Source organism: Aptenodytes patagonicus, chromosome 10 (assembly GCF_965638725.1).
Source record: "Aptenodytes patagonicus chromosome 10, bAptPat1.pri.cur, whole genome shotgun sequence".
In the NCBI taxonomy this organism is placed as follows: Eukaryota; Metazoa; Chordata; class Aves; order Sphenisciformes; family Spheniscidae; genus Aptenodytes; species Aptenodytes patagonicus.
In genome coordinates, this window is record NC_134958.1 from 4420940 (window position 1) to 4480026 (window position 59087).

The following is a 59087-nucleotide window of genomic DNA, read 5'->3' on the forward strand; positions in this document are numbered from 1 at the left end:
GTTAGCATAGGGATGTAAAGAGCCTGGAATTAAAGTGGTATATAAGATGAGAAGAAAAGGTCGTGAGTAGGATGTGGAGGAGAAAAGGAAGTTAGTGTGCTTAATAACACTTAAGATTATAACTTGTAATTAACATTACCTTGGCCGGTGTTTCAGTGATCCCTTTGTTATATAATGTATCCCTTTCCCCATAGTCTGACTTTGTTTTCCTCAACACTGCCCTCTTCAAAGAAGGCATGGTTTTCTTTTTTGGAGTTTGGAAAGTTATATGTTTATAAATAATAAATAGAATAATAATAAATCAGGGCTACTGCACTTGCTAGCAAACAGCCAATATGCACTAGGTCTCTTAGAAGTCAAAGGGTCTGTTTCTGCTACTCTTTATGCCACTTTATCTACTTTGGATACAGTGAAATTGCTCCTGATTCATATCACTGAGAAACTGAGTTGCTAAAATGTAAAATCTCAATAAGATACAAACACAATAGAAATATTACAAAATAATATACATCCTAACAGATTTGCAGAGAAATTATTATAAGCTAGGAAATGCACATATTTCTAGAGAAGTGACAATGTTACTATTTAATTAGAACATAGTGACTTGGTAAGGAAATGGCTTGCTTCTGACCACTTGTTTATTTTCTCCTTTAGCTGTCACTTATGTTTAAGTGGATGCTATCTTATCGAACGTCGATACTGGTTCAAGCCTTCCCACTGTAGTTCAGAGAACTACAACGTTTCAGAATAAACAGAAAAATGATACCTATCTTCACTGAGTAGGAGCAAGGGGCTTAGTATATTGCTGGAAGACAAGCATAAAATATTTAGGCTGGTTAGTATTAAGAAAGTCAAAGAGAATATTATGAGATGAAGCAGCCAAACAGAATTGGCAATGATGGTCTTATAATGGGCAGGTATTTATAGACTGTTACTCCCACTGGACATGATGCTCCTGTCTTACTCAGGCAAACCTCCCACTGAAACTTTCAAAGGGCATATTGCCTGTCTAGAGATGAGCAGGGACTTTGGGGCCAAAAGTGATATCCAAATCTTCTGTCCATTCATGTAATGCCTGTATTAATTGCTCGTATTGCATCCTCCCTCTGCAACGTCATGGGGTCTGAGAGCTTGCTGTACTGGGCAGGTGCTGGCCCTATGAAGATAAAAGTCAGTCTTCGTTGCTGTGTGGCCCATGATGCCCAAAGAGGAGAAATAGTTTGAACACACAGAGCTGCTTTTTGTCATCTGGTGATCAACAGTGAATTTCTGGAGCGTGGCTAGCAAAGAAAGGCAGTAGAAAGGCAAGAATTGGTACATCTGGTTAGGCACCACAGACCTTTAGTTAAATTGTGCTGCCCCGCAAGCCTCAGTTTAAGCAGAGAGCTTAAACTGAGGTCTAGCTCTGGACCTATGTGTCATTTTGGACGCTGCCAACAGGGGTAAAGATCCACTTTTCCATACATCTGTGTGAAGGACAAGCGTCGGGCAGCAATGGCATGAAATTGAAATGAGCTGCAGTTTGCTTTCCCATGCATCTCCTCTGTGCACTACCAGCCTTCCAGGATAGTTTTTGCTGTACCATGGTAGCTTAGGGAGCTCATAGTATGTAGACTTCGGCATCCAATATAGAAGGATTCAAACCAATATAACTATTTACCTGGATATCAGTATCGTCCACGTAACATAAAATTAACATCGTTAACAAGGGATATGAACAATCGAGATTCAGGGCAGTAATATAAACCAGTAACAGCAGACTATTCTATAACTGAAAACCATAAGCTGTTTTACATCTAGTGCTGGCCATTATATAGACTTTGTGCAATTTGTTTGTCTGTTTGTTTCAGCAGTGGGACTTTAAATGAACAGGCAAAAGGTGGTTCCATTTTGTGTTCATTTCCCAAAGTTAATAAAGTGTCAACAGGTATACAAATTAAAGTGAGGAATTAATTTCTCAGCAAATATGTAGTTTACAGTAATTGTAATTGTAATTGGTACATCTGGTTAGGCACCACAGACCTTTAGTTAAATTGTCAATTGTTAAATTGTTAAAAAGGTCAATAGGCCAAATGCTCTTGGTGCAACTTTGCTGACACCAATACGAGGAATAATTTGGCCAGTGTGTACCCAGTCCTCTGCTGCACAAGGCAATGAAAGGAAGCACGCTCACGCAAGCCTGCCGAGTGTAAAATTCCCATTAATTCTGACTGCCCACTTGCACAACCAGCAAGATTCTGCATTTGAGTTCTCCAGACAGAATTTCAGTCTTATAAATTCTATGTAGTTCTGCACGCTTACAGAATACTAAGGAAAAACTGGAAGATTAAATTTATACTAAAAGTTACTTAAACTGTATACATATATCACATAAAATTGTATTCAGTGAAGTATACACACACAAAGCTGATGTAAACCTTCAGACATCAGGAATCTTACATACACATTCCTTTATTTCATTGAATATGAACTCGTTCTTTCTCTCACACACACGTTCTCATACACACACACACGCTAACGAACCTACTGGTTCTTACTGATCCTGAGAATCCCTGAAGGGCTGGGCGGAGGTCCAAATAGCCGTCTCATCGTAGATCACTGCCATATGCTTGCCTTTCTACACAAACATTTGCCAGGAAATCTATCACCGTCAATGCAGCACCATCATGTGACATGATAATAAAAATGTTTATGTGCAGTCTCTCTCAGCGTTTTGCAGAGAGGGAAGTATCAGTAGGAATGAGGATACTGCTGCACCCTCTCTTTTAACTACCACATTTTTTTTTGGCGACAGCTTTGATCCTCTCAGTGTCCTCCTTCTGTCAGTAACCACTCTGGTTTGGATTAAGGACAAATGCTCCATTTCTCTCGTTTTTCTTAGTGAAGTGCCCCTGCAAGCTCCTTTATTTGAAGCTTGTGCTTCAAACACTTAAAAACTAGGGCTTTGAGCCCCTAAATGCTTGTCTCCAGATTCATGGGATGTAGTTCATTGCCAGACACGTCAAAGGCTGCTGCCCCACCACACAGTATGCTCAGCTGCAGTCTTCCACTGGATGGGCAGTGGCATTCGGAGCTGCTGCTACAGTAATGAGCAGAAGCCAAGTCAGAACATGTACAGTTGCTATTACTGCAATTGATGGGAATCTGGGTTATGTTGTGATGCTCCTAAGGCCTGGAGCTTTATTGTTACTGTCTATCCATATACTGACTGAATCATTCAGATGTCCTACAAAAAACTCCAAGAACAAATGACTGAATAGAATAAATGTTGTAGTAGAGACACCTCCATATGAAAAATCCTACAGAGGCAAACTAAAGATTCTTACTTGAAAAGACTGAAGATGTTATCTCTTGACATTGTGTCACCATGCATTGGAATATGCCTGTGCAATGTCAACAGCTGAATCTCTCCTGGATTCAGTGGAGCCTTCCCTTTCTTGGGTAACAACTCTGCTGGGGACGGATTTGCTTTTAAAATGTTAATTTATTCCATCTTTAAGGCTGATTAGCCCAATGCTGGGGTTTTGTTTTCTGGTTGGTCTGAATTCTTCATCTAGGAGAAGGTGTCAATATGGTGACAAAACTGATTTCACTTCTAATCTGTAAAATCTACACAAATCCCACAATTTGGTTCTATATTATAGCATACACACATGCACTCTTGACACATGGCTCTTGCTATTTAGAAGGAAAGCTTTTTTTCTACATTTTGGTGGGTTTTGCACTAGAAGTCAGGGAGGCCCAGCTGGGGGCTTCTGCACTATTTAAAAGGATACCGCAGGGCTGTTTTAGTGTAAAAGTAAAAACAGATGACACTATGAGAAAAGGGCTTCTCACTTGCTTGCCAAAACCTCTACAATTTCAAAATTCATCTATGCATTTTTTCATATTCATTTCTGTGATCATTTATAACATACAAATGCTTTTAAAGTGGCCTCCAAAGCAGACTTTCTAAACACTCTTGCTTTCCATTGTACTTCTAATCATCTTATTTGTAGTGTAAAAAGAAGATAACGTTGGCTTTCTCTAAAATTAGCTTGCTTTCAGAAATACACGTACTACGACTCCTGCTTTCCTTACAATGCTAATGATGTGCATAACAGGTAAAAATACTAATAAAAACAACGGGCGTTTTAAAGGATTTGATGGGCTACATGTTCCTTCCAGCTGCAATCTCAATTATTTCATCAGGGTTGAGCACAATAACATAAGTAAACTTTTGCCCAGTGTTTGATCCTCTGTGAAATAATGGAGTCAATTTGCAGCTTTGTACTGACTAGCCTAAGCTGGCCATGTGTTTCTTCATGAACATTGCTTGTACTGCCGATTTCTATCAAAAACTGTTCAAATTATTTTCAGTTTGGATCACTAGACCTTTTAGAATATTTCTGAGGATGACATGGAAGCCAAGCACTCAAAACACCTTATTTGTATTCATTTTTCTCCTTCGACACTAAAATGGCCACCAGAGTGCTTAAATAACCTAAAATGTCAATGCAGCTTGGGATGCCCACAGGGATAAGCGATACAAAACTCAGTTCAGGCACAGTGTTTGGGAATGTTATGGTGGAGCGCGTAGAAGAATCAGAAACTTTCTCCTTGCTCTGCACATGTCTAGCACCGAGCCCAGTAGAGCCTATGTCTGTGACAAATGTTTGTCACAAAACCTAGATACGGACAGGTTGTGAAAACTGCCTACATCTGGAGAAATGAACAACATGCAGGCCCAATATCATAGCAAGGGTTATCACAATGTGAATTTTATTTATGATCAGTAGTAAATAATGTAAAATATATTTGAGTGATTTGTTCTGGCATGTCAGGGAAGCTAATCTGTATGAATGCAACTCTGTACTTAAAGTAACATATTATGTGTATTTTAAATATTCCAAGGCCACATATTCTGTTTACCACAGAAAAATGATGTTAGCGTAGCTCAAAGAAGAGTCAAACAATGTGTTAACAAGGAGGTATCAGAGGATCCTCTGCCTCTTAAACATCACTGAAATGGATAGGTCAGTGGGCTCTTTGTGTAAGACAAAGGTTGCAAGACACGCGGTTTCTTCTAAAAATGAAAAGCCAAGCAGCCCAGGAATTCCTAAGATATACCTAGGATTGGTGTGAGAAGTGGTTTGTCAAAGGAAAAGAGACAGGGCCAAATAAGAAGAGGCAGAACATGAAAACTCACGGAGAAGGAATTTTGAACAAGCAGTTACATATAGAGGCTGGGCTTTGGGGTGGGGTGCTGGATGAAAGAGCTTTAGGCCAAGATTATCTGATTTCTTCTTTAATCAGAAAATCTGTGACTCTGGATATTTTCAAATAAAGAGATGTGTGAGAACTGAACTAGTCCACAAGTATTCAGCATTGGCTATTTGGGTCAAGAGGAGCAGGAATGTGTTCGTATGAAAATTAACCGAAAGAAACATTAGCAGCCAGAACCATAAAATACTACAAAGCTAGGATTTCTAAACTGGGCTTTGGTCTGAGGACAAACCAAGAAAGTTTTGGCAATTTTTTCTAAGAAAAATGGGAAGTCCATTGGGAAGCTTTAGTTTAAAAGTTAATATCCCGACCCCTCCAAGAAGTCTGTCAGACTGTCACTCACACCGAAAACTTTACTACCATTCCTTGTACAGATGGCCACCAGCTACACCCTGCTTAGTTTAAAACAGAGAAAGCTGCAGTTGCAAATGGCTAGGGAAACTGCTAAAATGCGATCTACTATTTATGCATATTATGTAGCTGGTGGAGATGCTGTGTTTAGCACAATCAAAAACTTGAAGTCAGTAGGAATCTTTCCATTAACTAACAAACTTTGCATGAGGGCCATTTCATAGCATAATTTACTCCAAATTGCACTGATTGTACTGTTTGTAACTCTGTACCATGCTAGATCAATGGACTGACTGATCAACTCCAAAGAATCCAGATGCTTCTAGACATTTTATTGTGACTTTTTATGGATTTGGGGAGAAAATAACAGCACGTGCTTATGAGTTGCAATTTCCATGAGAAGCCTTCTTTTATTTTTGAGCTTGAATCCTATTGTCAGGAGACAAACTTGGGACTCTTCAGAATCATGCCTGGTGGACACTCGTTGAATCTCAGGAGCTTTGGTGCTTTGCTGTTTCTGGTGCTGTCCCAGAGCAAAACTGGTTTCCTTTTCAGAAATGGGAAGCCAATGCCCCTGACAGCTAACAAATTTTGCAACCTACTGGGACAAACTATTGGGTCACGTCTTGCTTTAACTTTATACAACCTGCCCTGAGATGAGAAACTGGCAGCATACTGCTAGCTGTACCATCGCGTCCAAAAGCACTGCAACTATTAACAAAAGAAAATATCAATGAGAAAGCTTCTGCAGGACAGACTAGCACAGGAATTGTGGCTTCAACATTTTGCTGATCATTTGTTGATGCAGTTAATGGCTCTCTCTGAAGCTACTTAGCACATGCTGGTGCTACTACCATGGTGTACTTGCCAGAAGGATTTGTCCAGCTGGGCTTTCTCTTCTTTCTCATCTCCCTGGGGTCCCCTGCATCAGCCAAAGGTGCATCTCCTGCACGGCTGTTGCCAACGCCATGGACATACTGCTGTCTGCCAAGACACTGCTGGGTCAAATGGACAGCTTTTTCCCAGAGGCAGTCTGAAAGTGTTCCCATTGTTGTACTCCTGTACAGATCCAAGTTAGATCATTCACTTTCTGTAAAGAGAGCCATTCAGCTCTCACAGAAAGGACAGAGAGAAAGGCCACATAAAGAATATCTATGCTGCCATTAATGTAGTCCTTCCCAGGGCTCTGACCTTTCTCACCAGGAGGGTTTTCCAAGCTTTGTTCTAACTGTTAATAGAAATCTGTATTTCCCTGAAGTACTGAACAATTTCCAGCAGAGGTCTCTGCCTACTAATAATTAAAGTTTGGCTGGCCTGCTTACGCACCGCAGGGATCAAAAATCATTGTTAAGCTTTGTCCCTTCATAGCATTAAGAAACAAAACCAAGACTTCACGAATCTGAGTGCCTGAGAAATCATGATCTACTTCACAGGGCAGTAATGCCCATCTATTACATACACACAGATTCTCAAGAAAGGTTTCCTTATGTAAGATATTTTAAATAACTCTGTTGAGGTTTGCACAGCACATGTAGCCTATCTACCAAAACGGAATGTAAGAATTAAGCGCCCCTCATTGTTAAATACATCAGAGAATTATTAAACTGTAAATATCACACTTCTTCTGGATGCAAGACAGACAAGTTCATTTCAAGGGAAGAAAAGAAACTTCCTTCTTCTCAGAGTGTACTGTGATCCCTAAGTTGAGAGCTAACTACAGTCAAGGGGAACTGCTCCAAGAGACATTTAACTTTCAGGCTGCAATCTCTTTCTCATCTGGCTCTACTACAAGCGTAGTATGAGCTTGTATTTTTCTGCTTATGAGAAAATGATTTATTTTTATGCCTACATTTCCCCGTCTTTAATTTTATTTACTAATCTACTTCACTGAGTGGAATAAAATGCAAGGTGCTAAAAGTAAGGATTAAACATTTCTACCTTTAGGTCTGGTCTCTAATTGCTCTGTGCAGCGTCTCAATTTACCAAGAAACTTTAAGAAGTCTCAAACAGAGGCTCTTTTGAAGCTCAAGCAATATCATCGAGGTGGGGCAAGTTCCCTTCCCTCACCTCAGGAAAAAACTTTACCCTCCTCTGTGCCAAGCCATTTGCTGGTGTGTACATTTTGTTATGGCAGAGAACAGTGTGACGTGAGAGTCTTGCAGCAGAATCACCATGATTTCCCCAGCTCATAGTACAATTGCAACATCTTCTTGTGTGCAAAGATTACAATAACTATCATACAACAACAAAATACTGCTAATGGCTGTTCACGCTGAAAGCTTCTCGATAAACATACCCTGGCATAGTCTTTCAACTGTGATGCGAAAGGTGCACATTCCTTCAAATCCAACTTTCCAAAAATCACAGTTCCGTATTTCAAATTGAAACAAGGCCAGTGACCAGTCCAGCACATCTGTGTCACCACCACCAGCTTCTGTAAAGAGAAGACCACTGGACAAATACCACTGGAGCACATGCAAGGTCTGATCCTACCAATCTCAGTGGGGTGACTCACAGCAGTAGGTTTTGTGGGGAATGTCTGAAGAATCACAAGCCAATTTCTTAACAGCTCTTACTCATGTCATAAAATCTAGCATTATTAGATGGTAACTCTACAAACATACATGCTCTCACCCACTCACTTCATTTCCACAAAATATTACAAGTTGGGGCATTGAGGCAGTACTGGAAGCTGCATGTATAGCACTGAGAACAATACTGAAAACAAATTCAGCCTTAAAACACAACAAGCAACAATTGCAAAATGAGAAATGGTATTATGCTCTTTGCAGCACATAGCACAAGACCTACAACTTACCTTAGCACAGGAGCACAATTTACTCCGACCTACACCAATGTAATCATACTGGAGTTAAGGTGGCATTATATGGATGTGATTGCAGGCCAGATTCCAACAGCACTGTAATTCTTTGTTCAGCTTTGACTCAATCCCTCCTATTCACGCACAGCTAGCAGAAGGTGTATGTATTGAACGAATGGACTGATAACGTGCTCGCTTGCTCAGTGTCCCCCGCTATAGCAAGCCCTTTGGGACAAAGTGAAAGAGAGGAACTGCTTGTGGTTTAGCACAAGGAATTTTAATCAAACAGCAAAAAGTTCCACTGTGTCTCAAAGTGAATGTTTTAGTCAAATCAATGCCTGCACCTGTCTTCTGCTTATAATTCACCATGAGACAGAAGTCCCTTGGTACTCTAGTAGATATTCTTGCAGTCCTTTGAAAAAACTCACTTGCAACCCAGTAGTTCTTTGATTTGCAAACTCTGGGTAGAATTTGATTCATGTTTCACTCCCTCTTTCCCAGCAAATACCTGCATTCCAGCTAAAGCTGATCCTTGTTTTGTTAGTATTGTCTCTGATTTAAGATGGTATGTTGACTTTTTGGGGAACTCACCATAATCCAATCTGTCCTGCTACGTTGCATTTAGCTGAAAAAATGTATTGTGATTATGATAACGGGGAGATGAGCGGCAGACCTGCTTAACCTCTGGATATCAGGGTTCAATTCCAGTTCCGATACTTTGCAGTTAGATGCTTTCCTCCCACATAGCTGCTGTGAGTCTGGATGACATTGTAGATAAAACTCCCTCCTCTTTCTACCCTGCCAGATAATCTTATAACTGAAAGACCCTCGAAGAAGCTACAATGGGAGGCAGGATTGTCTGGGAACAACACCAAGATTTAATTTGGAGTTATGGATGTTCAGAACCTCTGAAAATTACCTAAAAGTCATACCAATATCAGAGACTACGTCTGAGGAGACTGTCCTTCCCTTTCTCTAAAGCCAAGGACAGCAATATTCTCCTTTATCCCAAGAACGACAAAGACTGTTTCATTAACACCTCTGAAGCTCTGCAGCTACCACACAAGTATCACTGTGGTCTGGAACAGTACGTACAATTGACCACATCCCTCCTTCTTGCTGCTTTTTTCTTAGTTTTCCACAAACATTCTGTATTGTCCCAAAATGTTTCCATGAGCCAAGACCTTCAGACCAAGACCATTCAAAAAGCTTACATTAGGAAGAAATCAAATGAATGGCAAGGAAAATGGACTTAGGCTACAAGTTTAAAGGCACATTTGTCACATTTTGCACCTGAAGCAGCTCAAAGTGAGTCTATTCGATTTAAAGCTCACCATAATATCACAGATCAAAGGTCTGCCTTGATCTCAACTATTAACTGGATTTTGATCCATATGAGGGACCAGGATGCAGAAAAAAAGTACCAAGTAAAGAAAAGATGAGCAATAGAGAAAGAAGGGAGAAGACGCATTGACCCTGTTTTGTGTCCAAAAGTGGCTCTTAGGTTCACTTCACGTGAAAGAAGCAGAAATACTGAGGAATTTTCTGTCCTTGTTTAGGTCCCTAAACAAGAGTTAGGTCCCTCCTTTCTTGCTGCTCCAAAATTTAAGGCCTTTCAGTAGGCTATAGCTACCTTCAATGAAAACAGGGCGAGAATGGACCATGAACCCAGCAGAAGGTGATGAATAATCCAACCAGTAAAGAGGGTTTGTGGGTCTTTTTTCTTGGCATGTGTTCTTTGTAGAAAAATCCTAGCAGAGAGGTTCAGAACCATTTTACCACACATCTTCCCCCAACATCTATCCTGCTTTACATCTGCTAGAGAAAAACATTTAAATGTGTCCTTCTATTGATGAAGCTTACCATTGGCCTGGAAAAAAAAGAATTTTCCCCCCTACGTATTGACTTCAGCAGAGATATATGTTTACCATGTGCGAGCAGAATCTGGGATAAGAGAAGACAGAAGCAGAAGTGCACAAATTATACAAAATCTTCACTTTTAAACTTTGAATGTGGCCCAGCTTTTAACACAGCACAAGAAAACAACAGAAAAAGTGCTCAACAACAGAAAAACATTGCTGAACAATGTGGAGAAAGGAGCAAGTCATGAGATTACAATTCTTTACTCTCAGCAACATTTCAATACTTGCAGAAGAAGAGCATTCACATATATTCCACCTGTCAGCTATTCGGCATAATACTGCCATTATTTAGCTGTTTTACAAAACGGATTGCTATTAATTCAGTTAACTGCAGGTGTGAATTCAAGGCTTTCAACAGATTAGATAGTATAATTCCAGCAGCCACTGTCAATTTCATGCGTGATGAAGTTACGCAGACAGTATTCATTTTTAAAAATTAAAAAATAATATACTTCTGCTGTGTACTGCTACTCAAAGTTAGCACTTTAAAAATGAGAGTCACCTTTTCAGGGCAAAAGGCCTGAGGAAACATGTAGGAAGGCCATGATTTGATCATGTGAATAATCTTTCCTTTTATCACAGTCCACGTAAGAAAGATCTCGTAACACAGTCCTTGAGTAAGGATGCAACATTGGGCTTGGTTTTCACACTGTAAACAACAGATAAAAAACGGAATATTAACAACACTTGGAATTATAATGTATTATGTTTTGGGCTGGCTCACTGGAGGAATACAATGCTGAATATCTGAGCGTTCCCAAACCGCATTTACTGTAACATCTCAATGGCACTAATTTCTCTATGCTTGGGTTCTTTTTCTCACATTTCTAATTCCCGCTTAGCTTTAGATTCTGTAAGAATTCTCAGGACTGAGAATGAAAATACATTTGTTTTTTCCCTTCATTGAATCAAATTATATTTCTGAAGTTTTGCGTTGGTGCAAAGAAGCCACATAGCTGCTAAGGAGAGTGTAGCACTTGGTGCCAGGACCCTAGGCTGGAAAAGTGGGATGAAAAAGTCAGTCGTCGTGTTACGCAGAAAAAACCTCAAAGCACACCCAAGCCAACTACGCTATTCTGACACATTTTAAGCCATGCAGTTTGCAATGAAAATAACCCTAGGTGCATGCCCTTGTATGCCTTAGGGCACTAGTCCTTAAGACGCAAGAAGGCTGTAAGTTGACTCTTGCACCAGGATGGACACAGGGTCATGCACCCGGATCCAGAAACTTGGACTATCCTCCAGCTTAGACGCAGCTTCTATAAAGCATACAACTGCCTTGAATATCCAACTACCCCTAGCTATTTCTTCCATAGAGTAACCTTCTTCCGCTAACATGGCAGCATATAATTATTTTAGACAAGAACAACAACAACAACTAAAGCATTCAAATTCTACTTGTGACTCGGTCTCAGTCCTGGGACTTTAGAGAGGCTGCGAGGCCAAAGCACTGGAGAGGGAGCTTTCTCTTTCCAATGTATGTTTCACTTGAAAATATTTTCTGTACACAGCATTAAACATTTTTATCTTTGTTTGAAATGCCCTGAGGCTCTCCTTTGATGTTAAGTTAGGAAAGGGGTGCACTCTGCTGTTCACAGAATTTGTGCAATTTTGGGATTTTCAAAGGCACTGTATTAGTTTTCCACTTACATCCATGTTAAAGCACAGGAGAAATACATCTAAGAAAGAACTGTGATTTAATATAAAGATAGAAACTATAAATACAAAAGGAGAAATTGGAAATCATAAAGATATCTTCTCCCTTTCTAGAAGAGCATCATTGCTTCAAGAGGTATTCTCAGTTTCAGGAGCAGGGTGCCAAGTAGGGTGATATTTCTGGTCTGGTCTGCTAAACCATGTTCTGCAGAGATTTCTGGATAGAGTGTGCTCACTTTAGTTTGCAGGATTCTTTGTGGTATTTATACTAGTGCAAAAGTTGTTGATGTAATGTCACGATGGTGGTCTTCTACCCACATCCAACATGTAATTAATGTGATGAAAAACACAACTTTTCAAAGAAACTTTGGCATGCTTTTATAGAAGGGTATGCAGACTTCTTGAGTTTGCAGTACATATCTGAATGCAAATACGCATGCTTGATTTCCCCTGAGCGTTGTGCGAACAGTTATTATTACTGACCTGGAAATTATTCTACTTTCCCTGTTTGACTATTGTTTTTGTCTGGGTTATATGCATCCCTGAAACCAGATGTGCAACACTTGATATATTTCCATTACTTAACATGATCGTGTGTATTTATTATCTCGAAGTTTGAAGCAGTAACAGTTGGTTCCTGCGGCACACTTCATGATCTTGGTCTGTTACAATGACCAAGACAAAATACAGCGTGTTGTAAGGAATCTATGTCAAGTTAGGCATTGCCTGGGATATTACTGCTATGAACCTCTTGAAACAAGAGGAAAGAAACTTTAATTTTATTTTTCTAAAGCATGCCTGTGTAGATTTTACGCAGGCATCTCCCATGTGGCAGAACCAGAAGCACCTCCCATTGTTAGAATGAAAAGGCTGGTCTGGCCAGTTCTAATTCCATCCAGAAGAGTGCAGCAGTACGTACCCATGCTGAACATGTCCTCACAGGACACGCTCAGAAAATGGCCCAAAAAAAAATCACCCACTCCCTGCAATAATAGCCTGACACGTAAAACAAAATAAATGCCAGTTTAACAACAAATTGATTTCCTTCAGTCACGCAGAAGGGTAACAGAAAGGGGATGGGAGTTGACATCAAACAGTGGCTATTGCGCTTCAGCTCTGAAAACAGAGTAATTTACTTTTTATTGCCATTTTGCTCTAAACAAAAAGACTAGTGATGGAGGAAGTGATTGCTTATGAATACTGACGATTTTTTTAAAAAAATAAGGAATTAAAGGGTGGGGGAGTATAATGTCATCCAAAAACTACCTTTGCAATAGTCTTCCACAGGGACACAAAAAGAATTTTATAGAACCGGATTCTTAATATCACAGCATACATCCAAGCCTTTATTAGCTTAGTTACTCTCACAATTTTCTTAGGAGGTCGGAAACTACTATTCTGAATAAGACATACAACGCCTTTGCAGATCTTTGCTTAAAATTAAACAGAAAGTTGAGTTGTGGCTGGAGTTTTCATGCAGGTCTCCTGAGCTGCAAACCAGCTCAGTTACCTGTAGATAGCCCTTCCCCTCCTCGGCATGAAGAATGCATCCTCGGAGCACGTACCAGGCTCACGTTACATCTGCTCAAGGGCACTAGCAAGAGAGCAAAGAGTGTGTAATGCAGTGCTGGCAGCCCAGTGTGAGAGGAGGCACTGGTTTTTTGCTTACGGCTGAACTGCATGGTCCGAGTGAGGGGAAAACCCCCATCCCTTTACCATAAAGAGTGTTGCAAAGATATCGGTGAGAAATTGAGACTGCTTTCCCACTGTCCCCTTACAAGAGTTTTTTCTTCTATGACGGAATACAGGAAAAAGAAGGGAGAGTAGCCTTCTCAAATGCAACAGGGAAAAGAGTAGGAACAGAGAAAGTGAATGACAGAAATTTTCCCTTTCATCTTCAACATACAGATCTTTCTCCATTCCTGCTTCATCTCCCACAGTATCACCACCTGCTCACTGGCAGTGGCCGTTCGTGCCCGCAGAGCTTCCAAAATGAGTTCTCCTCCATTCAGTTCCTACTGTTTTCTTCAACAAAGAAAAATCTCCTCCCTTTGTGCCACAAATAATACCCTAGAAGGAATGCCTCATAAAAGATTCTCTCTCTGTGAATGGTGATAACACAGAAAAGTACACAAATGTCACCTGCATTAGTAATTACGTGCTCCATGCATCCCTTCACACTTTGGAACGACCCTGTGGTTGGCTCTCCACATTACAGCCCCCCAATTTCATTCTCAGCTACTGCTCTTCTTCGTTCTTGTTTGCGCAGGATAAGGCTGAGGAAAAGCAAAAGGAGCCTGGAGATTTTTGTCAAACTCCACAGCAGTGAGAGAAACTCAGGTGCCCCCCGCCCGCCCAGGAAAGGAAGGAGGTGAAGAAGTAGCTGTAAGGTAAGGATGGGCACAGCAGAAGCTCTAGCTACTCCATCCTTTGTATACAGAGTTACGGTCAAGACTTTTTTTGCTAAAGCAGGGGGAGGCAGAGTGCTGGGAAAGCAAGCTAAGTAGATGATTTCACTCAAATTAGTTTTTCCTGCATATGCCTAGGAAGGCAGAGAGGCTCACAGTCTACAGGACATCAGTGACGGTTGGAAGCTCTACACAGTGACTTTCTGAAGAGAGATAAGCCCTCATTTTTGTAGATATTATTAACAAGCCCTGCATTACTGTGCATATGATAGTATTAGGCAAGTTGTTAGTTTGGAGCACGCTCTATTCAAGCTGTTCGCAGCCTGAGAAGCCTGCGTATACCTCTCACTTGCACATGGCCTCTCTGTGCTCAGGAATCCAACGTAAGGTTTATATCATCCCACACAGAGGTGCAGATGTCGGCTTCCCAGAGCAGCAATAACATGTCTCCTCTCCAGTAAGTTATGTTGTTTTCCTAGCGTCTCCTCTGAAGTCACTCTGGCTGCTCCTGGTTCTTCCATATCTCTATACACCATACACTCACACATTTTGTTCTCTTTGAGAATTTTTGGCTGGAGAGTGCGTGAATGTCATGAGGTATATCTGTCCAGATTTTGAACTTGCCTGAACTGGCAGAGCTCACTCAGAGTTAGCGTTTTACATCTACACAGGATCTGTCATGCTATCTTACCAGGAAAGATAACACTTTTCATAGTACAGTTGTTACATTGGTCATGTAAAAATATAGCTGCAAACTAGCCATTTATAGTGGCGATGGGGGCGTAGAAATTAGTAAAACTTATTTGTTCTTTCGAAGTCTTATATTTTGACCTGCTTCAGTAAGCTAGCAGTTACAAAGCAGTATAAGCAGCCAACATGGGCCTATGTACTCACACATGTTACTTATGATCCTTGTTGAGACATGACTCCAGTATTATATGCTGGAGTTTCAATGGAATTCATTGAAATTACTCCCAACTTATATTACCATAAATGAGAGTGGAATTAGGTTTAACATGAATATGCAGCCCTATGCATATGCAATTATACTATGTATTGATATATGTGTGCATAAATTGCCTATGCATGGAGTGCATATATATATACTGTCATTCTTATAAATCAGCAGATTCTGGTAAGATAAATGTTTTTCTAGGAAAGGGCTTATATAATGACTATAATTAAAAATAATAATTTTGGAATTAAAATGAGAACTCAGATTGAAATCTTTTTGTCTGCTCAGTTTTACTGCAGTGTAAGTTGCTCAGTACAGACCTGAACAATAATGTGTTACTTGCAACTCAAGGATCCTCTTTTTTAAAAAAATTAGGAAGCCATTGCAGTTTATTATTGTGACTGAACAAATATAAGGGCTAGCTGTTTCTGAATTTGAACGGATACAAAGAGGAGGTGAAAAAAATCCAGGATGGTTCAGTTCATCCTTGACAGTCACCTTACTGGTAGGTGAGTTTATGGCTTTGGGCTCAGTGAGAAGGGCAGGCTGGGCTTTTGGACTTGAGAAATGCTAGTCTGTGGTAGGAGGTGTGCAGACAGGGAACGAGTAGGAAATGTGTTACTCATCTTAAGAAACTTACAGTCTGACTCAAAACCTCAAAAAGTCGACAGGGAAGCTTCAAAAGTACTGAATTCTCTTACTCGTATCATCATATGACAGGGAAGGCTTGGGCTTTTTCTAGTTCGTGGTGCTTCTAGGACCTCTTTTCAAGCAGCATATCAACATGCTTTCCCAGAAAGCGGTAACTAAATTTCCACAGTCCAACCCTGACAGTTCCTCGGACTTGCAGCTACCCACTAAGTGTACAGTCTTCAATGATTGCCTCTACTTAAATTTGTAAGCTTCAAAAGAGTGGTAGAGGTGGGAACTAACAATAACAGTAGTAAGAGGACGCATTATGGAAATCCCTACACTGAATGAGCAGAAACGATAGAACAAGAAGATTAGTGACCAAAGATTTAAAAGATTGAAGCAAAGAATCAGCTCACACTTAAGATATGTTTGGATTGGCCTTAATTTATTGAAAAGAAAAAAAAAAGTTTCAAAAAATTGTAGAAGGATGCTGATATATGGTACTCCTTACAATTCAAACTAATGAGAGTTTTGCTAGAAACTTTGGCAAGCACAGGTTTGACAAACTCTTTTAGCACTGCACTCGGGAGTTAAAAGCAACTTCTCTGCTTATTAAACACATGCATATGCAGGCAATAATGGCAAGTTATTCACAGTCAGTTTTACCAGTTTAGGATAGGAGCTACAGAGACATACAATATAAAGGGCTACAAGTGCTTCTGAGAAGCTCTAAACTGGTGCAGAATTAGATGAAGCGCTCACCAGAGAGGGACTGTCACTTCACGGCATTACCTTTCCTTTTCCCGTTTATGAAAGCTGAAGGGTGCTCACAGGGAACGGAGCTGGCAGGGCCAGAGCTCAACAGGGTAATGTTTCAACAGTACATTTGCAAGGTAGTAACTTCACGTAATCCAAGGAGTGCCAAAAGGCAGGGGGAGCCGGGGGATGGGGGGTGAAGGCAAGGGGAAATTAAAAGCCGGTCTACCTTCAGAAACATGCTTGCTGAGGTTACGTGGAAATCTCACTAGCCAGCAAACTGTTCAAAAGAGGTTTCCAAAAGTTTTCCAAGTAATTCAAAGCCGACTTGATCACGCTATGCATACTTAATCCAACTTTAAACCTTACCTTTTATATATTGCCTTGCCTTCCCCTCAAATGGGGGGGACTGGCAGTAAATGCTGTTCTGAACAAAACCTGTAGCCTGGCTTTCTCTACAAAATCTCTTTGATCCAGCCTTCCTTCTCTTATTGCATTGTTGTCTCCTTCCCAATTCAGAGTCAAACTCTCATTTCAGTTTGGAAATGAACGCTCACTTGCAGGCTGAATGGAATCCTTATGGGCTGTATCTCAAACTCTAAGAGTGTTTTGAGTTTAGCTGCATTTCTTAAACCTTGCTGATTAATCAGAAGCTGCTTGCGAACCCTTTTCAAGGAGGACCTGGCACCCTATTTAAAAATCCCTGGACTAAGTCCAAGTAGTTTAGCTGTTTTTTAGGCTTCTCTTTTCAATGCAGGGCATCAGACAGGTATTTTTCAGAACTTGTTTCTCCTCTCTGCTGGGTTTTACAGCGTATAACTTCACTAAAGATTCATCAGAAACAATAGCCTCTGGTTTTGCCACAGTTCTTTTTAAAGTACTTAGAAAACTGGGGCTATAAAAGCAGATCCCTTACACTCCATTCAAAATGGATTTCTGCAAATACTCCTATAAGCACTAGGACACTCATTGTTCCAGAGCGATATAGACTTGCTACCAAGAACTATTCAAAATACCTGTATTCTGAGAAATCGGATGCTCAAAGGTACAGAGTGGCTACCCCGCAGTGTGCATCTGTGCCTTCTCCTTTGGAGTCACAGAAAGATGACAGGATCTAGTTTTTGAGGGTCTTGTTTTCTAAGGAAAAAAAAAAAAAAAAAAAGATACAAATAAAAAAAATGGAGCAACATACTCGGGTAGCAAGGGTGGGCACATCCAGGCCCAGTTCAAATCTCACGTAAAGATTTGAGCCTTGAACTGTACATACGCGCAGCATCACAGACGTAAACATCTCTGGAACTGAGCCTCAGTCAGTGGAAGCTGCTTCAGCTTTCCAGACCGACTCCGAAAAGCTCAAAAAATAATGGTACTACTATTCTGAAGTGAGGTTACTTCCTTCAACATCTGTGGTGAACACGTGATACAGGCTGCTGTAAGCATCGCACATACTTAAAAATAACAGGAGATGGTAAGGCTTGGTCCAGCCACATTGTGGTCATTAGGAGGAGGGAGCTACACAAATGCTTCATGAGATACATATGCTGTACTAGGGGTACTAAGGGCTTAGCCTGTTCTGATAAACCTCCCATCCTGTCCAGACTTTGGAGAAATAACAAAAAAACCTTTCCAAAATATAAAGTATAAATAGGGCCCAAAATATCTATCTTTTAGCACCGTTCTCAACGATGAAATACTTAGCTTCGGTTTAGCTGATGGCATTTAAACTAATCTCTGCCCTTGCCTACCGCACAAAGAAATGGGAAAAAAAAAAAAAAAAAAAAAAATCAATAAAATATCTGGCAACATTTATTACATTATTTCTAATGGCTCGTTAAAATAATGACACTTCCTTATTATGGAATAAGTTAGTACCATCGTCAAAACAGTGCTCTCTACAGATGGAATGTGTTTTCAGAATTTTTTTTTTTTAAATAAAAATTAAGAATAGGGTTTTTTTCAATCACAAAAGCCTACTTTTCTGAATCAACCAGAGGCATTATTATTTGTTTTTATTAACACATACAAAATTATTAGGGTATACAAATGTGTTTCCTTTTTGGACACAGTGAAAGCTAAATTAATGGGCATTACAGCATTAGTTTACATCACACTTTGTTTCAAAAAAACACCGTTTATGATTAAACAAATAGGTTCATTTTTATATATATATTTTTTATATATATATATATATAAAAACTTGAAATAGCTGGATAACAAGTCGTTGATTTATACTATCAAAAGGCTGGGAGCAATTATGTCTCCTATGATTGTGCCCTTAGCTTTCAAACCATGATCTCTACTGATATGAGTTCCCATTTAAAAAAAACCAACAACCAAACAAACCAAACACAACCCAACTCCCCCCAAAAAACCCAGAACACACACCCCCCCTCCCCCCAAAAAACCACAAAACTCAAAGCAATGGCACAACTTTCCCCAGGCTAATAATTTTTCATGACAGCTTCAAGCACAAATGGATTATTTTAAATATCACATAAACCTACGGTAAATTAAAAAAATAGACGATTACTTTACACAATACATGGAAACCATTTCTAGTGAGCACAAACATTTACAACTGTGTCATGTTTTTTCCTTGCATAACCCATACTCACACACAAACCAGTTTTCAAAAGAATTAGTGAAATATTCAGTCCACTTTTGTTTCTTTTATACAACATGAAATGGTTACAATACCATAGGATTTTTTAGAATAAGTTAAACATCAAGACATATGGCAATAGCATTGTACTATTCTTTCTACATACATATGAAATCCAGAAATTCAGTCTATTTTTATTCAGTTACAAAAATGAATTAAAGACTAAGATCCAGTTATACTGGAAAACTAGACTTGTTCTAGAAACCACAAATACTGTAAGCGCTTTGGTGTAATATGTACAGATTGTGCTGTCAATACCATGCTTGCATACTAGAACTGATCAACAGATTCCAACTGGTGAATTAAAGTAAAAATAAAAAGGTACTGTAAGACTTGCTTTCTTATTTCTTTTTCTTTTTGGAAATGATTCAGTGAGAGAAGATGCACCACAAGTACACACACAGCATTTGTATGATGTGACTACAAATTAAATATTAAAGTGTTTTTTAAATACAATGCAAGACCAGTCTTCTTAAGTGCATAGAACATAATGCAGAATACTGTTAATTACAGGGACAAATACAAAGATATTAAACATTTTAACAGATATTGAACAATGTTCTCATAAAAAAAAGGTGTGAACGAGAATAAGCATTCTTCTATTGTTACAAAGATCAACATGTTTTTTCCCTCCACTGGTAAGAGAAATAACAACTGCTGAATCATGAAAGATATCTACTGCATCCATTTTACCTCTGTCTCTCAAAGGCTTAGAATTGCACCTTCAAACTCTTAAGCAGTTCGGATATTTGGTTGGGGTTTTTTTCTCCTTTTTTTTTTTTTCCCCCTCTTTATTTTAAACAAAAACTTTTCTCTTCCTGAAAGTGGAAGTCAAAAAGTGCATTTTAAATGAAAGGGTTTACTTTTTCCCCCTATTTTATGGATGCTTTTGCTGTGGTTTAGAAATTTTAGCATAGCCTATTCATTCTTTCTATCACTACAATTCATCAGAATGTCTCAGGTATTCAGGCAACCCTGCCAAGTTAGGTAGCCCCTCCTTTTGCAAAGCAAATGGTATTAAATTCTAAGAAAGCCAAAATACTGCAATCTTTATTCAAGTGAAATGCCAACTTCAAGAGTAAGGACTGCAGGATTTTCAGAAGATGTGGACTGCGTGCAAAGTCTTCCAAAATTTGTATTTTATCTTTTGGATTTTGGGATATAGTAAACTGCAAATACCACATTCAGCTAATACTGCAAGTCAGCTTCAGACTATGGTCTCAGGAACAAAATGGTAGCCCCAAAACTCTCAACCCAACCAGAGGAAACTCACCCCAATTGTTACTCATTTCTTACATGACACAACAACTCTTAACATGTAAACATAATGGATGATGGTTCTCATTTGAAGCTCCTATTGTTGGCAAGTAATACTTCACAGGTATCAGAAATACTTTAGTTAATGTCTCCATATTTCCCCCATTTCTAAGATGCTTTCTTTTCCTTACAGAAGCTTTAGCTATTTAACATCATACCAAACAATGGCACAACAACTACAGCACCAAGCTTTGCTAAATGAAACTGCTGGAGAGCACACACAGGAGAAAAGAATTTGACTGTGGTTATTGAGCGGGCTAGAAGTCAAATGAGTTTAAATAAAACTAATTTTAACACATTCCTTAACTGAAATGATTAATTCTTAGCAGAAATAAATTAAGATCAGCATGATCTTACTGTAGGCTAGTTGGTGATTCAGCCAGACTTTTGTGCAGATTAGGGTTTTGACTGTGCCTGTTCCGACTGCGAACAGATGAAAACATTGTGTTGCAACCTGGGACTTTACATTTGTGGAGCTGGCGGAGATGCACAGTTTTGTAATGAGCCCTGAAAGTTCCTTTATTACTGTAAGTTTTTTGACATATATGACAAGTTATTGGCAAACTGGAAGGTAAACTTGTAAAGTTTTGGTTAGCTTTCTCAACTAAAGTACAGTCTTGGTAGAGTTCATCATTGGGCATTAGGCTGGGTCCTTCACAGCTTTCATCACTATCATCCAAGGGCATGGTGCATATTTCACTTCCTCCGTCAGAATCCCAAGAAGAATGAGCACTGCTCTCAGATTTAATGCTGGAAGTAGTGCTTAGATCCAGAACAGCTCCATCATTCAATGGATCGTATCCATAACTCTCAGAACAGGGTTCTCTAATTTTGCTCATTGGAAAAACCAAGCTGCCTGTTCTGTTCATTCCTTTGAAGATTACAGAAGTATGTCCAACATGTTGTTTTAAAGAGACATCTTGACAAAACTCCTTAGCCATGTCTTTCAAGAGGTATGTTGCATTGAAATGGTTGTTGAATTCCAGTGTATCTTTAGTCAGAAGCTTATGATGAAGATTTAGGTTTGAACTATGTCTAGAAGAACAAAGACAAGCTTAGCAAGAAAGTGTTTTGCCTCACTTAACAGCTGTTTCATAATGATCATTAACAAAGAAAAAAATCAATATTTAGTAGCATGCATGAACTGTCTACTTCTAATTTGACCAACTGCTACACTGGGAGTGCACACGGATGAGTTACACACGTGACTGGGTATCTGAACTTGCTTGCACTGGCATGTATCAGAAGTAACTCTACAGAAATCAATGTTTCAGATTCTCTCCTGCATTGTGGATAGCTGTCTGCTCCACTAGATCTAGTGCTGGGCCTGAAAGAGTTGGGGGACAGACTAAAAACCTGTATACTGAACTAAGATCAGAGAATGGACTGAGGGGGGGGAAGAAACAAGATTCTTTCCTAATGGACAAAGCAGGAAAGGAGTGACCCCTGAGTCTGCAAAAAATATTGATGATCTCAAGTACTGTAACCACGTGCCAAGATGCAGCTGTACACATGAGTTCAGAGCTTTTCCTTGACAGGAATTTCCTTGAAGAAAGGAATATTGCATTTTATGCAACTTGCAGTTTTTGAATGGGCATCTCTGGATTCAGTTTAAAACCACCAAAACGTACAAAATCCCTGCTCCTCACTGACTACTATCAATCAGCTCACTGGGAACTTCCAGGCTCTGGCTAGAAGATTCAGTTTATTGCAAGACAGGGAAAATATTCATTTTTCCCCTTGCCATCATGGTTTAATCCAAACCATGAACTGTTCAAAAGGGCACAGAAATATTTTGCACTTGCAGTCACAGCACTGTACGTTAAAGTCTAGAAACTTCTGCAAAGTTGTTCCAAGTAACTACTGTTTTGCACAAAGCTTGTGAACTGTCTTGTGAGTTGGCTTTTTATTTATTTTATTTATTTATTTTTTTTTAAATAAACCATCTTCCAAAAGCACCTATGTTAAAACTTAACTGAATATATTGGTGTGGGAAGGAATTTGTGGCATGTGAATGCAAATCTTACTGCTGGCCTTCTTTCCTGTGGCCCGTATCACAATTACAGTGGAGAGGAATTCACATCTGGGAGGATGCAGGCAGCAGATCAGGGTATGAAGCCCTGCCAGCAGCAGATGAATCTGTGCATCTCAGATGCAGCGGCCAGTCCTCAGAGACTGGCTCATCCTCTCTCTGGACTGCATCAGCTGGCTCCAGTACTCCTAGCAGATTACAGACAATCTAAACCTTGTGTCACTCTGAACTACTATCCAGGCATGCTTCCTGCAGCCAAAAGCTGCTGTAACACTGCTACAGGAGAGTTAGAAAACTTACAACACACTTAAACAGGTTTGTTGTCTATCACTTAATCAATTCAGATACATAACGGATGGTCAACAATAAAGCTTCAGTTCTTGTTTCTCAGCCTACGTGCATAATAGGCTGAAATAAAATGATTTACAGCAACACAATACCGCAGCTAACAGTAAACTGAATCAAGCTCATGATATAGTTTAGGAATTAGTATGTAATCTCACATAAAAGCACTACCAATGTGGATACACACCAGATAGCGTTAGTTCAACTAGCACTGCGTAATGTTAATTTTGTACTGACATAGAGTAATCTTGCTTTTCTTATGGGCTTTTTCCCACCAGTCTGTTCAAAATCCTTGAGTAAAGCAAGGACAAGGGCAAGTGAAGATTTCCTGAATTGATCTCATTGCTTTTTCATTAAAGAACACTGTATACATTAAAATACACATGAAAGTACATATTAAACATACAAGTCCACACATGCATCTACTGGAAAATTGCTGAATTCATACCCTTGTGGCTTTCCCTTTATGTTCTAAAGTATTCTTTCAACTATTGCAGTCTTTATCAGTTATGAAATTTTCATGGCTTTATTTAATACCTCATAGTCTAGTGGAAGGAAATGTTTCTTTCAATGGATTTTCATTTCATGAATGTTCTGATAAGTTATCGTACCTGTTATACGAGGATACACAGAAAATCTTTGCAGGCTCCATTCCTCAAACACTCATTTTAATTTCAAATTAGGCTCCATTGTGTTGGTAAAATAAATACAATTTTGTTTATAATTTTCTTACCTGTCTCGACTTCTACGAGAAGGGAAAGCAGCATTACAGCCCTCAACTGTGCAAATATGCATTTCTTTGAGATGTACATTTTTAAAATGCATTTTTACACTGTAAGGGTTTTTAAAAGTCTTCTTACAGATGTCACAATGAAAGCGGCTTTCTTCCTTCTGAATCCCTAGTGCATGTTGACTGACAGGATCCATATCTTTAGAGTCTTCAAAACAAGGAATGGCAGCACCCCTGTTTGACAAAGTGCTGAAAAAGCCCCCGGTCAGCAAGTGGTGTTGCAATTCAGGGCAGTCATTTTTAAGAATCCTGCGCTTTGACTGCTCTTTAATATACATGGGGGGTTCAGTCATTGGTTTTATAACATCATTGTGGTGGTGTTTTGGATCTTCGTATATAATCTCATGGGAAACTATTTTTAATGGTTGGTTTTCTTCTGGTTTAACCTCTTTCTCACAGTGATGCAATTCATTCTCAGAGATATCCTTGATGTATTTGTTATTTGGTGCAAAGACAGATTCAAAATACTTTGGGCCCTCTACCCCAGAGACAGATTTCCATGAATTACCTGAATGGGGGTGCTTTTCCACCCTGTCGGTCACCCGCTTCTCTATCTTATGCTCGCAGGTCTCAAGCTCTCCATCGCTTACCACTTGCAGACGTGTATCATCTTCAGAACTGGCCACGTCACTACTTTCATTAGGTGTCTCAACAGCTTCTTTCTCTATCTTAATAGGCATACTTGATTTACGAGATTTCTTCTTGGGTAGCATGTCAAATGGCAATTCATTTGAAACAAGCTGCTCTGGTATTGAGGAAGAAACAAGAGGCAGAGAAGGAAGAGTACCTGGAGTATTAGCAAGCTCAGCTGGTGTGACTGGACTACGATAAAAAGGAAGAACAGGCTGTACTGTCTTCAGGTTTGGAAAGAGGACACCATTCTGTCCAATACTGGGAAATCCAGCCTGACCCTTTGAATCTGTACAAGAGCTGGCATAGCTGGCAATAGTTCTGCTATCCGGAGTTAAAATTGTAAATTCTGTCCTTTTACTATCTCCAGGTCCAGCAATTGTCAAACCATTTCTTAGATCTTTATCCCTGTTATTTCTATTCATCGGCATATGGAGTCTGGGGTTCGGATTTGCACTATGACGATTGCGACTACGCAAAGAGCTAAATACCATATTGCAGCCCTCAATTGTGCATTTGTGCTTTATCTTCAGATGAACGGCATTGTAATGTATTTTCAAAGTACCTTTGTCATAAAATGTTTTTTCACATGCAGTGCAGAAAACACGCCCTTTCCTTGGCCCAGCACCATTTTTTTCAACAGATTTCATTTTGTTTTCTGGCGATAGTGCTGTCATTTCAAGCTTTGCTGCTGTATTATGTGAACTGGAATCACTTAAAAGGGCATCATCTTCTGTTTTAGTGGTGACATCTGGACCATTTATGCTCCTCTCGTTTTCAACTTGAAATGGTGCAGAACTAGAAGTTAAGAAGCTGCTTTCAGAAAACGATATCTGAACATCTTGTTTAGTTTCATTGCTGTGGTCTTGACCTGGCTCCATCAAATGTCTTTCTGGTGGTGAACCTATCAAAGGTGGAGGCACTGGACTGAAAAACTGAAACGGCAGCATGAAAGCCATGTTATTTACAATATTCTCAAAGGGATGAATGTTGGTGGGACTCATTTTGTCCAAGGAAGCAGAAAAATTAGGACTGTGTTGATTGCAGCTCTCAATGAATGCCCTAATATCCAAATTGGCAGTTGGTGGTGGTATTATAATCGATTGCCCTTCTTTCTCTTGAATTGCCATTAACTCTACAATGGACTTAGTTTCTCCAAAGCGAAGAAACTGCTGCAAAGTAGCCAGTTCTTCTTCAGTGGTCATTATGCTCCAGTGATCCAGCACCTTTCCTGAAGCATCCTAAAGCCAAAAATATTTAAATGAGTCAGCCATTAGTTAAGGCAAACAAAAAACCCCTCCCCCCGAATCTCTCATTTTTTCAGGGACTCAAAAATTCTTCTCTAGCGGAATGATAAAAATCATTCTATTTAATGAGAGATTAATGCCAATTCTGTGACACTTTCTTCCAAATTTTACCACATTGATGATATTATTTCTTTCTGAACTGACGGTAATACTTTCCAATAAAATGTTTTTTCCACAAAAATTAAGACACATCGTTTGAACAACAGTTAGTATCATGTAAGTACAGCTAGCAGAGATGGAGCAATCAGACCAAGATTTAGCTCCTCATTTAAGTCAAGTATTCTTTCATTGCAAGTTTAATAATCTTCCAAGCAACTAAGATCGGAGAACAAATGAACCTGTATTGATCTATTGCCAGTGTTCACAGAGCACAGCTGTAATTACACTAGAGTGTTGGAGTTCTTTCAAACTCTAGCTATGCCTAACTTTTCCCAATAACTACAATAAATATTTTATCACAGAACATGTATTTGATGGCCTACTGAGATTTTTCACAGTGCATGTAAGAGTTTCTAAGATGATGAAGAACGTAACATTATAAATTTTTCATGTGGTAGAGGTTCAAGGTAATTGATTCCATATTTTTAATCCTAACACTAAAAAGCAAGATTATCAAGACCATTAAATATTGATTCGTGTCATAATGTAAGATCATAATGTTACTTTACATGAAAGGTAACTTCCACAGCAGCAAGGACTAACATCAGTGTAAGCACATAGGGCCAAATTCATCCTTGATGTAGCTCCAGTAAGGTCAGTAGCACTACACCAGAGATGAATATTGTCCCTGGTGTTTAAAATGATGGCAAGTTTATTTGTCAATGTATTATTCTGCTGTATAAAAGTAAACTCTCTGTTTAAATAATACTAGAGCAAATTCTGAAGCCTTTACTTTGATACGTTCCCAGTAACTTTTTCTTTTGATCTTGGCTTACCTTCGCTGATAGATTTGAGCAAAGTAGGAAGATTTCAGTTGTCTGACTAAAAAGAGAGCAATGACCAAAAATCCACCCTTTTCTGGCACTAAGCTTGTACAAGTCTATTACTGCCTTTCAGATATACCACACTGTTAACGCATTGTGAACCACTGAAAAGATTAAGCTAGAAAGCATTATGAAATATACTTAGCTATCATATTTATATTAAAAAAGCCCCTCTAAATACCTGTAGCACATATCCACGTATATAATCCTGTAGCGTCCAATCCAGAGCATGGAGAATCTGTATCACCTCTTCCTGCTTCAGAACACTGAAAAGCCGATCTAGCAGAATTTTAAGGCGCACAGGAATGGCTTGGGTTCCGTACAGCATGAGGCTACTGATATCAAAGACAACATTGGATTGCACTATTTCTACCTGGCTTGATGGGTAGAGGTTGGGAATCCTTAATTTGCTCAGGGCTGAAAATAAAAACACAAAATGTAAATAAACTTCAGTCACAAGAGAGAGATAAAATTGAATGTAACTAATATTGGGGTGTTGGGGACACAAAAAGCATGCTATAGTGAGGAGGATCCTAAAAGGTTTTATATAGATTATAAGAACAAATATTACCATGTGCTACCCATCCATGCCGGCACTGGTCACATTGTCGCTGATTTATTTTCCCAGGTTTGAAACACTGACAACTACAGTTCACAAGAGTGCATCGGATAGCCTGGAAATCAATAGAAAGGATGATAGGTAATATATAAGCACCATCTAGAGTGTGCAGATTAGACATATACCATACACCCATAAAATCCATATGAAGACAGAGTTGACATACCAGCACATACCTATCAATGTGCAATACAAGTAATCCCAGCAAAACCTGAGTTATGCAAGACTACCTCTGCTTTAAGGAGGATTGGTCACCAGCTGGAACACTAGAATATTATGGAAGCAAAATATTTAATGACATACATAGCAACACTTCTGTGGATTTATTTAGGCTGAAGCACCTTTATAACAATAATAAAAAGTTCTCGTGCATCCACCTAAGCTATGATCTTCATGTAAGATCACTTTTTTTCAGGAAGGTTTGAAAACAAAGACATACAGATGAAAGTCCCACTCTTGATGTTTTGCTGGAAGTCCATACTGCAGTGGAGTTCTAACGAGCAATGCGTTAGCTCTGCATAGGTGCCATCCCTTACATACAGCAGTACCCACATAGAGTATATGTATTCTGTCAAAGATACAGGATTTCACTAATGCTTCTCAGTAACAAAGCTCACCAAAAAGCACTCCAGCTCCTCCAACTCCTCAAAGACTATAATAGTCACATTTTGTAAGGGAAATGCTTGAAAGATAATAGGCAAAATAGAGCACACAAACAGATAGCAACCAGTTGCACAGTTCAATCTGTGCCTCACTTTACTCTCACCAAGGTCATCTATAATGCAAATCAAATTAGTATTCAGATATTCCTAATCAACAGGGTAATACAAACTTGCTTCCTGGAATATATGCTTTCTTCTGTACGTGCCCATCTGCTGCAGAAGGCAGACAGACAACTCTGAGGTCCTAGTTAAAGCTCCATAGGGGTTGCTATAGAGCAAAGCATTTGTAGGATTCTGTATTGCTTAGATCTGATACTGAGAATAGTTCCTGCATAAATGGCATATTTACTAAGGGAGGGAAAGAGAAGAAATTAACATGCAGAAAGTCTACACTGGAATACAAACAAAACGTTAGATTATGCAATTGTAACATGTCTGCATTTTTCTGTTTTTAAAACGAAATGTTTTACATTTTAAAGTACAGAGAGGCAAATATGAAATAAGGCAAAGTTATGCCCACTACTGGCTGCTACTCCTGCTCCTAGGGTCTTATGCAAAATGGGGACTTCCACTACTTATTATTACCCATAGAAAAGCAAGACAAGACTTGAAGAAAAAAGTAATGTCTTTTCAATGCAGGCATCCCCACATTGGCACTTTTGGAAAACATACACAGAAGCAAGTTTTTGGACAATCAGGCTAAGAAAGATGGATGCAGGAAATGTTTAAAATGAAAAGGACATGAGAGAAAGGTAATTTCACTGGGGTTTGCAATGGGCATTTCTTTAGGCTTGAAGAATTTGACCGACTCAGGGCAGAAGAGGACACTACATACAACAGTCTGCTACAAACAAGCATGTGCAGGACATTTGGATGCCTGGTGCTTTACATGACTGGATTTGGACTGAGATTTAAAATCTCAGTAGCTGGCTTATCAAGGAGTTAGCTTACATGCATGTCTCCAAACTGCAGTGACTTGATGCTGAGATTCATCTTTACTTGAAGGATCGGAACAAGTGGCAACAGGGCTATTGAAATCTCTGCCTCACTTTGCCTTTAATCTTTTAAAGGGACCATTGCAAAATACTGAATTCTTGAGAAAAGCTCTGTGCTCCCCATAAAGTCGTAAAATACACATCAATACCCAATTCACACGCAGTGTGAATTGCTTCACTTTAATGGAGGATACATTTTCACTTAGATGCTAAAATACTTTCATATAACAATAAAAAGCCATCAATTTCTTATGGAAAGGTTGGAAAAAAAGGTGTAGTTGGCTTTTGATAGACTGAATGATTCATTTCTATCACAAGATATCAAACAATAATGCAGTTCAAGTCTTCTACCTCTGTACATACATAATATTCTGTGACTTGCACAGGCTGAACCCCTTCCATGGGCAACCCTGCTAGGTTTGGTAAGCTACAGTGCATTCCATGAATGCATCTTTTGCAGTCCCTCCAGACAAAATTACAAAAGAGTACTTCCTTTTTCTGCAAGAAGTAACAGAAATATGCACAATGAAAAAAGCTGTCATGATGATAAATTAATTGAGATTTCAAAATTTTTTTCATTCCTTTTCCTTTGGACATGTTCCACAAACCACTGACCTTTAAAACTATTTTTTCTTCTTAATTTGTGTACTTAGACAAGAAAGATATACCGCACAAAATTTTGCATTTCATAGCTTTGTGTAAGATCTTTCTTCTATATGGTACATGTATTTATCTTGTCTTCCTTTATATGTGTAGAAGACTGCACATGCAAAAACCAGAAAAAGTAAAAAGGAGGACATTTTGTTTTACATATGTGAGAGCAGCTATTAGAAAGGGAGTAGAGTTCCCCTTCCATTCTAAATATGGAATTGATCCCCTCTTAATTCAATACATTACTGCTTCGGGACACCAGTCTTAGATGTAGTTAGCCTGCATACTATATCAAAGGTATACTCTCAAATCAGGGATCTGTCACCGACTTAAAAAATGAGTTGTAAGAATCCCTGAGACGAAACAAGTGCGATTTTCAGGTTGGTAGCATTTCCCTTCATTTGTGCTTGTCAGAGTCTGTGTCTCCTAAAACTTTCCTAGCAACATTTGCATTAATATAGTCACAGAGAATATATAACATGGCAAAATTAACTTTTAAAATAATCAGCGAGTTACAGTTTTAAATCTTCATTCACTGTTCAACTTTAAAAGGCACTTGTAAAAGATGCACTTTGATTATCTCCCAAATTAACTTATATCAGAGTTTAATGAAGAGCAGCTTAGCAAAACTTCATGAGATTAATATGCTTGTCTTTTGCCTGTTAATCCTACTATCCTTAATATGCCTATTCTAAGGTACTGTAATTATATCAAGTCTTTTAATGAGTTTTATTTTCCCAACAAGTGGAATGTACACACAATTTCATTCTACAGAACTTTCTATATTACATACATGTAAAGCTTCAAAATTGTAATTAAAGGATTGGAAATGTAGATGGAAATTAAAGTGGAATTTTTTTTAAAGTGCAATCCTTTCATTCAGCTCTATTATTTAGTTTCATTTTCCAGAAACATAAGGCAGATGTTTAAAAAAAATAAATCTTATGCTGTCATCAAGGATCTTGTTATTGCTTTCCAGTCACTCTCTCCCTCACAAATGGATCTTTCCAAATCCATTATCAGCAACACTTTTTTCTTTTTTTCTTTTTTTTTTTTTTCCCCAATAGAGTTGAAAATTCTGATCAAATTTTTCTGTGGTTTTACCAGCATGACTGTGGGAATCTGAACGTTGGATTTTTAATACAAATGATTCCTCATTACAAGAAAGGCAGATTAACCATTAAACTGGCCACTGAAAAACATCTAACTACTAATCACCGAAAAAGAAATAACATCTGTTGCCTGAAAGCCAGAACTGCTGACATCTTTTTTGCCAGATATCAATGTGGCTTCGATTCTGCTTCAAAAGTTACTGAACGTTTCTTTGCAACCTACTAGCAGCCTTCACAGCTAAAGAAAAGCACAGGCTAATGGGACAAGTTCATTATGATTCTGGGTATGTAATCAGGCTTCGTTTCATAAAGCAAGTTTGAGATCATCTATGCTCTCCTGAAGCCTTTTGGGACCGATGCTCACTTGCAACATACTAAACAGCAGGTTTAAAAAAATGCGGCAAGAGAAGAAGGGCAGTATAACTGTATCAAATCTCATTGCGTGTTAAGTGGATTCTGGTTTGACAGCACTTCGGCTTCGGAAATAAATTAAAAAGTAAGTAAATATTGAAGACTCTGTCAGGACCAAGTTAGAGATCTCTGCTCATGCTAGAAAGCTGGTCTGGCTCTCTGCACGCAGCGAGAGCTGCAAGTGCAGACACCAGTAAAATGGAAGAGCAAGTCCCAGGTTACCCTGGTAGTATTTAGTGTTGGTGATGCACAGGTCAGCACCCTCACTTGTTTCTGGCATCCAAGAAAAACCCTTGTCTTCTTTGCACAGAGCTACCGCTCACTTTAGAAACTGCTTTTTTTGAAGCTACTGCCATTGCACGAAGAGCACGAGAGCTTTGCTGCTCTGCTATGCGGATTACTGACAAAATGGTGTCTTTCATGCCATGTTACAGGAACATCTTTTGCAAGCAGGGATTAGGAATTCCTATCAATTTAAAATGCAAGTTTGAAGAAGAAATAGGAGTTACATGAAATAAACGTGCGAGAGAAATGTTCATTAGATGAGATATAACAGATACCGCTTTTCATGTCCTTTATTGAGGGCTTCTAGCAACAAGCCGTATCTCCTATGGCCATCTCACCTTCATTTCCCAGAAAAAGTAATCCCACTGAATATATATAACCCTCCAAGATATGTGCTTTGGTGAGCACATACCCTATAGGAAAGAACTGGGATGTATCTCATTTCTGCAGAATAGACTTGCAGTGGATCCACAGTAAGAACACTCATGGAAGAAGAGGCAAGATTTATAATGGGGGAAGAAGATCAATTTGTAAAGCATTAGGATTTTTTTTGGTCTGCCAATCAGATAAAACATGAAAGCCTTTTTACTTCCTAGAGTACAGGTAACGATTTTCTCACATATTAAGAATAATCCACAGAAATTAAGCTCTCTTATGGTTTGTAGAAATAAAATTAAACATGGGACATATGTCTGGTTATTAGGAATTATTTTCTTGTTTGCACCTTGCAAAAGATTTGCAAGGGAAGTAAAGGGATGGATAAATTTACCATCTCTTAAATTAAAAGTACAGGCCACAGCTAAATCAAAGGCCAAATCCAAATCTGTGTGCACCTTTCAGTAAAGAAAACAGTAACTATACATGAATGTGAAGTTGTCTTCCTGTCCGATTTGTTTTCTTTCCTGTTTTTACTGTTATCCACTGGGTTTCCTGCAGTTGCAAAGTTTAAATAAGTCTTCCTTTTTCATCACCCAATTACATTTGATTACTTGTGCATTTGAAGCCTTTGAACAACCACTGAAAGCAGAGACAAATTAAAAAAACCCTTATCTTAAGCATCTCTGTCAGTGCCGTACTCTTCCACATCATACAATGAGCAAAGCTTTGCTTTGTCCATTTTTTGTCAGGCAACTTCTGCCACTTCCCCTAGGGATGTATTCCACTGATAAATAATACCGTCTGTCGGTTTTGTCATGATTTAAAACAAGTTCTCAATTTACATTTTGTCCACTTTACTTTCACTGTATCACAACCCAGCTGTGCCTATCTGTATCACACTAATAATATTTGGTTTTTTCAGCTATCCCACATGTATTTGTATCCACCCTGTCCACTCTATAGTACCTGTTTAGCCCTTGTGCGCGTTCTTCCTAAACACAGACTTCAGTTTTTGATACTCTGTTGAGCTCCCTGCAGTTTATTGGAACTAAAATATATTCCAGTATATTCCAAGTACAATCACAAAAGGTGTTGGGCTGCTCCAGATGGCATAAGTACTTGTTGAAGACATAGCCCAACAATTAAACCTAAACTGCATGTTGATATTATATGTTAGAGTTTAGATTAGGCATCTTATATCTCTATTGTTCCTTGAAAGTTTCAACATATTCCAAGTTTAGTAAGGCTGTGAATCCCATCTGCCTGTAGAGAACATTAGGAGGGCCCCTGCAGCATCTTCAAGGAAAGGCTCTGGGCCATTTTCTTCTTCCTGACATGCTCTCTTCAAAGAGGAAACGGGATGCCTGGAGGATGGACAGAATACGGAAACCCTTCGCGGCCTGTAAGTAGAGCTGGGAGGACACATAGGGAATGGGGAAGAGGGAGACACCAAGCAATAGTGCACTGAAATGCACTTATATGTACGGGTCTGACGGCAAGGCCAATTTGAGAGTTACTCTGCACAACGTAGACTTGGCCCACGCTACAACTCGCACATGTTCAGCTCAGTACTGCGGTGTTTTCTTCTGTCACGTGTTCAAGGTCCTCAGTTATGGCTGAGGTCAAAGCCGTACTGGTAAGTTACACACCACTGACAGTATACATACGCTGCCTGCCTTTAACAACCTTAGCCCTTGAAACAAAGGGATTTCCATTCATGTACGTTTATGCCTACTCAAGTACATTTGGTTGTTGCAAGTTCTGCTGTTTCTGTACTAAAGTTTAAAAATACTTAATTTTATATAATTATTTATTTTAGTCTTATTAAAACAAGGAAAAGGTCCTTATAAGATTTCTCATTGTATCGGACTGAATGCTGCACACACTTTCCACAGACTTATCTCACAAAACATGTTTCTTACAAAGTAACAGCTGCCGTTAATACAGTTACTTAATAAACATAATAAGTAACAACAAACATCTTTCATGAGAAGCAAGCAAGCTTACAGTTTGTTATATCCAGAAGACAGTCTGATATTTTCTGTATTTTGAGCTTTTAATTAAGTTGAGAAAAGTTGCAGACGGATGTGACAGAGTAAACAGCACTGACCAAATAGCTCCAACCTTCTCCATTAACAGACGTGTTTAAAATGCTAGCCCTAGATGATTCATTTGACAAACTGCTTATTAGTAAAATAAGTTAGCAAAATTCTTGTCTCCTGCTTAAGAGACCAACTAGGAGAGAGATGGGAAAGGTGGAGATGGGCCACAACTTGCCTTTTACAGTGCCACTAAACACGAAGTTACACTCGCATCTCGGTTCCTAAATCCACAATGGCTCCTCAATAACTGGGCTGGTTTTCATACACACCGACCACGTATGCTCCTACCAAGCTCAGGAGGTGCAAGAACCTTTGGAAAATCCAGACAAAAAGCTTTTGTTTCAGAGGCCAAACGTGGATTTAGGAGTTGAACTTAACACCTATTGTACTGAAAATTTTGGCTGGTGCTGATAGCACTCAACTCCCACTTATCCCGTCTCTGTGGGGAAATTATGTTACGATTTTTACTCCTAAAAGAACACAAAGGCCACAAGTTGTATACATTTTCTAGATAAGACCACAGAATACATCCCATTAATTAACTGGATCCTAATGTATATATTTATATTGTTTATTTGGGGTCAGATAGCAAAACCTGTCCTCCTTTTAAACAGCCACAGCCTGAGAATACGTGTAAGCAGAGTATTTACAACCCGGATCCTGCAGCAAGTTGCATTACCCCATTACCCTCTCCCTCAGTGGGGCTGAACAAAGCCAATTTTGGCCTAGAATTTGACCAAATCTCTCTCTTGTGGGTGCAGTTGAGCACCTTGAGCTGAAAATGTTTGATTGTCCTTGTAATAATTGACTAAAACATCCTCAAAAACAGCCAAAAAGTGAGGGGTGGGGGGAAGTGAAAAAGCTCAGTAAGATGGAACTGAAATTCCATCACACGATGGCACCACCCCGTCAAATCAACCATGCTTGTGGATTTAAAAGACAGTTTTAGCTGGCTACTGAGTTACGGGCCACGAGTCCACGTCGCCACTTTGTTAAGAAGTTTTTCTAACTGAGAACAGCCCTGAGAGCAAGGAGCTGAGATAAGAGACTAAACTAAATACAGACTCCCAACCCTACAGCCAGTTGGGGCTCAGCGGCAGCTTTCGTGGCTAACGGAGAGGAGCTCTGGGCAGTCTCGGGCAATGCAGCTGGGTGAGGAAGCAGAAGGGAGCCGTTTCTGAAAGAGGCAGGGCGCTACAAGGCCAAACTTTAATCACAGCATAACTTGTGGGATGAAAATCACTCCTCGTGCATGTCACTTACCCTAAAGGGCCCCTCAGGGCAACTCTTGTTAATGGCACTGTCAAAATAATTATGAAGAGAAAAGAATGTGCGTGCGTGTGTGTGTGTTTGAGCACACACACTCAGACGGCTACTCTTTAAACAAAAAGCACTGGACAGTAAAACTTAATATTGCTGTTCAACAACGGGCTTGCAGATACATTGGCTTACACTGCAATTAATCTCACTTGTTAACAACAGGTGTGTGCTGACAGACAGCTTGGTCAGACTCGGGAACCCATCTAGATCCTCTTTTACCATTCGGTTTGGAAAAGAAAGCAAGAAATACACATCGAGGAATGAAAAATGTCACATTATCTTTATCTTACAGTTGTTATTTACTTTTGATTCTGAAACAGACTACACTGCTACAGTTCCCATGGCATACCTGCCTGTGTAGGTCAGAAACCCTTACATTTTGCTGAGGATTAAGCAGTACCTACCACAAGATACTGAAGTAACTTCCCTTTTTAATAAATTTACAGGAAAAATTCTTATTAGTGCATTTCAAAAATGAGTAACAGATTGCTGCATACTGATGAGAAAAACTGTTCAGGCTTTGGGGGTAAGGATAAGTCACTGCATAGAAGTGGTGTGAAATTTCTTATGATAAAATGTTAGATGCTATTTAATCCAGCAAATAAATTGCGCACATACTATTTACCCATATTGGCATGCTATGCATACCACATTAAATTCTGAAACTACAGATCTATCTGTGAACTAAAGTTTACTTACATATTTAACTCCAAGCCTTACGTCAGCAAGAAATAAGTGTTATAAACACAAATGCACAAGTATCAGAGAAATGAAGAATACTAGTATAAATCAACTGCAAGCCCTTTAAAATATGTAAACCCTTTAAAGTATGCCTTTAACTCTTTACCTAGTTTATAAAATGTTACATGTGCGCAATGTGGGTGAGTCAATGTTTCAGACAATCCTAACTTTTTCAGCTCCTCACACCGCTGCTTAAGCCTCAAAGCCATAAAATATGCATGCTTAATTTTTTTCCTTTTTGCCTGTTACAGGGAGAAGATATAGATTAAAGAATAAAAGAAAACTAACAGCACTCTGAAATATTTCGTGTTACACAAATTCATAAATTGTAAACCCAAACAGTATTTGTACATACACACACGATACTATCTATGGTGCTACAGGTATGCAGTATTTTATGCAACAGTGTAGCTCCATTGGTAATTTCACAGTTTAAAACTTCCTTTTTATTGAACACAGGTGAGGAAATTTTAAATGGCTTTCAGACATCAGTTTAAATAACTACTTTCATATGAAAAAATACCCATTTCTCACTGACAATCAGCTATATTTGAAATTTGAAGTAAAAAGTTTGGGGTTAAAGAAACAGTCCTACCATGGTTTTAAAGGGTGGAATGAGCATAGCATTGTTCTTTACTCTAAAATGACTGAAGTTTTCACTTTTCCTCATTCCCTCATGATTTTTTTTTTGAGTCTGAATATGAAGTTTCAGTCCCTAAGCAGATTTTTTAGATAGCAATTAGCAATAAAATAATAAGAAATAAAAACTAAAAAGAAGACAGACAATGACACTTGCTGTAAGAACTTCAGTTGTAGCATCTGCTAGGACAAAAACTGCTGGCTGCTCAGCACATAGGAACTGTGAGAGTTCCTGCACCACTGAAGCCAGGAAGGGCAAGAGATGACCCAGAGGGCCAAAACAATAGATTTTCTTCCCTGCATTTGGTGGATGTTTTGCTGGAATAATGAATTCAAGTTCCATACCTAAATTTTAGCTCAAATCTGCATGAAAATTTTTATCAAGTGCCAAATCATACAAAAGGTGTTTTTGAAACACCTATGTGTAGCAAAAGCTGTAATCCAAAATAAAATAAGAACATTTCCGTTCTTATCAGAGGCATATGTAATATTACAGTAATGAAGTCTATTACTGAAAGTAAAATAAATCACTGGCTTGTTTGATTGGAAATGGAATGACACGCTCAATGTTGTGTGAACAGATTTTTTAGCAATATCACGAACAGGCACAGAAGCTGGAAGTCAAGACATTTGGTATCAAAAGGCCAAACCTTTTTGCAGCCTAAGTAGGCAGAATTTCATCTCGGCTGTAGTAAAGCCCATGAAGCGGCCCAACATTTGTAACAATTTTTTCCTGTTTCCGTGAAGATTTAGCTCTCCTGCAGATTTGGATATGTTTGCAGATACCATTATTTTTAGGGTTCTAAATAGGTTGTAGATGGTTCGGTAGTTCAAAGAATACACAGAAAAATTACTTTTTAAAAATCGATCAATCAAAACCCTGTATTTTAAGTGTAACATAAATGTATTTTCTGTAACATTAGTTACTTTTTACATGTTCACCTACTGTTAAAATAAAAGTCTGATTAAGCCACAAACTACTAAAAACTCCAGTTTAATTCAAACAGAAATGCATAATTATACGATTATAGCAAAAACTTACTAGCATTATACACATAGTGGTAAATAGATCTCATGAAATATACATGATACGTTATTTGAAAGTCCGTATTTTTTCCCTTTTCTGTAAAAGAAGAAATTAGAAAGGTATTCTTCAGTGTATATTGTTCTAATCACTAGAACAAAGAAAACCAATGTGCACTGTTGTTAGTATTTAAAAATAATGCTAGACCTACTTTGCACCATGACCTGAAGTGGAGTGAGGCTCCCCACCTCCCATTCCTCCAGCACTGAGAGCTGAGCCACAATTTCAGTATTTTAAAACCAAAGTACAGAAACAGAGACTCTTGTCTAACATAACGCTTGCATATTTTTCAGCAAACTGCAGTAAACAGGACTGTATTTTCCAAAAGGCTGTTAAAAATAGAAACGTATGATCTTTTCCCACCTAGAATTGTATCCTTACAATTAAAGACTATTAGCTGGCATCCCTTTTAACCGTCAAACTCAGACAGTGGCAGTTCTATAGCCACAAAGAGAAGCAGTAAATGAGAAGAACATGTTACTACACTGCATTTGAGAAAGTTTGGCTCCAAGCTATGCACTGATTAATATCAGATCTCCTTCTTTACTTGCCTCTTGACAATCTTGTCACATCTGGCTGACAAATCCTTACAAGCTTATCCAAACCAAGGCAGCCCAGATCATGCTCCGGGAGTAGCTTGAAGGAAGCGGCAACACCAGCCATGCACTGATGTGCCATCATGAAACTAATGAAGCTGACTTCACTTGCAGACTGCAGGAACACGAAGAAACACAACATGCCTCAAGGTTTTGCAACATAACGCAGAGTTAGCTCACCAAAAGATAAGACAAACAACCAGCTCTCGAGATTCAAGAAGCCAAGTAGTTGCATGAATTACAAAAATTTATATAGAAATCTCTTGAACAACAATCTCAACTAAATGAGCACAATAAACTCCAACTTCAGATCAGATGTGAAAATTGACTGCTAAATGCCTTTCAAACACTGTTTTTTTTTTTTAAATTAAAACAAAACTAGTTTACTTCATTTGCTCTCTCCTACATCCCCAAAATATCAGAATGTTGCCTGGCTCCCAGGTTATTCAAACTGAAAAACCTTAAAAAAAAAAGAAAGAAAAAAAGAAGAAAAAGAAAGGGGGGGGGGGGGGGGAAATAGTGTCACTTTTTATCCATAGGATTTTACAGAAGGATAAACCACAGCCTGTGTATATCAGTAGTCCTCCCCTGGGCTAGCGATCTGCCCTCTCCTCATTTTTAAACCAAGGATTCGTTACACAGAGGACTAGAAGTATTTGGCCAATTAATAAACCAGAAAGTAAAATGCTGTATCTTAAACACATCTAAGAAAACCTCATTATGTATGAGCTGACAATTAAACCATGTTTATTTTTCTATGTGATGAAAAAAAATCAAAATAAATTAGATAAGCGTCTTGTATTCTGATGCATTTAAGCTATTAATTAGTGCAATATATTTAAAAAAAACACACACTCATTCTCCCCCCCTCCTCCTCTCCCCCCCCCCCCCCGAAATACAAACAGACTGATCCTAAGAAAAGAATTACTGGCCTTATTTTCTGGATGCTAAATAGCCAACAATAAACTGTATATAAAGGGCATACATTAGACTCCACTTTAGTGGTAATTTCTAAAGAACTTCGTAGTGAAATTACATTGTTGTCTGCTCTCCAGTGCATTTATACGTCATGATAATGATAATGTATCTGCTTAAAGCACTTGACTCAGAACACATCTGAGTCACAAATCACAGATTTTATTGCTATTAATGTATATTGAGGACTCGTACAATTAAACATTGTCAAGTATTTATGATTTACATGCTACTACTACAATTGGAAAAGAATTACACAAGTGATGGCTCTGCTTGTTATAATCAGTCTGCAATTCTGCATTACTTACTGTAGAAAAGTCATACAGTTGTTTATAGTGCACAGCAGAAAGAAAAACAGGATTTTTTACATAAACTAGTTTTCTACTTTCACAGTATCTTTTCGTAATTAGGAAATGGAGAGCACAGCTCCCTACAGCTCTCATCTCCATTGTTCATTACCCAAAACAACACCATTGCAAGATTTTTTTATATCTCCACAGTGCACAACCACAAGTAAAAGTTGCACAGTAAAAATACACATTCATATAGAACTGCAAAGAACTTTCCTTACCTCAGACATTCTTACTGTGCTTATGTTTCCAGAGCTATAAAACAGTTTCCCATTCCCTCAGTGAGTTGTACAAAGAAGTACTGGAAACACTCCTGCCTGTACAAGTACTAAGGCAGAACCATCACACGCCTCTTTACTCTTGTCTGACTCTGAGCACCTCAAGGTCTGATGTATGCTCAGGCTGTGCACAGGGGAGTGAAATAAGATCCTCCCCCTTGGTGTTCTCCAGACCTACAGTACGAAGTTGTGTCTGCCTCTCACCTCTGCAGCCAGCTCTCACCTCGCTGCCCCGGAGTGGTGTGCTCCAGCGTGCTCCTCCAGTCGCGGGGCAGTCCCCTCACAGCTGGCTTGAAGAGGGCATGACACTCATCTTTCACAGAGATTTGATCAAAAGGAGTCACGGAGGCTTGAGGCGCTCCTAATGCAGTGCGAGGAGATTCTACCTCTGCTCTGGCAGCCTAAGTAATGCATTAAATCAATGCAGCTGACCTAAGGCCTGTTACAGGGTTTTTTTTCTTCTCAGAGTGTACAACTATGTGCAAATAAGCTATGAGGTACTTATGATTAAAATTACTTATTTTTAGCGTCAGAGTGTTGTTTTTCAAATTGCAGCTGCTGTGTTGTTTTTTTTTTTTCTTTTTAAACATTTGCAGGTCTCAAAGGTTCACCGAGTGGGGTGTGTATTTTTTAAAGTTAAAACATTTCCCCCTATCAACTTACTTTTGAGTTAGGGCTGAATTTTACTTCTTTATGAAGTTGAAGCTTCCTATTAAGAGAAATACAGGTCATAAAGACAGGAGAAGAATTACTTTCCAGTAATTGGGGCAAAATCTGTTTTCAGTTATTCAGGTGTTGGGTTGCATTCATGAGTTAGAGCAGGATTTTTGTCATAGTCATTTCTCACCTATTTAAAAAAACAAAACCAAACCTGGAACAAAACACTTCTCCCCTCCTCTCTACTCTACATTTGCCTCCTGTAGATAATTACTTGGCACTCTCCTAACCCAGGAATACACTGTACTACACCCAGAGATAGACATGAGCAAGTTGCATTGAACTCAGTGGGAATCCTTGTAGGAACATACCAGGACAATATTTGACCAGATAAATACCTGTAATCCCATAGGAAAGGCAGCAGGAAATAAGACGGCTGTAGGGGGAAGACAGCTAACGTATTATTATTGTTGGTTAACTTGTTGTCTTCTTCTAATCCTATTTACTATTTGCTAGATATATGCACAATGCTTAAGAAGAGAACATTTTACTAAACACCGGAGTACAGTTAATGTTAACTCCATGGCAGTAGCTGGAGCCAGGCCAGGATAAAGCCAATGTGATACCAGAATCCGGTTCCATAGAGCATGACATGAAGCGTACACTTTCCCTAAATCCCTAGGTTTCTCCACCCTATACCTTATTTCTCCCACTGAGCTATTGAACACCACTGAAAAACAGAGAGGGGAATTTAGTTTCATACTGTGGTCTGCCAGATACTTCTGCCAAAAAACACTGAAGTGCGAGAAGAGTCAACCACCGATGGCAGCTTGGTCCTTCCCCAGCAGAGCTCTACACGGGGGGCTCCAATGCCACCTCTGCCCCTGCAACATGCCGGGGCACTTCTCTCTCAGGCACCCAGGACAGTTACGCACGGATTATCAGCGGTCTTGTAAGCTGTAGGAAAACGTGCCTGAGAAGTCATGGCCAACATCGTGCTATTTGAGGTGATTCTTAACAGCAGTGTTTTAAAAGCATATGTTCTGTGATGAGGACAAAACCTAACTGCTCTCTCATCATGATAGCTCAAAGCCAAAGGCACACCTTGTTACTAAAATCGTATTTCCTTCTTAATGAAATAAGCAGCGATGTAACTAAAAAGGACTCTACCCGATTGAGAATTCTGCCCGATTGAGAATTCTGCAGCAAAAGTGGGAAGAGTGGCTTAAGATTACATAAACTGCCAGAAGCTCTGAATTGACTTCAAAATGATAAGTGACTAAAACTTAGCTATGTGGAGAGCTGCTCTCCCCTCTAGCCAGTTCCCAGGAAAAACCTATTTACCAGCTATCCGCCATTTGCCTGGAAAATGATAATTCTTATTAAACGGGCTAACTATCCATAGCAAACAATTTAAGACCAATTTACTCTTTCTTAATTAATTATCTACTAACAGTCTTTTATTTTAAGCATTATTTTCATTATTCAAGCTTTTTCAATGAATATTTTATGGGAACATATTCATGCCTTGCTCTTTTTAAACTATTCACTATTACTGATTAGCAATTTTTCAGCATTTTACTATCTGTGCACCTTTTAGTAAAATCCAATGATCTCTAGCATAATGCAACACATGCAAGGCACAGTTTGTATCTACAGGTCAACTTTTAAAGAAATACTGGCACATTAACAGTAATTTCAGCTGATTCATAGTTCAAGCTTGCTTGTACAGAACAGTTATCAAGATGTGTCTTGATGAATGGCCAAAATGGAAACCAGAGGGTGACTCCCGTAACTCCTCTTCCAGCAGTAAAATCTAATGGAAAATCAGCTTCTTGTGGAAAGAAACAGGCATCAGGACAGGGCACCGGGCTTGAGCCAGAGGTCTTGGGCTTCATTTGGGGCTCTGCCACTGAGTTGCTATTTGACCTTGGGCAAGTTATTTCAATTCTGATTTCCATTTTCTTGCTTCTGAATTATTTTTTTTTAAACCTATTTGAGTTGTAAGCTCCTTGAGGAAACCACGGCATCTCACTTTGTTCTCAGGGACAGTGCTGAGGGCAAAGGAAAGGGGTCCCCAGGTCTGAACTCTGTGTAAGTCATAACGTAAATACCTAGAATCACGGTGCAACAACACAGCCCAAGGAAAGCTGCTTTCTCCTCCCACCTGCCCCAGTCTGTTTCTTCTTCTCTGTGTCTCAGCCTGTGTGTTCAGAGCAGCACGAACGTAAGGGGATGTAGGGCAGATTGTGAAGTGCTAAAACTACTTAACCAAATACAAGAGTATTCATAGTTTTGAGAAGAGCTCCAACACGTGGAACTGACTATAAACAAAAAGCTGCTGCTCTTCCCTGATTTTGTTATCTAGGATGCTTAAAAAATGGCTATTAATCCTAGGGAATCACTACAACTGAGCCACTGTGATACAGTGCAAAAGCACAATACGATCCCCAGGAAAAGACTTCTCCTAACTTTTAAATTTCAATCATGACCTGAATTTTGGTGTTTGATTCCAAAAAGAGAAAAAAAAAATTCTAAAAAGAATATCAAGAAACTAATCAAGCACCAACTAAATGTTAGGAGAAGGTTTGGTCTTTGCTGCTGCATTCTCTAGGCAAACGGGCACGTAACTTCCCCAACCGCATGCTGCCTGCTTCACGCTTCTACCAGAGTTAGCTGCAAAACGGCACTAACCTCCGTGTCCTGCCTACTTGGCCTAAATTCCAAACACATAATACACTATGTCCCTCTTACTTAAATCAGTGCTGGCAAAGATCTTGGTGCTAATTTAATGCTCTGCTCACTTATCGCCTTGGAGATATGTGTGGATTAAACATTTCACCTCTCAGAAGACATGTGAAGTGATGGTCAGTCCCATGACTGTACAGATGGGTACCGGGTCACCTTTCAGGGAGAAAAGCCAACAGGAATAGGGTTTGCTGTCCAGGACTGAAGGGACATAAGATTTTGGGGAGGTAGGAGGGAAAAGAGGAAACAGACCTAGACAACGAGGAGAACTGAGGTCCTGTCAGCAAGACAAACACAGTTGTGGATTTAAACAACTTGCAAGCCCAATGGTTTTTAGAATTTAACGAACTTTTGCACATGAAGATGAAAATAGTTTTAAACTTAGTGTGCTGCAGCATAGGTTTTGAGTGCTAGTCAAACTACAAATAGGCCTGCTAAAGCCATAAAGTATTTGATAAAGTTTCTTAAGATCCGTGGAAGGTCAGGTAGGACGCTCCGATTCTCATCTAAGCAACAGAGAAACCCAAATGTCTTGTTCAGTATTTCCAGGTAGGCTGATTTTGTAAGGTGGCCCAAGCAGATAATACTGAGCTATAAAGTATCCAAAACTGTTTTCCACTAACAGTGTAAACAGAGTTCAAATGTTGACCCCTGTCTTGCTATTTACATCCCCTTTAGTGCGATTAGACAAAAAGAACCCAATGAAAATAAGTTTATTTAATACTACTGCATTTGCACCCCTGCTTCAGCTCTAATTTTCATCTAACTGTTTACTGCATTACTTTTCTTCTATAGCTCAAAATAGCAGTTAAGTTAAGCGAGCACTGGCCATTACAAAATGCTAGTATTTAAAGTAGTGCATATGGCAGACCCAGAAAGACATCACCAATACCAGATCGTACCACTGATCCATCCCCGTGAAACAGTGCCTCTCCACAGAAACAGTCACTAGGATCAAGAAACTCTGCAATTAACAATTATGAAGAGACCCTGCCTGAATAGTAAGCTTCTTTTTAACATTTAATAATTATTGCTTTATGCTACAATGTATTTGTCTTTGAAAAATTTGATTCTATAAAAGTTTGCGGTCTAATACAGTTCGTTTTTTTTAAGTTACATCCTTATTCAAGGCCAATTTCTCAGCATGAACGGTACCATATTTATACAACATAACTTAATTATGCATTGCACAGAAAAAGCTTTTTAATATACTGGTTTTAAAACATGTTGCTTTAAAATGTGAAACAGAATAAACCGAAGGACTTGGTTTGACTTCTCTGTGCTAATCACTACATTTATTCACGTCATATCTTACTAATCTCTTCGCTAATTGAGGTGGTCCTGTTGATGATCCTCCTACCAAAGCCTTCCCCTGTTTCCAATGATTTCTAGAATTGTGTGTTTTGCTTCTCCAATTTTCATTCTTCATTCTTTGCTTAAATCTTTTTGGAGATGTCTTAGGATCACCAGAAAGTATACACTGCCCCACTTGACTTTTTGATAGCAATTAACTATACTTTAAATATTTCTCTATTCCACTCTTTTGCTTTCCAGCATTTTAGTTTCCTCCCTTTAATGCTGTTTTGCACCAAGCAAAAGAGGCACACAACTTTTAGCATATACTTGATGACAAACAGATAAATACAGCATTTTCTCTGTCCTAATGAAAGCAATAGAGTTAATCCATTGTTCATATATGCCACACTGGTGAGCTCATCCAGTTTTGTGATAACTGGGCCTTCCTGTTGAATGCTTACAATTTCATTCCAGGACCTGACAGCATTTACAAAAACTCCAAATTACTTCTTTCCAGCATGCTCTACTTTGCATTTTTCAACAGTTTTATTTGCTCTTTAGGTAGCTTTATTAGAACCTTTTGGAGAGCCTTACAATTCAGAGTCTTAATGAGTCTAAAATATGTATCTTCTCTGCAAGCAGCATTCCTTCTGTACTCTCTCCACCCTCCCCAGCTTTTTAATAAACACCATCTGACCCAATGTGGAGCCTGGAGCATCCAGCTAAACTATTAGCCATCTGCAAACTCACTGGTTGTTCCTATTGTTTGTTCTCTGTCTTTTTGCCAGTTTGTAATGTTAAACAAAATACATTACCTTTCACCTTCTTGCTTAGTATCTTTCCATACTTGGATTTCAATATGTACAACCAAAGAGTACAAGAAAAGAAATTATAAAGAACTTAGTGACATTATCATCTTTAAAATGTTTTGTAAAGCTGATCAACCTCCACAAAACTCAAACTTCAAGGGGAAGAAGGCTTCACAATCCCAATCATTATTTGTAAGTAAAGCTTGCAAATAGGCTAAAAAAGCACCAACTTTGAAGTTATCTAACCCCAAGAAATATATTTATTTAAAAACACAGAAATAGAAACGTTTTGTATATATATGCAGTGAATCTCAAGATTGGAAAAAACTGTTACAAAAACATGAATCGCAGCACACTGCTCTCCAAAGTGAGCATATTTAAGTGACTTGCCTGAATCGGAACAGTTTTAGGCATACACTAAAGGTCCTTTTTTGCTCCCTCCTCCCACTCCCCCCCACCCCGGGCTGCGAGAAAGAAAATTGGCTTACCCATTGGTTCTGTTCTCTACCTTTCTAAATTGTTTTTAACTGCGATGAAGTATGCAGCTTCCATCTAAATGGATGGCAAAAGACTGCATCATTTTGTCATATACAAATGCCATACGTATGAGATATCTACCCAACTAGAGATATCACTAAAGAGTGAGACGGGAATGCTGCAGCAAGGATGAGATACCCAAGTGTTCTTGGCAGCTCTGCCCATCTTTCTTTGCATGGTCAGTCTAGTTTGGGGTGGGCTCGCATGAAAGTGCTAGCAGAGAATATGAACCTGCAAACCTCTGGGCTAGATGAGAAAGGTGTTATCAACTGAAATGCAATTTTCCAATATTATCTAATAACCAAACAATAATGGGAGTTGAAGCCTTTCGCTGTCAGGGATTAAGGTGGGGGCTGTATTGGCTACACATTTCCCTTTCTGCACAATTCTATCGACCGCCCTCTCATCTTGCAAGTCCTCTAAGGAGTTTAAAACATTTAATTGCTAACTCTATTATTAAGGAATCTATTTTGTCAAACTGCAGCTCCTAACAACGTTAAGTCTCTTTGAGCAAATCAGTTTTGATAGTGATGTTTCTCAGAGGTGCAGCATTTAATCCTCAAATTACAACGCAAGTTTTAACAGGCAGATTCTGTCTGTCACTGAGATTTAGTAATTAACAAAAAAATTCAACCTCCTTCCTAACACTAATGGTTTATCAAAAGAATACCAGTAATTTCAGTTAAGATATACTGGTGAACCAGGCAGAAATACAATGGGGAGACAGACGTGTTTACGCTATCTGATTGAAAGGGCTGAGACAGAATTCCAGAGACTTTGTGTTGTCATAAGAGGAATAGTCAGGAACCACGTTTGTGCCCCTGGGCCAAAGGGTGTGACATCGGGCCAGAGGTGTGTTGAAGTCAGAATAAAATGCCTACCATAAAACTGGTAGCCACTCATATTCACATAGTTAAAGAAAAGGAGCGTTGGCAGTATGATACCTGAAACAATAATGCTGTTGGGTTTTTTTTCCAAAGACGATCGAGTCCTACCAATACAGGATACACTTCACCTGCCGTATGGAGCTTCGTATTTATTTTCACAGCCTCCAGCATTTTCCTTCCTTTTGGTTGTGGGTTTTTTTTTGTTGGTTTGGTTTTTTTTCTTCTGTCCTTCTTGTTCTTTAATACCAGGTAGTGGTTTTCAACTGTTTAAACTATGGCATATAATAACCGATGAGTAACATAGCAGTAATACCAGTGGTGGCAATTTTGCTTTGTTTCATGGGAGTGTTAGAGTATTAGAGAGATGACTAGGACATGTCTCAGTGGCAGACTGATAAAATGAAAGATGAATTTTCCCTGCCTACAAGTGTTGTCAAGTTTTATTCATAACCATCACACAGGTTACAGGACACATTTTTTTTTCCAGGCAATGAAATAAAAAGCAAACATTCTATATTTTTAAATGAATTTTTGGATGAAGAATTATTGCAAAAAAGTTACTACAGTTTATCTGTGGAAGATTTTTTTCCAAGCTCATAAGCCACAAATTTCTGACCAAATGGTTGAGTTTAACAAACATGCCTAAAAGTACTGTTACTACTAGGATAATCAATGTTTATTATGGAGGCGTATTTACCAGCTCTCCCACCCTGCTGAAGACTTTCCTTACACCTTTATGCTTTAGCCAAAACTTTTATTCTCAGTTATCTTTTCCCATCTACATCCCCTTCTTATTGATTGTGAGGAAGACATTTCAGTTCCTGTTTTACAGTGACATTCCAAGAAACCTTCCTTGAAATGGTCACCCACCCTCCACTTAGTAGATTCCTTTAAAACTGCCTCTTTTTAACTTAGTCCAGATACGTGCCTGTTCTTTTTATGTCTAAAATATGTGTTGAACTTTTAAAGTTTACCCAGGAGTGAAAGCAGAAGGTATAGCAATGTCCTGGAGTAGCATCTGACTACCCGCTTCAACCAGGATAACACATCGATACCAGGATGGTTTGCAGTGAGCTGTTTTTAATGGACAGCTCCCAGGTGACACCAGACACTGCTGCTGCAGCAGCCGCAATATCATACATCCTTGATTGAACTTTGATTAATTTTCCAGACTTTCAGAGCCTGTGGCAAAAGGATCCACAGCGGTAGCTGCAGCCATTAACTCCATCTTTTGTGATTTCCCCTTCTTCATTATGTTTGGGTCTTGATTGAACTTTGTTCCAAGTTAGTAGCTTTTGGCTATGGACAAGGGAGATAAGACTTTAGAAATGGAGTGCAGAAGGATAATATGTGAAAAACTTGCAGTGAAAGCTGCCTGGCTCATTGGTGGTAGCTTTGGATATACCTCGATGATGTGAGTAGTGTTAACAAAAATGTTGGAATTCTGGCTAACACCAGTCTAAACACCACGAACCTTCACTTTATGCAGCTATAGTCTAAATGTCTTCCAACATTTGTGCATAGCGGATGCTACTTTATTACGCTGAACAAATTCAAAGTTGCTGCATTTACATAATGAATAAAATTACCATTCCTGGGCAACACCAGAACTTTACAGAAGCACTTGTTTAAAATACATGAATAGTCTCAGTGGCTTCCAAAGATTATTTGCAGAGGTGCTGCTAAATGGTGCGAGCAACTATCCCACTATTTGTTTGCTCAATAGGACAACTTTACACTGTAGAGTCAACCTAGTGTCTGTCATATTATCTTACCCTAAAAAAGCAGTTTATCAGCAGCTAGGACAGACCTTACAGTTCTTGGGAAAAAAACCAAACCTGATAATACTTTACTGAAAATATTACACTGAATTTTTCCAAACGATCCTTCGGTGTTTTCATTACCTTACTCTCTCCCTCATTTTTGGTCACAGAATGTCTAAATACTTTGCTAGTAAAGGGACGTTTCAATTCTAAGATTACTTCACAAAAAAAGAAAAAAAATCTGGTTTTCCTACTCTTTTTTCAATTAATGCTTGAATCTGTCACTGTGATACATTCTCAGAATCACTTATATCTCGTTTTATTGCCTGCTGTTGGTATTTGCCAATGGTGGTGTATAGAAATGGTATGCAGAGGTGGCTGTAGCGATCCGTAGAAATTTTTGCCAGAACCTACAAATGCTGTGTAAAAGCCCCTTTCAGAGCTTGAAAACCAAAATTAACTGATGGGAAAAAAATATTAAACTATTAAGGGTGATTCAAAATCCACTATGAATCAAAGATATACATGATGTTTCCATAACATCTAACACAATGAGGCTTTGTCCCTACAAGAGGCCTCTGGGCATTCCTGTGATATAAGCAATAATAGATTTGTCTCTGTGAAGCTTTGAGTTATTGTGGCACCTCCAATACAGGCAACCTTTGAAATAATTGAAAACCTGGAAATAAAAGCAACCTTTTAAAAATAAAATACATACATACATATACATACACACACACACACATATAAATAAATATAACTCTTCCTTGCTTTAACCTTTTTATTCATTGCCAAGAATAGCTGGCTGAGGAATCAGCATCTGCCGTGAGCTCTCATTTATTTTCTGACGCTGTCTTGCCCCATTTCCCAGGCAGCCTCCGCAGTTCCCCTCCTCTCACCCCCTCACCACTTTGCCTTCCTCTGAACCCAGGATACAGAGCAGCCTTCCAGCACAGAGCCCTTCTCCGCTTACAGACACCCAGGCTTTCCAGCCCCTTTCCTCCTTCTGCCTATCCCTGTCCCACTGAACTTTCTGACAGGAGACTGCTTATACAGAAAAAACAGAATCTCTCTGCTACCTGGTATTTTTTAGGCAGCATTAACAACAGACTTTTATACTGGAAATTATTAGCTTAAATGTGTTCAGACTGGAACTAAACTCCTTGTCAGCTCAAGCGGTATCTATCTGGGTGATCTGGACACTAGACTTGGGTAAAGTGGCTAAGATGCTTATTTAGACAGTTCCCAAACTTGCTAGCTAAATAACATGTGGGAATGTTTGAATGTTGCAACAGGTAGAAGCAATTCAAGAAACACAAAGTTGTTATGAATAAGCGTTGTGTTGGCTACTGAGTCCCTTAAATTTTAGCATCCATGCTGCTTGAAATGCACTTGAACAAGCACAAGCCTATTTTAGGGTGAGACCAGAGCTGCCCTGTTAATAACTTTGAAGCACTAGACTGGTTACCAGGGCTTTCCCTCCATTAATGCCCTGGTTTAAAATAATAGGGGAGCATGCATAGCATGAAAAGTGGAAAAGAAGAAAAATGCTTCAAGACCAACCACTTTTTAGTGGACGCTTGGGAATTGCTTGGAGGAGTGCCAGGCCTAGAACAAGGTGCGAAATCATACAATTAAAAGAAGGATGGCAGGTGTAAAACAGAAGTCTCTTATGGAGCAGTGGTTTGGGGTAGAATATCTGCAGGAAGCTGACTGCCAGACCGACACAGAAGTGATTGAAGGAGGAGGCCTGGCAGGATTACCACAAGGAAGTAACGAGCCTTCAGGTATACTAAACAGACACACGGTTTGTGTGACTTTTCACAAACCCCCTTTTCTCTTTTATGTTGTCCTACTGTTAAAATAAACCATACAGTGGTGGTAAGAAGGAGCCTGAGGCTCCTATAGAGAAGGGCTGAATGGTCATTGCCCTATAGGATGTAAAGGCGACTATACTGCAACAGACTATATTGGAGCAGCATGGGGTTAATGGGAGTTCAGGATTAGTTTTGATGCCTTTTTCAATGGCTCGGACAGGTGTCCCCTCCTGCTGAGGGTCTCCACAAGCTAAAGGACTTTATCCTGCCTTTGCACGGCCAACGTGGCTTGTGTCGCTTGCTTCAAGGGAAGCAGGATCAAGCCCTCTAGCAGTAACTGTGAGACATTTTTATTAGTCCGGCCACATGCCTTGTTCCAAAGCCCCTGGCTTGTCATAAATTTTTCTGCATTAAACTCTTCACCCAGATATGGATCTACCATACGCAGCTTGCCCAACAGATCATTAAGAGAATATTCTTTTTGAACTGTCTCTTCTACAAGCAGGAGACGCAGCTGGCATCCAGCCTCTGTGACTCTCTAGTAAAGGAGCACTAAACCTCTCCATTGATTAGACAAAAACCTGAATAGGGAAGAAACACTAAACTCAACATAAGCATTTAGTGCTATCTTCTTTTGAAATCACTCATGCTAAAATGAGGCCATGATAAAGCACAATCTTTATTAAAAAAACTGTTGCAATTTTAAATAGAAATTAAATACTTGGTGTGATCTTTAATTTTATCTATAGTAAAGAAGGACTGCTAAGAAGGAAATGCCTTTTTGTACTCTGAATATATTCAAATCCTCATCAGTATAAATCAGTTTAGTTCCAAGAAACGCAGTTTTTACCAGATCTGTAATAAATTCCATATACCTCTGAGGCCATTCTTTTCAAGTAATTTCAACGCATTTTATTAAAAAAACACCAATAAAACATCACAACCCTCACTGTAAGCTTAGCATTATCTCCCTTTTACAAACCAGTAAATTTGTGATTTACCTGAAGTTATATAATAAACCTGTGACAGAGCCAGCCTGTCATTCAGTCAGTTCTGTGGCTTCATCCTCCTCCCAAGAATAGCACATTCTCCTGACCTCCATTTTAGCAAGCGAGTGACAATCGCTGTTTATAGAAATAGCAGAGTATAGGTACAATCCCTGCCTTTACAAACTCTTCCTCTACAGACTTCAAAAGAGACGTCTTTGTGCAGAACCATCATATTATACTGGCCAGTAAAGAGAAATAGCAGAGCCTTTGCAATACATCTATTAAAAAAAATTGGCTTCTTTAGAAAGATCTAAAAACTCATTTCTAGCCATAGAAATTGTGTATTCTGTTTATCAAGATGCTTTCTCCATACTCCAAACTACACTATCTGGATGACATTCATTGTGAAGAATCAGCCCCACAGAATGTGAAACACGTGTTTACAGGGGAGGAGGGATGCAAGCTACTTTTATATACAGATTTTGTGATGTAAATAAGCTGTTGGAAAGCCAGTTTGTCATAATGGCAGTATTTGGTGCTTCTTTAGTCTAATTAGAAACTGCTCTGCACAGCCCAGCCATTAGCAGTGGAACACACTGCTTATTTTACTTACCAATTAAGTGTTGCATCGCACCTAGCCAGTCATAATTAGAAAAACTGGCACAATGAGCATAAATAAACAACAGTTGTGATCAGGAGTAGAGCAGATACCTACTTTATTATCTCTCTAGTAAATAAGCGCAGTTTGAAACAACGAGTGTTTATCAAAGACCTGCAGTTTGCAAACCTCAGGTGACTAACAACTGTATCCAGGACTGGAAATTACCAACTGGCCTCTTACCATCTATACCAAGCTCTGAACACTCAGCTAACTTTGAAACGTGGCTGACAAATAAATGAGCCGATAAAATAACAGTAATCTTGGGAAAGGACAGACATCCATATTAAAGAGCATTAAAGAGTTCTTGACCAGGAAGCACAAGTATCACTCAAGCGTACATCTAGGGAACACAGAAGGGACATCAGGTCCAGCACCCTGCTGTGATGCTTTAGGCAAAAATACACCCAATTACCAATGCCAGTACCTCGCACCAAGCAGTTAGGGCTGAATAGCAGGAGTGACATTTGCACCAATCTCCTTTTAACTTACCTATCAGTATTTCTGATTTTTTCCTTAATTTATAATAATAGCATTTTTTAAAACAATTAACTTGAGTCTCACTTAATATTAACAGTAAAAAGATTGTAAAGTTATTTTCCAAGTACAATTTGGAAAAAAATATTTGAGCAGCTCTTCATAATTTTATTTTGGGTCAAACTGCTTAATCCCTGTCAAAAATATTTTATTTCAGATTCTGATGGTTTTTTTGCAGTTAAATTTAAGCATAATAAGATTGTTAATATTTTAAAAATTTAAGCATAATAAGATTGTTAATATTTTAAAAATACTTAAGTGACTTGCATGTCACTTTTAAATTTTCATCCTACAGATGAAACTGCACAAAGGATGTCACTGAACCTGCAATTAAAAACCAAATTAACAAACCTCAACCATATGAGAGAAAGGTTTTCTCTACTTCTTGCAAAAAATTTCTCTGGCTCCTCAGACAACAAAATCCACAGGCCCCACGATAGCGCAAGCGGATATTTAAAATTATGTCTTATTTTAGCTGTTGAGGAAAGGCATCAAATAGACATTCGAGGGGCCTGCGGACAGCGACTAGGTGCGTATGCTTTCCCACCCTGTCCCACCTACCACCCAAATCTAGCTCTGGAGAGACCAACTCTAGAAAAACAGCTTTTCACGGCTCACTCAAATCCTTGCTTTCCCTGATCCTGCTGAATATGATCTCATTTACCAGGAGGAAAAAAAAAAAAAAAAGAAAACCCAGAAGAAAAAGATGGCAGTTTCAGCAATGTGTACACCTTCCCATGTGAGAACTAAACTGAATCCATATGGGAACTGGACTGAGACCTATCAGCTTTCACTTCTACTTGGTGGAACAGTTTCCAGTCATCATTACTGAGGTTAAAGCAAGATAGTAATCCATCCTGTTTTAAAATTATCTGTATTATGTTTTGTGAAATTCATTCTGCTGTACAATGATCTCATGTAGAAGAGTGATGAGCCACAGGTTAAGTTTTAAATGCCAACACTTTATCTCTGTGGAACAATGATGGTTTTTATTTGTAGAAGATATATTTCATCTCTTCATGTACAGCAACACCAATACACTATTGGAACAAATGTCACATGTTTCTTTGTCCACTTACATAGCCATGCAAGTGATTTTAGGCACTTCTTTCAATTACACCTGGATTACCAATGATCTATTAAGAACAGGTGAGAACAACAGGAGGGTGAACTTGAAAGCGAAGCAAGGCAGGTTTTGGTGAACCATTAAATACCTTTGTGCTTATGCTCGCTTATTTTACCATCTGCAAAAGAAACTAAGGACCTCTATGCACTGTAATTGCTGCATTTCACATTTCCATCGGTAATAAGGCGAGGACACCAGCTTTTTAATGTCTGGAGACAATAACTGACACTGATTACAAAAGTACACTGGAAAAGGGACACAAAGCAGCGAAGAAAAGGAATTACACCAGTGATGTATTTGACTTGCAGGTTTGCTTTGTTTATTTATTAGGTTTTTTTGGAAGTTCACTTCTTGCATGCCTCTCAGCCAAAGTTCTTTTTGGTTTTGTTTATGTGCTAAAACACACACACACTCCCCTTTTTAAAATGAATAGATGTGCTCCAAAGTACATCCCTGGGCAGCTGTTTGTACCCCAGAAAAGTCTGCGTTCTTCTGCCCTCACTACTGTGTCCGTAAAGGCTGCTGGAAGGCACGGGCACCTATTTTGATCTGCAGTGTCACATTAACAGGCAGATAACATTCAACCATAGATCCATTTCTCAGTGCCTGGCAAAGACAGGGGACTTTATGAAACAATCTGACTGTGACTCATTTCAGATCAGCTAGAAGAGATTGGGGTTTTTGGCTGGAGAAGTATTTGGAGGACTGAGTAGGAGCAGTGCCTGCTCTGCATACGCACTGATTATTCTTGGCTTACGCGTTTATATACAACAGTGCTCATCTAGAGAGCTGCTGTTTATGGCTGGGGAAGAGACCATGCAGATTCACCTTGCCTTGGTCACCTCTATACAAGATTAATGCAGTGCATTCTTCTTAGCTGGACTGAAAGTAGAGCAGGTGCAGAAAAGCATCTGTTTTCCCCCAGAGCAGAGAGAACCTATGTGAGCCGGCAACACCTGCACGCAGGTGGTTTGCTGGGTTCGGGTGACTTCCTGGCACCATTCATTGTGCTAGAAGAGTTTCTTCTAAGTCCTGTGTAGTTCTAGGCTCAATCGTAAGTGATATCCTCGCACTGAAAGTACTGTCACAGCTATTAAGATCTGCCAGGAAGCTCTTGCTCTAAGACTGAGGTAAGATCTCCTGGGACTGGCAGGCTCTCAACTAATAGTCTCAGCCTTTGAAATTCATTCCCTTTGGCAGCTTCCCAAAGCCAGATGCTAATGACCTTAGGCATGATGCAAGACCTATTTATTTTTATCTTTTTTTTAATTCCTGAGGTAGCAATGAAGCCAGACATTTCTTATCTTTGGAGAAAGTGTCCATTTTAGCATTGCAAGCAACCACCCAACTTTTGCAGAAACGTTGTCTGAATCAATCTTACATGTAAAAAGGTCATTCACTCAGTAGCATTCAACAACAGAAGTTTTTGAATGGTTCTTATACAACAAAGCAAGACCTTATGACGCAACTTTAAGCCCAAATACCTTTGGACTTATATACATTTATTATACAGTTTTCCAGGGAATTTGGCCCAACGGGCTAAATGCTGACTTTGGACTTGAGAGACCTGGCCTGTATTCCCAACCTTCTGCCAGACAATTGTGTGACTACAGGCAGGTGATTCCATCTCTCTCTCCTCCCTATGGCCTGTGCAATGGGGTTTGCCCTATTCGCAGAGGCAACAGAGTACCCTGGTCTGCGCTGCTAAGGGCTGTTTCAGAGCCAGATGGTCTAGTGCTGTTGTTCCATTAGTTAACCTCTTGTAAGTTTCTTGTAGTTTCGTTCAAAAGAATGGCAGAACTTGAGTAAACTGATTTTATCACAACAGTTTCCTGACTTCTCTGATAATTAGTAAGCGTTAGTAGAGGGTGTTCCGAAAGATTATTCTCTCCAGGCTTCCTCTGTCTTCAGTGCAGAGGGAGAGGCTCCTTCTGCAGGTGTTTCCAAACAGGAGCCTAACGCAGATATTCTGCATAGCTCTGCACAGTCCTCTACAGAAATGTTGATACACGGGGCCTAGGAAGATTAGCTTCATTAAGCATCATCTTTCCTCCCTTCCTTCTCTCTTGCTTCCAAACACATTGAAGAAAACACTACCAAATCAAGGTAATGTCATAAAACTACAGATTTCTTAGTTTAAATTCCCTTTAAAGCAGATTTAAAGTTAGATCCCATTATGTTATCAATGATAAAAGCAGCAACAGTGATTGTGTCCCTGCACAAAGATACAGTAAATAACGGGACAGTTTGATATTCTGTGGTAAATGAATTTTAGTTTGAGACTTTTAAATATCTTGACTGTTTTCTTGGATGGGCATTTTATAACAAGGCCACAAATGCTATCTATGAACCTTCTCAAAAATTAGTTCTTGCTCAATATCTCAATCAACTACCATAAATATAACAAAACCAGCTGCGACTCACTTCCACAAGAAAATAGGCACAATAAACAGGTTTTCATCTTATTGCAGGGAACTTCAGCTTCTAAACAGACAGAACACCAAACTGATATATAAGAGACAAAGAAGGACTTGCCTATGTTTAAAACAGCTCTGTAATTCTAATCAGAAACAAAGTCACTGACATTTTGCTGTTCTCCAGTTTTAAATTTAAGGGAAGTCGTTATTTTTGGCATACTTCGTTCAGTTTTATCATCTTGGCATTAGGTCATCAGTGCACAAATCCTCAGTGGCAGAGTTACAAAGATGCTGCAGCACTAACTAGGCAAGCACAGAACGACGGAGTGCTTCACACCACTCCCACAATCAGGAAAAAGGAAATCACCACTTTTAAAGACCAATGGGAGGAAGCAAAATATGTTTAAAAAACCTCATCCCTAGAGAGTTTCACCTGCTGACAAAATCCATCTTTTTTGAATGGGCAAATAATTCATTCAGCTACCTCCCTCTAAAATGCAGTAGGCTGCATCTGTTCATTTGCTCAAGGAACCTACACAGGTATCGGCATCAAGCTACGGTTAAAGGTTTGGAAAACAGCTATCGCATTAGCTGTTATCTGGAAATGAGGTAAGAGCATGAGCTCTACAACTGGAGCCAAAGGACGGAGGCTCATACTGCATTTCAGTGGCAGACTCCTGCTCTCTGTGCATTAAAGAAACGTAACCCCAGCTGAGCAGCGGGGTTATACTGGACTTCCTGTACTTGACTATGAGAAGTACCCGGCACAGTTTGCCACGCGAATGGTATTTAAGCTCTTTGCAAAGGTTGTTCCCAAAGACATGACTGGGGACTTGTCCTACCCTGCTTTTACACTGGCTGGAGGAGCTGATGTAGCAGAGGCAGGCAAGCCCTCGCTGTTAAATAGTCTTTTTCTGACAGGCGCTGCTGCAGTACTCTGTAGGATTCTGATCAGTCGCACCGCTTTTACAGTTCAATTGTGTTTTTCTAATAATCTATTATTAATTGCTAAGAATTACATTCCAGTCTTAAATTCAGAAGGGAGAGAAACTGTGCGGCTTTCAGCTGTCAAGGACAGTAATTTAGTACTTAAATCATAAGCGTCAGAAGTTGTAAGTGGACTGATTTATACTAATTTGCACAACCTTGTTCATCTAGGTGAAATCTGTAAATAATGAAAGAAAAACAGGGAAAGGGCATTTGAGTAAGCTGGTATCACTAAACCAGCATACAGGTGATTAAACCAATGAAATAAAGATGTGCTGGTGTTAGTATTTTAGTGAGAAGTGAGGACTACAAGCTCACCACAAAGTGTAAATAAACTGTATTTGGAAAACATCAAATAAAGGGAAAAATTCAGATTTGCAAGCCAGGTCCTTAGTATACTCAGAGTGGTATAAGACCACTGAGGTCAGTTAAACCATGCCATTTCCCACTGACTTGAGGTTTTGTCCTGTGTTTATGCAAAAGAAAATGACAATGTTAACCAGTTTGTGAAAGAAAGACCTGGCAGATCTGCAGAATAGTCGGCTACTTGACTTTTCGGTTAGGGTATGCATTCCATGGCTGTATAAAGAAAAGCGGGGGGGGGGAGAAAAAAGAGGACTGGAAACTCCACCTGGATGCTATCAGTCTTGCCCAAGTAAACAGTACTGACATTAGTGCTAGCCTGCTGAGTGGTACAGGTTAGGAAGGGTCACAAAGGCAAAATGGTGACCAAACGTGCCTTGAGGTAGAGATGCTCTGGAATCTGTCACAGAAGGAGAGAGCTGAAAGCTCATTTTATCTAGAAGTCATTTCATTTTAGAGTTCAAAACAATTAAAGACATTGAAAGAATTGTACAAACATGGATTACAGCAAGACAGAAACAATCTCCTTTTTCATATAAACATGCACTCAACTACATGCATACGGTGTGATGTGTATTGTTCTTGAGATAACAGTGCAGCACACCCATAAAATGGCAAGGGAATGTATGAGAGATACAGAAAAAAAACCATGACACCAAAAAACCAAAACAAAATCAAACCAGGAAGTTTTCCTCATAATACTAAATAAATACTCATACCCATGTAATACAACTAAGAATTGTTGTTAAAAAAAAAAAAAAGGGGAAGAAAGCCTTTAAGAGGCAAATGCCATAAAAGAATTTCATTGTCATGTCCCAATAGCTAAGCGAAGCTTTTGCTGAAGCCCCTCAAGATAAACTTTCTTTTGACACTCAACTTGCTAAGCTGCACCCAAATCTGCAAACCAGAGAAATATCTATTTGTATGCATTAATCACTGGGTTGTAACAACTGTTTCATGAGTTGTTTTTTTTTCACATGGCTTTAAATGCACTTGAAAACTTTATTAAGGGAAACAGCCTGCAATAATTACACACTTGAATTTTCTAGTTTGTTTTCTTTCTCTTCTGTCTACAAAAGCAACCCTGAAACGACACCTGGAAACCCCAACTCCTGAAAAACAAATTTTACCAGTAATACTTTTTTGTAAGAAAAGCTACATAGATGAAAGATATTTCCTAATATCACTTCCAGTTCCTTCCCAATGCTTTAGTGCATACCAAGGAAACAGAACAAAGCATGAGTGATACTTGCATATGGCATTAAGCAATAGGACTTAAAGTGTTCGCATATTTTGACAATTGTCCAAATCTACAACCAGGGAGGGAGGCTATGGCTAACTCAGAAATGAAATGGTTAATAAATCTTAAACACTGATCCTTTTCCAGGCATGTTCAAATAACACAGTAAAAAAAAAAGCCTCAACTGTAAAGTGAAGTTCTGAACTAATTTTACTTCTCCTACAG

The 59087-nt window shown here is 39.1% G+C and overlaps 1 protein-coding gene across 1 annotated transcript; it reads right to left on the reverse strand.

Moving 5' to 3' along the window:
* Positions 1–19194: 19194 nt before the first annotated feature.
* On the reverse strand, positions 19195–40094 carry BNC1 (basonuclin zinc finger protein 1). The gene is made up of 5 exons (XM_076347880.1): positions 39975–40094; positions 27405–27507; positions 27015–27250; positions 23857–25784; positions 19195–21781 (listed from the first exon to the last, which is right to left on the reverse strand). The coding sequence occupies exons 1-5, from the start codon at positions 39981–39983 to the stop codon at positions 21100–21102; spliced, it is 2958 nt and encodes a 985-aa protein (XP_076203995.1). The 5' UTR covers positions 39984–40094; the 3' UTR covers positions 19195–21099.
* Positions 40095–59087: the final 18993 nt, after the last annotated feature.

Bases quoted from the DNA above. Each gene is read 5' to 3' on its own strand.
- BNC1 (XM_076347880.1), bottom strand. The intron at 25,785-27,014 runs GTATTTAGAGGG...TTTTGGCTTTAG, and splicing joins TACGTGGATATGTGCTACAG to GATGCTTCAGGAAAGGTGCT. The intron at 21,782-23,856 runs GTAAGAAAATTA...TTGTTCTTCTAG, and splicing joins TCTCGTAGAAGTCGAGACAG to ACATAGTTCAAACCTAAATC.